The 72,089-nt window shown below is 43.7% G+C and overlaps 2 protein-coding genes across 3 annotated transcripts; one reads left to right on the top strand and one right to left on the bottom strand.

Moving 5' to 3' along the window:
- The first annotated feature begins 7,556 nt into the window (after positions 1 to 7,556).
- Positions 7,557 to 9,641, top strand: LOC147619406 (receptor-like protein 51). The gene has a single exon (XM_086773047.1). The coding sequence runs from the start codon at positions 7,654 to 7,656 to the stop codon at positions 9,151 to 9,153; it is 1,500 nt and encodes a 499-aa protein (XP_086629173.1). The 5' UTR covers positions 7,557 to 7,653; the 3' UTR covers positions 9,154 to 9,641.
- Positions 9,642 to 23,879: 14,238 nt separating this feature from the next.
- On the bottom strand, positions 23,880 to 68,790 carry LOC147619405 (methylsterol monooxygenase 2-2-like). 2 transcript variants are annotated; one of them, XM_086773045.1, is made up of 8 exons: positions 68,519 to 68,790; positions 68,013 to 68,410; positions 67,749 to 67,883; positions 43,397 to 43,542; positions 43,137 to 43,256; positions 42,808 to 43,020; positions 24,353 to 24,433; positions 23,880 to 24,276 (listed from the first exon to the last, which is right to left on the bottom strand). In XM_086773045.1, exons 2-8 carry the CDS (start codon positions 68,118 to 68,120, stop codon positions 24,153 to 24,155), a joined length of 927 nt encoding a protein of 308 aa, XP_086629171.1. In that variant the 5' UTR covers positions 68,121 to 68,410; positions 68,519 to 68,790; the 3' UTR covers positions 23,880 to 24,152. The 2 variants fall into 2 exon arrangements, with proteins under 2 accessions (XP_086629171.1, XP_086629172.1); XM_086773046.1 differs by lacking the exon at positions 68,013 to 68,410 and having other exon boundaries at positions 68,519 to 68,789.
- Positions 68,791 to 72,089: the final 3,299 nt, after the last annotated feature.

The raw sequence follows: 72,089 nt of genomic DNA, 5'->3' as shown, positions 1-72,089 counted from the left end.
ATGAGTAGTCTATTATCCAAGGGGAAAAGACCAAAATCCAGTAGTCTATTATCCAAGGGGAAAAGACCAAAGGATAAAGGGGGTGGCAAACCACTTTGCAGAAAACCATTAAACCACTTCTCTTGAAAAATAGTTTTTTCAAATTCTTAGCCTCACATCGATCTAATCTAACCGTATGGATTAAATCATCTCTTGAAGGAGGTTTGAGTCCCGTAATCCAATTGCTAAACCACTACACAACGATAGGAAACCTATAATGGATGGTGCATAATCTTCCATAAATCAATTTGTGGAGAAACTACTTTTGCAGGCTTCTTTTTTTTTTGAAATTAAAAAGAATAAGCTTCAAAATTCTCCCTGCACTCTTCCCCACGGCGGCGGCCGTAGCGTGAATTTGCATCTCTCTCTCTCTCTTCTCCAATCGCTGATTGCAGTGTGGTGTGAATTTCTCCCTTTCTCTCTAATATGTGGTCGGGTTCTTTTAACAGTGAGTGTAGCTTTTCTTTAAAAGCTTTATACGCTTTGCTAAGAAAGTTTATATTATAAGATTTATAGTAAGCTTTATAATATAAGCTTTAAAAGCTTATCTTTAAAGGTTTTCAAAGGGGTTCAAAAAAAGAAGAAAGAGAGCTCAAATTTCAAAAAAAATCAAATTTATAGGGAGATTTTTTTTTCCAAATTTTCAAGTTGCAAAAAATTTACAAAAAAATTTTAAAAAAGATTTCATCTCTTTTTTTCTAAAAATTGGAAGCCTCTTGTAAAAAAAAGGGTATCCAAGAGCATTTAAAAAAAAATCGGTAATTCTTGGAGGTGCTATTTTGGCTCCGATTTCTTCACTGCGTCAAGCATTGACATGATCTTTCAAGTGGCTTTAAATTTTTTACCGAAGTTGACTCAAAACTCAAGCTTCTTGACCACGCTTGAATTTTATTTGGAATTGGAGTAAAAGGACGGTGTCAAGATCAACCATTTGACGACTGCAAACCCGAATTCAACACTTTATTATTATTTGCATTATTAAATCATAATTTCTTTATCTATTTATTTGCAATGGTCACTCTACCTGCACAACCCAATATGTAAGAGAAAATCTTAACATTACAAGAACAAATTGCTAGTGAGCATGAACTCCGACACAAACTAGAGCATCAAGTGAAGCGTTCTAAGCACAATCGTGACTCTTCCGACTTTGACGAGGAGGAAAGTGATTATGTCAGGCGCACTGTCAAGGCTACCTTGTGTACTCAGAGTTCCTGGAAAGATTCATGAATTAGCCGAAAGGCGTTCACTTTCCAGAATTATGATGGCAAGCAGGATGCACGAGTTCATATTGCATGGCTTAGGCCAATTAGATTAATATTTGTCAGGTGATAAGTTCTCAGAAAAGGAAAAGATCAATTCGATGACTATTGCATGGCTTAGCCAATTAGTTGACTATTTTTCAGGCGAAAGGAAAAGGAAAATATCAAATGTGCTTGTAATCACTTGATTGAAAGTGCTGCTTTATGGTGGAATCTGATCAAGTAGGGTAAACATCGACCTTCAACATGGAAAGAGTTTCAGAAAGTCTTAAAGAAGCACTTTCTATTGTCAGTACAAGGCTAAAGTGCATCAACGATGGGACACTTTACGCTAGGTTGAGAAAGAGAATGTCCAAGCGTACATTGACAAATTTTGGGACATTCTTTTACAAGTTCAAGTGATTGAAGAAGTCAAGGAAAAAGAGCAACAAAGGAAATTCATTTTGCTGGACTTAAATCTATTATTAGGGTTGATGTTAATATGTTTCATCTGCATGATCTTAGTTCTGCTATGGATCTCGCTTTAAATTCTGAACGTAAAACCTCTATTTCTAGAGATTTCAGGATGCAGGATAAGTATTTTACAAAGTCTACTAAACCTTCTTTTCCTTCTAGTACTTTTGATAGATCTAGGATACATATGGATAAAGATGTGATTAAAGGAGATGCTCAAAAGGATAAAGATGTGATTAAAGGAGATGCTCAAAAGGACAACAACAACAAACCCTCAAACATTCAACCGAAGAATTGAATCTTTCAGTGTTATAAATGTCACAAGGAAAGACACCTCGCACAAGATTGTCTCGAGAAGAAGAAGAATTCCACATCAGTGGTGGCTCGACTTAACGTTATTGAAGAAGATGACGATGATTCTTTCAAGCAAGAGGGTAATTTTGATCCCGATTATTCGGATAAAGGTAAGTTTTCAATTCATTCTTTATTGAAAATTCAAGGCAAAATAAAAGGAAAATAAATTTCTATATTACATGATAATGGTAGCTCGCATGATTTTATTTCTGAAAAAGCAACCATTCTTTGTTGTAGTTACTGATGGGAGGTGGACAAGGCTTTGGTGTTGTTCTTATGCAAGATGGACATCCCATTGCTTATGAAAGTCGTAAGCTTAAACCAATAGAAAGAAACTATAGTATATATGACAAAGAATTAGCTACTGTTTTTCATGCTTTAAGACTTTAGAAACATTATTTAATGGGATTTGAATTCTTAATCAAGACAGACCAGCAAAGCATTTGTCATTTGTTGACCCAACTCTGATAGACATATTAAATGGGCGATAAACTTTGCCATTTTAGTTAATCTGTCCACTACCACCCACACCGAGTCATTCCCTCGACTCGTCTTGGATAAACCGGTAATGAAATCCATGGAAATGCTTTCCCATTTCCCTTGAGGAATCTCCAGCGGATGGAGTAGTCCTCCAACCGTAAGACGTTTATGTTTATTGACCTGGCACGTACTGCATTTCAGCACATAAGTCTGGACGTCCTTAAATAAACTAGGCCAATAAAACTGTCTTTTTACTAGTGCATAGGTCTTCTGAATCCCAGGATGACCCACACTTGGACTATCATGACTTTCTTTAAGAATTTGGGCCCGAAAGTCACCAATAGTTGGTACACATACTCTACCCTTGTAAAGTAAGTACCCGTCGTCAATGGAGTAATTAGCATATTTCTCCCCCCGACGGAGTTTATCACTCCCCTTTGAAGCCGTGGCAGTCAAAGGTGATGAAGGGCCTACATCAGAGCTCTCCGGTTCCCAACTATACCCGGAAGACACGGCTAGTCTCTCCGGACTAACTCTCGCTTCGGCCCTTCGGCCAGTCTCTCCGGACTAGCAATTTGTGCCAACGAGGGAGGTGGTCGCGTTTGTGAAGAAGTGCGTACGCGTACAGCGTGTCAGACCTCTGTAAAAGATGGATCATGCTCACATAAACCACGTAGTGACTCCAAGAAATCATTCTTGAAGACTGTGAAACTAAGTTCATTAATCTGTGGCATGCGACTAAGTGCATCTGCCACCACGTTATACTTACCTTTCTGGTAACGTATCTGAAGGTCAAACTCCTGTAGAATCTCCGCCCACCGAGCTTTTCTACCCTTCAGTTCATTTTGACTTGAAAGCCATTTCAGACTTTCATGGTCCGTCCGGACCTCAAAAGTAGCACCATATAAATAGTGTCTCCACTTTTTCAGTGCATGAACTATCGCTAGTAACTCTCGCTCATAAACCGAGTAGTTACGCTGCGCACGATCTAACTTTTTACTCTCAAATGCAATTGGGCGTCCCCTTTGCATAAGTACGGTCCCAATGGCCTCATTACTAGCGTCTGTTTCCAAAACAAACGGCTCATTTGGATCGACAATAGTCAAAACAGGTGCAGCTGCTACTACGGTCACCTTGAGCTTATCAAAGCTTTTCTGTTGGGTGTCCCCCCAACTTATGTTTTTAGTTTTTGACCGTAACTGGTCAGTCAACGGGACTGCGATCTTCACGTAGTCCTTCACATACTGTCGGTAGAACCCCGACATGCCAAGAAAAATCTGCAGTTCCTCGAGATTCTTCGGCGCTGGCCATTTAAGAATAGCCTCTACTTTTGCTGGATCCATCCGCGTACCATCGACGGATATAATATGGCCAAGGTAGTGAATTTCTGTTTCAAAAAATTCACATTTGCTCTTCTTTGCAAATAGTTTGTGCCCTCGCAACAACTCGAACAGTAGACGCAAATTCTCTGTGTTCTTTCTGTGTCTTACTGTACACAAGAATATCATCTAGGAAAACTACTACGAATTTTCCCAGATATGGACATAAAATACTGTCCATCAACATCATAAACGTCGCTGGAGCATTGGTTAGCCCAAATGGCATAACTAAAAACTCAAAATGCCCGAAACGGGTCCTAAATGCTGTCTTCGCAACATCTTCTGCTTTTATTCTAACCTAATGATATCCAGATCTCAGGTCTATTTTTGTGAAGTATCTAGATCCATAGAGTTGATCAAACAACTCATCCATGCGTGGCATCGGATACTTGTTCTTAATCGTTATCTGATTAAGAGCCCTATAGTCTATGCACATCTGCATAGATCCGTCTTTCTTCTTTACCACAAGAATAGGCGATGCCCACGGACTTAAACTAGGCCGAATAAAGCCTTTGTTCAAATATTTCGTCAATTGTTTTTCCACCTCCTGTGCCTCGGAGTGGCTTAATCTATAAGCAAGTTTGCTTATAGGTTTTGATCCTAGCATAACTTCGATGCCATGGTCTACTTCTCTAGATGGTGGTAAACCATCTGGTAAATCATCAGGAAAAACATCTTGAAATTTCTCTAATAAATTCATTAAAGTATCTACGTACTTTTTCTTTAATGTCTCATTCACCTTGGATTTTTTCTTGTTTGAATCACATGCATGTCAAACAGGGTTTTCAAACAGTGGGTCTCGTCCAAGGTTATTTTGTTTTCCTGGTTTGTCTACGCAAATATCATTTATTGTTTAGAGGTGATCAGTCTCTCTTGCACATAAAATAAATATCCATCAAATAAATTCATAAATTCCAAATAATGTGAATAATTCCAACAGATACCTTTGATGTATTTCAACACTTATATACCTACCTTTCGATGGTTCTCTTGAGGCTAATTTGAAGGACACCAACTTCAAAGCTGATGTTAGGCCATGTATTACATAGAAAAAATCAAACTCCCCACCACCAACTTCTTGTACTCCTTTATATTCACCAATGGAGAAGCATTTTCAATAGAAAGCTTCACTAACCACCATGGTTGTAACCACTGACTTGCACTCAGCCGTGCAAATGCCTTTATAATTTCTCCTGTATAATTTTAGTGAGAAAAGAAGATTTCAACTGACTCTTTCCAGACCTCTATCCCAAACAGAAATGCATAAGTCTAAGGTCTATCAAACTGCATAAGCCCGAGGTCATTTCAAACTCTAAGAACTCAACATCTCATGTATCTGCTAGATCTTATTTTTATGGTTTGAGGTCATCCACATATAGGACAGTGATCATATACTTGCCTTGCTTAGAGAAAATATACAAATTTACATTTGATGGGCATTTAGAAAGACCAATACTTACAAAGAAAAAGGATCTATCCTCTACTGGTACTTACAAAGAAAAAGGATCTATCCTCTACTGGTACTTACAAAGAAAAAGGATCTATCTGGTGTACTGGTACCATGCCCAAGGGGCCTATTTCAACTCGTATAATGCCTTCCAAAGTTTGCACACTTTTTTTGAACCGAGTATCTCAAACGTGGGTGGATGTGCCACATAAACCTCCTCCTTGAGATGGCCATTCATCATAAAAGCTAACTTCACATCCATTTGTAGTATGAGCCACAGTAGCCAAGGCAAGTATTATGTACGAATAGTGCCAAAATAATGGTCAATCTAGCTATGGGCACAGTAGCCAAGGCAAGTATTATGTACGAATAGTGCCAAAATAATGGTCAATCTAGCTATGGGGACGAATGTCTCGTAAAAGGCAAACCCTTCAACCTATCAAAACCCTTCACCACCACAAGCCTTGCCTTGTACTTATCCAATGTACCATCAGACTTGTACTTAGCCTTCCAAACCCACTTGGTGCCAACAACCTTCCATTTTGTAGGGCGATCCACAAGATCCCAAGTGTGGTTTCTCAAAATTGAGTCAAACTCTGACTCCATGGACCCCCCTCCTTGATGTTTGGAACATAAAGAACATTAGACAACTTCTTAGTATCACCATTTGCTAAAATAAAAGAAATGGTACCTGAACTAATAGCTAGGCATTTGGTGTCGTTCCCAACCCTGCTATCATGATGGACTCCCCCATAGGCTTGTTGAGGGACGTATACTAGTCCTTTTGACTAGTCGTATGTTGACTAGTCATATGTTGGGATGATCCATTGTCAATGATCCATGAACCATCGGATGCTAAGGAATGTTTTTCTTTTGTATAGATTTACTGTATTACCATAAACTACTCCAATCCCTCTTTAGCACTATTCCCAGACTCCTTCTTCCAAAGCTTCAAAGTTCCATTCTTCTTGTTTGCTTCCTTTAGTCTACATGCTTTAACCATGTGGCAAGGCTTGTCGTAGAATCACTTTACATTAGATTTCTTCTTCTTTTCAGAAAGCATAAGGGTTACCAGAGTCCTTCCCCTTGCCCCTCTTTGCATCTCAAGGGTTACTAGAGCCCTTCCCCTTGTCTTTCTTTATGTACATTACTATCTCTTGCTTTCAAATGCATCTTCTCCACTAACATTGCACCAAACTCCTTAAAAAGTAAGAGGTGAGTTGTGCACCTGCATGTTCAGTGAGGTCACTAAACTGTCATACTTTGAGGGCAACACTTTGATGCATCTGTGTGCCACTTCTTCATTGTCTTAGTAATCTCCATCCGCTCCCATATGATCTTGGAGATTCTTTATCCGTGATATGAATCTCTCTACTGCTTCTCCATCAGAATATCTTTCTGCCTGCAAGCTGATTGTCAAGGTTTTGAATCCTTATTTGATTCCTCGTCTCATACGGGATTAGGATTGTAATGAGGGTGCTACAAGGGATGGAAAAAATGTGATACCTAGGAAGAGGCAGCGGATGATCACTGCTCCGTAATTCACATCTAAAATAGGCTTGGCTCTCCAATCTAACCCATTTTGTGTTTGGGAATGGGGGGCAACGACCATTCCCACTCGGCATCATGCCCTAGTGCCTGCTGGGGGCAATGATAGGGTAGGGTGCCGAAATATAGGCGTGGTGTGAGTTCTTATATATAATGTGTTTAGCTTGTAAGTGTTGCATTGCAAGAGAGGATAAATGCCATTTTTAGGCTTGCAGGTGTGGTGGGCGGGGAAGCATTAAACCAATGACTGTGTTTTTGGTGTTTTTTTGGGAACAATAATTATATATTTATATTTAGACATTTACAAAAAGTCTAGGAACATTGTGAGAGTTGAGCTAGAAAGTGGTGTGGAAAGGAGCCTTAGGAATAACAAGGAACCTTTCATAGGAAGGAACAAAAGCTACACTTTGTGATTTAATAAAAGTGATGAAAATTTGTAACGGACTTCTGTGCTTGTTGTGCTGGGAAAGCGGATTAGGAAATGCATGATGAGTAGATTTTAGAAATCCAAATTCCAATGCCTTCCAAATGAAAGGAGATTAAATAAAATGTACCTGCGCCTCCTCTCTTACGACCTGCAAGGCCTAAAATCTAACGGCCTCATCTGGCCCTGCTCCTCGTCGTCTTCCCTCCCTAGTGCTCCTCCTCCTCCTCTTCTGCTGCTGCCTCGGACCTCCATCGCCATCGCGCAATGCTGAGATACAGGAGAATTTGGACCCTGGCCCTAGCTTTGCTCTCGCTGCAGCTGCAACTGCAAACAGCTTCTGCAGCAACCGCTCCAGCTTCACCAGCCCCTCATCACCACCACAATGCTTCAGCCGCTCCTCCTACTCCTGCTCCCGCTCCATCATCCCCTGCCAAATCCAAACCCCCTTCAGCTTCACAGCCACCGCACGCCCCTGCACCAGCTTCCTCTCCTGCACCGTCTGCTTCGCCCCCCTCTTCAGCTCCAACAGTCGCGCCATCGCCAGCCAATTCCACCAAAAAAGCTCCTCCTACTACCCCCTCTTCTCGCCACGGAATCAATGGCACCCTGGACCCTGCCCAAGTCCGGGCGCTTGCAGCTCTTGGCGTCTCGGTTGGCCCAGATCCCTGCAATACTGCCGCCCAGCGCAACCTCATCTGCGACCAGGCCACCCCCTACAGGCATCTTATATATCTGCAGCTGCAGTACTGCGCGGAGAATCAAGTCTTCCCGGCCTCTGTGTGGAACAATCTCACCACGCTGGAGTCCCTCTACTTCTCAGAGTGCCCGGCCAAGCAGATGACGCTGCCCCCGAAGCTCCTGAGCTCTATCACGACGCTGCAGGTGACGGCCAGCTTGGGCAGATCTGTGGAGAACGTGCTGGCGCCGGGCCTTTCAGGGGTGTGGCTGAGCAAGTTCCACAACCTCAACCAGCTCACGGTGCAGGACGTGGATGTGAATGCCTCTAGCGTGGGCGCCATTCTCAACAACATAACCCGTCTGCAGCAGCTCATCTTCTCAAACACCAACCTCACGGGGCCTCTACCGAAGAAATGGGCGTCTCCCAACCTCACCTCTTTGGAAATCACCGGCAACGATCTGGAGGGCGGCATACCCTCTTCACTAACCCACCTCCTGCAACTCACGTCTCTCGATCTCAGCTCCTGCAATCTGTCCGGCGGCATCCCCCCCGCAATTGGAAACCTCTCCTCGCTTCAGGCACTCAAGCTGGGCTCCAATCATTTGAGAGGGCCGCTACCCGCTTCCTTGCAGAGGCTTGCGTCGCTGCAGTATTTGGACTTGAGCGACAATCAGCTGAACGGATCGGTGCCGGAGTATTTGTCCCGTCTGCCGGGACTCCGGTACGTGGATTTGTCGAAGAACAACTTCAGAGGGGAGATACCATTCAACGACACGTTTCTCGAATCGCTAAATACATTCAAGGCGGGCGGAAACGCCCAACTCTGCTACAACAGCTCCATAGTGAGCGCCAAGTATGTGTCCGGGCTGCAGCCCTGCGATAGTTCTGGCCTTCCGGCCTTGGCCGGTTCCTCCAACCTCTCCCCTTCCCCTGCTCCCGCCCCTCAGCCCCATGATCTATTGCAAAGCTCCCACCACCACGGCCCCAAGAAGATCGTCCTCATAGTCGCCATAGCCCTAGCCAGCATCGTCGCCATCATTGCCCTCGCTGTCGTGATCTCCCGATGCTGCTCATCCAAGAATTGATGGCCATTCTTACCATTTCTCCACGGGCCAGAAAATGTCTAATCAGCTGAATTTGCAAGCTGCCACGTGCGGTGCAGCAAAAAGCAGGTGCGCATTGCAGCATTCCCAAGGACTCAATTATGATTCTCTGTGGGGACAAAATTCTTACCGGTGCTTGTCTTGCTCCATGTGAAAAGTGGAATCATTTTTCTGTGCTGTACCCTAGCTTTACCCACTCCAACCACTGTGTTGGTTCTACTTAGGTGCCCAAAATGAGGCCAACTGCTACACTAGAAACAGGCTTTCCGATTATGCTTACAATTTTTCTTCCATATTTTTTTTTGTTAAATTTTTTTCCTTTGGAGGGGTCTGAATCCACAGTTGTCAAGTACTTAAAACTGTTTGTTTCATCAAAAACAGGCTTTAGCTTATTGTCATCAATATAGAAATGCTTATTAATCCTCGGCTTCCTTTTGGGGTCAGCAAAGTCATTAGGAATTTTTTGGACCCAAAGAGGGTCTCTTGGATTAACTTTTGATTAGGAATGGATCAATAGGAAGAGGGTTGGGTGTATATTTTTTATTTCTTTGACCCTAGGGAGTTTAGGCTTTGGTTTACTAATGGGGTCTAATTACTACTCTTGTCCTCCTTCCTCTTGGGCCCAAACTTAGAGGTCCTCCCACCTAGAATCGCGCAGATTAAAAATCTTAAAAATTAAAAAAAATAATTTTTTCTCAAAAGTGTGTCTACAAGACTTCAAGCATACTAAGAAGGAAGGACTGGCTGCCATAGTGTAACATGTGTATACCTTTGGAGACCTGTATATTCAATGCCAACGACCAAGGTTTCCTTCAAATTGTCAGTGTAACATAAACACAGCTTTAACAACATGCTAATATTGAATTTTTTGTTTCAAATTTTCTTATGATTCTCCATTTTCTTATGTCTATGTAGATATTTTTCTCTCTAATTATGTTGAGGAACAACTAATCCAAAGCTTCACTGGAGTTTTCCATGCTATGCATGCATCCATTGGAGAGGCAATGTTTGTATCTCAAAGCCCAAGTGATCTTGTACAGAATAATATCTTTTTTTTCTCTCATATTTTGTAGATAAAAAACCAGGTTTATTTGGTAAGCTAGAAGAGATTTCCAATCCCCCTCTTAAAATAATTCCGAATGGCCCAAACTTGATGCTTGGACCATCTTATGCTTAAAGTTTAAGATGGTAAGTGATATCAAGATATCACTCAAGTTTTCAAAGGCATCTAGGTCAGTAGGGCTAAATTGGTTTTGTCCTTTACATGTTTTTGTGCACATGTTCAATTTCATGCTAATGCACCAAACAAAAACAATGTATATTTGTAAGGAGGTCGGTCTGACCTTATTCAAGGATTACTAGGAGAGGGTTGGGAGGTTAATGAGGGGTCACATCATGGTGATGTGTATAAGTGCAATGTAGTAGATTCTACAGTGTCTTTTAGGTTCTTGAAGGCATGCTATATTTTATACATGCGTCTGCACAAAGATGGATGTAAAAGCACGGGACACATGGATCCCACTTCAAGCCTCAGAAGAAGAAATTATGCCTATTGAGGTAGCTGTGATGATGTAAAATGGATGGATTGAGCAAGTGGCACAGCAAGCAAGCATTGGAGCTTAGCAGACCTGCGTCAACACTTTAGCATCATGGGCTTTGATAATGTGGAGGAGTCAAGTTTCAAGTTGATGAGAAGAAAGGTATATCTGATTCCACTACATGTCTAGAATTAACCCTTACACTTTCTGGTTATTGTATCACTTTCTATATTTTTACAGATTGGGAAGTGTAAGGAGGGGACAATCGTGGTCTCAGAATCATGGCAAATGGGGGACCTTGAATTTTCAGCAAGGTTCATAGTCCTACCAACACATAGTAGGCATGTAGAGGAAGAGCTTGAAGATGAACTGAGTATATGAGAAAATAGCCTCTGTTTTGATGCACGTAAAGGGCAAGAGTTTCAGGATCGAGGTGAAGGCAATGACAAACTTTCAAGTCAATAAGGAGATGGAGATCAACATGAAGTAAATGTCACAAGAGGGGCAAAAAATGAAGACATTATAACAATTTTAGATTAGATGACATGGTTGTAATTTTGTAGTAGGCTCTTTTTTAACCAATCTTTATTTAATTGAAATCTTAATATTTTTGCAAAAGGTGGCGGCGGCAGCAGAGACCAGGCCAAGGTCCATGGACATGATGCTGTTTTGGCGCACTATCTTGGTCAACTTCCTGTGGATGGCATTGCCATTATTCACAAGGACTACACCCCTCAATCTGCCTTCACTCTCTTCTTTTTGAAAGCCCTCTCTAAGGTGCTCTGTGTAGTCTCTATGGCATAGAGCACCAAATGTATAGTTTTGATTAAAAAATCCCTTGCCTTCGATGTTTTTGGTTTTGGATTTAGGGGTAAGCTTCTTGCTCGTATAGGTATGCCAAAAGCATAGGCATAGAGGATCCTCAAGAAATAGCCTAATCACTCCTTGAGCACACTCTGTCCATAACAAGAGAAGGAAGCTCAATATTGTAAGAAAGCTTTTGTAAAGATGATGTATCACTTCTTATTATGAATATAATACAATTTTTGTAAACTTATTTTCATCAAGTATATCATTGTTTTTTCTAGTTTGTACCATTAATGTTTTTGTGAATGCATCAGAAATGACCCTGGGAGCCTGGGAGAGCAGTGCCAGAATAGTGCGAATTTTGAGCCTGCACCGGTGCTGTAGAGCCCAAATTTGCACTGTTTTGGCACAGCTCCCCCAGTCCTTCAAGAGCAATTCTGATGCATTGGATGACAAATAATGTATTTTTACACATGATTAAAGGTATTTTTATCTTGTAAATTACTGTTTCTCATAATCAATGTACTCAACTTGATTATAAATGCATAAAAAATGATTCTGAGTAACTGGGGGAGCAGTGCTAGAACAATGCAAATTTTGAGCTTGCACCGCTGCTGTAGAACCCAAATTCACACTGTCTGGCATAGCTTCCCCAGCCCTCCAGGAGTAATTCTGATACGTGGATGACAAATAATGTATTTTTATACATGATTAAAGGTATTTTTATTTTGTAGATTACGATTTTTATAATTAATGTACTCAACTTTATTATAAATGTATCAACTCATTATAAATATATCAGAAATGATTCTGAGTGGCTGGGGGAGCAGTGCCAGAGCAGTGTAAATTTTGAGCCTGCACCGCCGCTACAGAGCCTAAATTTGCACTGTTCTGGTATAGCTTTCCCAGTCTTCTAGGAGCAATTTTGATGCATTGGATGACAAACAATGTAATTTTACACATGATTAAAGCTGTTTTTATCTTATAAACTATTGTTTCTCACAATTAGTATACTCAACTTCATTATAAATGCATCAGAAATGATCTTGAGTAGCTAGGAGAGCAGTGCCAGAACAATGCGAATTTTGAGCCTGCACCCTGCAGAGCCTAAATTTGCACTGTTCTGACATAGCTTCCCCAGTTCTCCAGAGCAATTATGATGCATTAGATGATAAACACTATATTTTTACACATGATTAAAGGTGTTTTTATCTTATAAACTACTATTTCTCATAATTGGTGTGTTTAACTTCATTATAAATGCATCAGAAATGATCCTGAGTGACTGGGGGAGCAATGCCAGAACAGTGCAAATTTTGAGCCTGCACACCACCACTGTAGAGTCTAAATTCGCACTATTCTGGCATAGCTTCCCTAGTCCTCCAGGAGCAATTCTGATGCATTGGATGATAAACACTATATTTTTACACATGATTAAAGGTATTTTTATCTTATAAACTACTGTTTCTCACAATTAGTGTGCTCAACTTCATTATAAATATATCAGAAATGTATCCTGATTGACTGGGAGAGCAGTGCCAGAATAGTGCGAATTTTGAGCTTGCACCACAGCTGTAGAGCCTAAATTCGCACTGTCCTAGCATAGCTTCCCCAGTCCTCCAGGAGCAATTGTGATGCATTGAATGATAACACTATATTTTTACACATGATTAAAGGTGTTTTATCTTATAAACTATTGTTTCTCACAATTAGTGTACTTAACTTCATTATAAATGCATCAAAAATTATCCTGAGTGGTTGGGAGAGCAGTGCCAGAACAGTGCGAATTTTGAGCCTGCATCGCTACTGCAGAGCGCCTAAATTCGCACTGTTCTGGCATAGCTTCCCCAATCCTCTAAGAGCAATTCTGATGCATTGGATGATAAACACTATATTTTTACACATTATTAAAGGTGTTTTTATTCTTTTAAACTACTGTTTCTCACAATTAGTGTGCTCAACTTCATTATAAATGTATCAAAAATGATCCTGAGTGGCTAGGGGAGAAGTGCCAGAACAGTGCGAATTTTGAGCCTACATCGCCGCTGGCACACAGCTTCCTTAGTCCTCCAGGAGCATTTCTCATGCCTTGGGTGACAAACTGGCACATGATAGACACTCTATGTTAAACAAACATGATGACACAAAGACATTGTAAGAGAAACTTAATTTTAATTATCACAAGGTTACAAATGAAAGCCAGATAGGCTTGTTACAAAGGGGGGTTCGAAACAAAAAAGTTGCTTCAAAAAAAAGGTTAACATCTAAGATCTCTAGATCGTCTCACTCGCCTCCTCGAATGCGTCGAGCTAGTTGCATGTCCTTGGCAGATATGGTAATCCTCTTTGCATGTATTGCAAGGAGGTTGGTGTCTTCAAAAAGCCCAACAAGGTAAGCCTCGGAGGCTTCTTGCAATGCTTCAAGGGCAATCCCCTGCACACGGAACTCTATTCTATATCGTTGGAGAATCTCCTTCACTGTGCGAGTGAAAGGGGCTCTTCTTATCAGCAACTCAGTGTTCCTCTCTGATAAAACTTGATTTCTTGTAGAGCCCTATGTCCTTGGCGCATCCTTCTGCTTGGAGCTCTTTGTGTTGTGTTAGTGCGTTGGCGAGGTTGGGACTTCCTTGGCTTGAAGAGCTTGACCTTTCTACGCTTGCGCGCACTTGCAAGAACCTCCTCTTGGTCTCTCTCATAGTCTGAATCCTCCTCCTCCTATTGCTGTGGTACCTGTGTATCAAGTTCCTCCCGGGTAGGTAGGGGACCCTGTCCTGGTAGTAGGGTCTTGCCACCTATGGTGCTACGCAATGTAGGAATGTTTTCACCAACCCAGTCGAATTGCTTATCATCGGCCTCTCTGTCTTGATCTCTGGGGTGGCTGCATTGTGGGGTCTTCTTCACACGCTTGCTCCTACTAGAAGGGCATGCATGTGTGTGCCTTGGTGTTGCTATGGAAGGAGGGTTGGACTCTGGTGATCCCATTGGGCATGTCCTAGAATCCAAGGGGTCACTCTCTTCCGTGGTGTCGCCAGTATGTGGTCGTTGGGTGCCTTGCACTATGTTTTGTGAAGGCATGGTAACACATGCGGTGTCCTTGGTGCGTCCATATCCATGTACGACTATGCTAACGTGGTGATGTGCTGGTGTCTTTATCTGGGTGTCTACGTAGATCTTGAGCTCAAGCTCTCTAAAAAAGTGAAATGAAAATGAAGTGAGAGAAGGAACTATTAATAGTTTTTTTAAAGGGAAAAAAAACCTAACTAAACTTATTTTGAGTCCAAATTTGGCGATTTTACCCTAATATAAGATTTTACTCACACTTAAATAAGCCTCTACATAATTTAAACTACAGTAAACTTTCGACCTTAATAAATGCATGTCCAGGTGTCCGATTAACGAATGGACTACACCCCTATGACTAGGAAAACACCCTAGACAATTTCACCGAAACATAAAATTCGAGTTGCCGGACGCGTTGGCACGCATATCGAGATCAACACCCCAAAAAAGGAGTCCTTTCCCCAAAAAGATATTGTACGCATACCTGGGTGCCCATACAATGACCGCATAAGGACCAAAGGCCAACCGCCCTAGCATACAGTCCCCACTCGCCACCACATGAACACCTATGCAACCACTGGCTCTCGGAAGGTACATGCCATACTCATGCAGCCATAGACCAATGTACTTTCACCATACATCGTCCTTTGTACCCCACTTTGCTAACTCTTTTCCTGCACTCGTACTCTTACTACCAGCCCCTACATAAACCCTTAGTACCCCTCCATGGCCGCCGCGACACCTGACACTGAGCGGACATTGTACCCGAAAACCCTTTACAGCTCATCTCCCAACAAGCCCTTTTCAACTCATCTCCAAGTAGGCTCTGTAGAATTTCTTCCACCAGCCAACCCTTACCTTGTGCTGCAGAGGGTGTCCTCCACTTTTCTCCCCCCTATGTGAATAGACTTAAGGGGGAACTCTCCTTTCTCCCCCTATGTGAATAGACTTAAGGGGGAACTCTCCTTCTCCCCCCTCTAGTTCAATTTCTAGCCTTGCTCCCATCTTAAGGACACTCTCCCCCCCCCCCTTCTATTTGCGGAGGCTTAAGTAAGCACACTTTGGCTCTTAGAGGTGGTTCTCTTCACGAGTGAGTTTTACGCTCATAAATCGAGCAAAGGAACTCCGAATTGCAATCCACGTGACTGAAGCATTGAGTTTGAGGTGACACAAGCTACGAGAAGGTGTATAGTATGGCTCCTCCTCGAAGACGCCAAAATGCTACCTCGAGAAGCGTGCATAACAATGACCCTAGAGGGAACACCTAAGATGCGGTCCCAGCGCTTCCCGTGGGAGTCCCACAAGGAGCCAATGGCCAAGTTAGCTTGATAATTGTTTAAAAAGAGGTTTTTTTATTAATCTTTAATGTTGGCATTAAGAAAGAGGATGCTACTTTTCCTTGTTTCGAATTTACCAAATTTCTTGTAAAGTTGTCGCTTTCTCGAGAAGATAATGTGGTTTCTTGTATCCTATGATTTTAGTTAAACAATGGTGTTACTATCTTGATTAAAGTATAGGTACATCTTCTCCCTGCCTTGATGCTAACCCCATTCCTGTGCTTGTGTATCTAGGCGCGCGGCGATGTTAGCGGGGCCCGAAGTCGGCCCAAGGCATCCCTCCTACCATTGGGAAGTTGGAACTCGTCGGTTTGGACAAGTGTTATGAATGTTGCCTAGTTCTATGGGCCCAAGCTAGTGTGGTAAATAAGCCCACCCTAGTGCATAGAGATCCTTCCAAGGAGTGGGAGGATCAAGCAACGGAGCCTGAGAGGGCAACAAGCTGGCTTGAGTCCTCTTCGGCTACCAACAACGAGGTGTATGGTCCTGTAGGGATTACCCAATCTATGGAGATTGAAAGGCCGAATCCTAGATTATCGATGGAATAAAATAATCCTTGATTTGGCTATGGATAGATTTGAACATTGTATCTATTTTTAATTAAATCCCTTATTTTCTAGTATTGTTGTATCATTTTTTAAGTGGCTATTTTAACAAACATGGTGTAAGGTCTCTAATTAAAGAACTTGTTTACATATGTCACACAGCTTGGTGTAGGACTAATTATAAAACATGGTGTAAGGTCTCTAATTAAAGAACTTGTTTACATATGTCACACAGCTTGGTGTAGGACTAATTATAAAACAAAATTGACGCATGAGTTGGGTGAAAAGTGGGAGGATGGAATGCCTTTACGGCACCATCTTATGGATGGGTGGACCCGATTAGTCGGGTAGCTTTCCAACAAAATTAGTTGAAAGCTCTACGTTAGGTAAGTAGGTCCTTGGGCACCCCTACTCTAGAGGATTAGGCCAGCAGTGCTTTGCACATAGATGGGGGGAAAAAGCGTTGTTTCTAGGAATCAAGAATAGAGGTGGCCCAAATTAAGGTTAATCACTCTATGGGTGATTTGATTTTAAGATTCATTTATGGAACCACGCTCCCCCTGCGAGATAGAACTAGGTCTTACCTATTAGTCGTATCCTCGCATCTTTACACGGTCAAGGTGTCACAATGAGTAGGATTTTTTTTTCTTTTGCTAGATTTAGTAGACTACCTTAAGGTTTCCTCTTTTTTAGGTTTGGGGATCTTACAGTATTATAGTAATAGAAAGTTAATCTTGCTTATCTTAGCTCAAACCTATCATCTCCTCCTCATCCATATTACTGAGCGTTTTGAGGTGTTGCTAGCATTGGGACTTGTGTGTGTTGTCTTTGAGCCACCACTCTTAGATTGCTATTTCTCATGTTATATTAGCACTTGTCCATGGTATGATTTGTCTTGTTATAAATGGCTGTTGAGAAGGGGGCATCTTACACTCTTCCTTGGTGTGTCTCGAGTTCTTACACTTTGTGCACCAGACATCCATTCTTACTCTAGGACCACCATTTCCTTCTGTTTCCTTCGTGTCCTTCAGTTATCTTGGCTAGTATGGCTTTTAGTCCTACCGAAACATCCACTCTTCCTTGGTGTGTCCCGAGTTCTTACACTTTGTGCACCAGACATCCATTCTTACTCTAGGACCACCATTTCCTTCTGTTTCCTTCGTGTCCTTCAGTTATCTTGGCTAGTATGGCTTTTAGTCCTATCGGAACATCCACTGCCTGCTTCCTACCTTTCTTCTTTTGGGGCTTCTAGTCTTTATCAGTTTCTGAGTTCTTCTTCTTCTTCTTGGGCTCCTTCTTTAAAACTCTCTTGGCTTTGAAAGAAGTTTCCCCACTACTTGTTCAAATGTGAGTGTATACAAATTAGTGGATGTTACAGCTTGTCAGAGTGTTAATATTAGCCCTCTCACAAACCACTGATTCATAGTAGTTGCTAATGGTCAGTTAGGCTCATCCAATCTCATCAATAAGGCCTTGAATTCGGGGGCATAATCTTCTCATGGTATTTCTTTCTAAGTCGGCCTTTACAATTTTTCAATTACTTGGGTAGTTGTTTTATCCTTTGTGAGTCTCTGAAAGCTTCCTTCTATATCTCAAAGGTCTAGAAGTGATCCAAACTGTACTGTGCCAAGAAAGTTGGCTTGAAAGAGAACACGTGATTGCCTAGAGCCCCATTGCCCTTAGTTGTTTTATCCTTTGTGAGTCTCTGAAAGCTTCCTTCTATATCTCAAAGGTCTAGAAGTGATCCAAACTGTACTGTGCCAAGAAAGTTGTTTTGAAAGAGAACACGTGATTGTAGCATGACTTATTAATAAGAAAGATTTAGAGTTTTTTATGAAGTCTCTTTAGAATTATAATCTTTGCCTTCGACTCTTGGGCTCCTCATACCAATTTTGTAAATTTACGTATGTAATTCATCAATGAAAAGTTTTGTCTTGTGATTGTTGTGCCTTTGTAATTTTTTCTGTTGTTCTTTTAGAATGACAATATTTAGAGCTCTTTTTATGAAGCCCTTTAAGAGTTCTAATATTTTCTTTTTAGAGATATACTCGAGTCACGAGATGACAATTATGGCACAATATCTCAAAACCATTACAAACTCATGTTTCTACCTTGAAAAATTGAAGTACAAATGTGTTTTGAGTTAAAAAAAATCATAAAATGAGAAGAGAATTTCTTAATCTTTACAAAAAAGATTACAAAATTAGAAGAAAATGTACAAATATTTACAATGATAAATAGGGAGGAGAATGAAGCTTTCTATTTTGTCTCCATCTCCTTTGGTTTTGTCTCCATGTCCCCCTTTGTCTCCTCTGGTTTTGTGGCCTCCTTTGTCTCCATGTCCATTTCCTTTGACTATTTTTAGTTATTCTTACCAGCAAACTTGAGTTCCTTCTTAGCTTTCTTACCAACACCCTTCTTGGCACCCACTTGAGGACCACTTTTCTTTGAGGTACTTCCTGATTTAGTACCCTTGGTTTCTTTATGTGTGCCTTGTTGAGGAGCACCCTTGGTTTCTTTATGTAGAGTTCCTTGCTTAAACATAAAATGCTTTAGTGGTGAATGTACAAGCATTTTCTTCTTCTTCTTAGATGGAGAGGCTTGCCTTAGGGGTGGTGGAGAATCTGGATCATTAGGAGTATTTGAATTATTCAAAAATAATATTGATTGCTCTTGCACGAACACTCCACATCCAAAACTCATGAGATCCAAGTGTCATATTAAGAAAATTTCTCAGATTTAAGAACCAAGAACTATAGAAAATAAGTTAAAAAAATAAGTAAAGATTTATTACAAAAATAGTGAGTTTTTAACTTAACCTACACTACTATCAATCTCGGTATATTTAGACAAAAGATGTTTCCACACATTGGCAATAACATGCCATCCACATGAGGTAGAATCTTTTTGTAAAGCCACTGGCTGATTTAGAAACTTATACTCTGCCTCCTTTTTCAAATTTGGATATTCATCTTCAATAGTTGCAATAGCCCACTTACATGCCCTATTAAAAATTCAATTTGAATATAAGAAAAAATAAAGTATGAAGCATAGGAGGAAGATCAATATTCAAGTTATTAAGGAGAACTACTTACAATTTAATCTGACAGTTAGGCTATTCATGAAAATAACACTTCTCAGAAGATTAATAACACAAGCACTCCAATGTCCACTGAAAAAAAGTAAAATAAATATTTAAGAAAGAGAATATCATATGTCCAATATTTAAACACATAGGAATCATCAGTTAGAGACGAACCTCTCTACATATGGCAAAACAACAAAACAAATGTTCTTATTTTTCATTGGCTTGAAATAGGATGCCAGCTCGAAAGTCTTCTTCTTCATATCAATCAATACAGGCGACACTAAGGAATCACAAATGAATATTTCATTGACTTGATTTGGAAGCAATTCCTTCATAAGTGCCCTGAAAGAGTTTATAAAGGAAAAATAAACAAAATAAAAAATATTCTTACATTATTGACATATGAGAAAATAAACATATGTGAAAAATATAGTCATACCTTAAACACATCAGAACAACACTATCATTGATCTCCCTGTCCTTCTCTACAAGCATGTAAATGTCCCCAGGTGCAATATAGAGATAGTCTTCCTCCACTGTGCCAACATTGCAGATTAGCTGCCCTGGTACTTGGACAAGTCTCTGAGAATTATCCTTCTCCAACTGCACAAGGATCTCTAAGCTATCATGCACAGGTGAGACCTTTTCCTTCACCTCTTCCTCCTCCCTAGAACTCTTATCATCTGGCTTAGATTTCCTAACCAATTTTCTTTCCTTCTTGGAAGGGGAGGTAACTTTTTCAACTTTTATATTATCTGCCTTTGATTTCCTTTTCAATGCTGGGAGAATTGCGAGGATCTCAAAGGCTTTCTTATCCCTCATTGGCAAGGAATGAAGAAATTTGTCAAACTTGTACCTTACCTTGCAAAACAAGTGTCATGTTTATGTCCATCAAAGTGACTCTTCTTGCATGGGCAGCACATATGAAGCTATCATTCATGAAGTCCATAAGAAAGTCTTCATCACAAACTTCTTAAAGACATGCCAGTGCACTGCTCTGCTATCTATAATATCCTTGCCCTTTGATATTGTCACTTACTTTTCTTACAATTCTCAAGAATGGTGCCCTAGGGATGAGAAGATGTGTAGACTCTTGTGCTTGCCTTATCTTAGCAAACAACTTCTTTTGTCTCTAAAGGAAAGTTCTTGCCTTAGATATATTGGTTCCACCCTTTATTGGTTTCTTCTCTAATGGTTAATAATCAAACTAAGATGTTGTAGCTTGCCTTTAGAAAGTCGTAGGGATATAAGGGGATTTGTTGATGCGGGGGGGTTGGGTTTTCTAGTTGGTGTGAGTGTGTGTGTGTGTGTGTGTGTGTGTGTGTGTGGGAGAGAGAGAGAGAGAGAGAGAGAGGGGATGTATCGGGGGGTTGGGTTTTCTAGTTGGTGTGAGTGTGTGTGTGTGTGTGTGTGTGTGTGTGTGTGTGTGTGAGAGAGAGAGAGAGAGAGAGAGAGAGGGGATGTATCTAAGTAAGCTAAGTGTTCGATGCAAGTCTAATTAGGTTGCCAAGAGTGCTCTGAGAAATAGAACATAGAAATGAGCCAAGTGGCAAGCGAGATTGCAAGATACTCTGTTGTTGTATTTTGCATGTCCTGTCTTGGAGTGTCTCTACCTCACCTACAAAGAGTGCATAAATCATCTATAATTTTACATACAAGTTTTTTCCCTTTCACCTTCAGAAAATAAAACCAGAGCTCTTGGCACTTGTGGCATCCTTCCAATCGCTAAGATGATACACACTATTTGTGCATAATCAGCTATTATTCTGAAATTCTCCGTGGCATCAGAAGGTGGAGATGCCGCCAAGCAGCTCATCATCAGCTGGTAGGAGAAAGTAGTGCAAAGGTGGTAATTTCATTGCCGGGGCATTGATCTTATGGTGGGCATTGAATCCGATAGCAAGGATACGTTTAATCCATCAGTCATTAAAATTAAATTAGCCGCTTAAACAAACTGCAGTAGAGCAGAAGCATAATACTCTCAAGGTGCATGATACAGCAGCGATATCAGCAGAGAACAATAGAGGAACCTCCCGTCCTGGTTTCCATCGACTGTAACTTAGTCGAGTACACTCAACCGTGGCCAAAATAGAAAGCCAAGCGAAAGGCAAGCCGTGTGAAGAGCATATATGTGCCACTAGTAATCAAAGTAAAGCCAAGGCCACCTGTATTTGACTTTTGAGATGATTCGAATTCCACATCAGAAGAAGAAATTGAATCGACAGCATCCTCATGACTGCCTGCGTAAACATCATGAGTCCTAAATCTAGGACCAAAGCACCACTTATTAAAAGATAAGCCTACGCCCATCGCAATAACAAACAATGTGATTACAACCTTAGCTCGGTAGCGTCAATACTCACTACTGCTTTCTGCTTTCTGCTCTATTAACATTAAATATACATTTCGCTGCTTCATGTCATTTATCTCTCGTGTGATTATGTAGGATACCAATATTGGTACATGAGCCGTTCCCTACATTACTTTTTTTTTTTCAGGAAACAAATAAGATCCTTCCATTAGTTTACAGAAAACAGCCTTAAGCAAACTCGCCTCCATGTACAGAGAGAGTTGACTTTCTATGGACTGGCAACTATAGGAAGCCTGCTTGGGCCAAGGTGGCCTGGAGAGTGGTCATACACCCGACTGCACCACAGAGGGGGCCCGAGCATCATCGACCCCGCCATTTAGCGCCGTGCCCTTCTGGGTAGGCAACGAGCCTTGGAAGGATTTCCTCCTGGCCAAGATTTCAGCTTGTACACTCTGGGGAGACCATTGGCTCGTAGCACTAGATGGATCTTCACGGAGATGCGGGCCCGTGCTTTAGCCCAGCTTTTGAGGACAAATTTGCAACCAGTTTATTACAAGCTTGGTTGATTCTCACGTCAACCCTTCAATAGTCCGTTTTGGTAGCCTAGCCCCCAAGGAGTGTCTCCAACAGCCCTTGATTTGCAACCCCCTAATCCATTTACCTAGTGGGGTCGCATGTTAGGATTCACCCTTTTTAAATTTAAAAAATAGTTTTCCAATTGCACCATTCAGAGTCCCCCCCCTCCCCCCCCACATGGCTTAGGCGAGGGGCCTAACTAGGATCCACGGCAAGGATTGACTCGACCTCAACATCGACTCTTTATCATTTCTCCAGAGTGGCTGACACCAATCCTTGACCCTATCCCCCCATAGTGGCTAGGAGTGTTCACCACGCATGATACTCTTGGCAATTCATGACGCAAATGAGAGCTCCTCCTTGATCACCTTTTCGATCGGACCTCATGGCAAATTCGTGAGATCAATGGTGGACTTATGTGGTCCTACAAATAGGGAGGAGACTCTAAGTACCACAATTTTTGCATACACCACACGGCTAGATACCCGAGGTTGAGAGCACTCCAACAGTATCAATACACTGACAAGTCTCAAGGCCTCTCACGGCACTCTCTGAGATTTCTAGAAGAGGCTCTGGGACAATTCTCAACTTCGGGAGATCGGTCTCTTTTTGTGATTGCTGACACACACGAGTTTGGCAATGGGCACGTGGTTGGCGATTGGAGGTAGACCAACATTCCCACGAGTCTCACCCAATCATGGCTTATATGAGGAAGGTGGGGGACTAGTCTTTCAAGTCTCTCACCTTCACATCTTGATAGTCCCAATCCCAACCCCATCTATTGGTCACTGGACTCTTGGTTTAAGCCAAAGATGGGAGATTTGTAGCAACATTGCTGCAAGCACATCTAGAGAGCTCAATGCAACAAAGCCATCGAAGGCACCCACAGCCCGCCTCCGAAGTCCATCAAGAACATCTGGCTTGACATCATTCATACCATCCGCGGCTAGTAGGGGAAGCTTCAAGGTGGTTCTAACCGTAAGCAAAAGCGTCGAGAAGTCCTCCTGAGGCTTAGACACCCCGATCCTTCTAGTGGTGAGCCGACTTGGCACTAAAGACCACCTGTGGTTATTCCTTACCCCACCCTTTGTATGAGATACCCTTCTCCTCATAGAGCAGCCAACCAGAGGAGAAGTGCATTCTCCACCCCCCCCCCCCCCCCCCCTCCTTTTGTTTGTTTGTTTGTTTTTTTCTTTTTTTTTTGTTGGCTTTGTTCCCTACATTACCTGGCCCTTCATTATTTGTGAGCGCTATGTCTTATGTAATACATCATCAATTGTCTCACATGTTCATGAAATCATGTTACTTTCACGCATGTTACATTTACTGCCAGATAGCTATGCATCTTTAAAACATCGCTTGATTTGCTTGTTCAAGGTTCACGAATATAAGTAGAGGACAATGCAGGGATCAACATAAAAGTCGTCTTACAGACAAAGACAAAGCATGAGAGCACAAATAATTTCATGTGAATCGAGTTTCTAAGAGTTATAACTAGGCAGCTACTCAATGTTCACAACCACCTTAGAAAACATGAATAAATGAGCTATACTAGCCACAACCATGTGTACAGAACTATCTCAATGAGAAAGCCAAAGGCATGCCCATTTCCAGGAAACCTTATGAAAACTAAGGTACAAAAAACAAAAAGGGTGGCTATGGATCATGCAGCTGCAGACTTCCTATTTTCCTCTGGTACTTGTGAGTTTGCAGTCTGTTGTCAATTTTTTGTTTCATATTCCTCGGGTCTTTCCAGCAGGGTTCTAACCAAAAACTCTTCTGAAACTTCCGTCCCCTGCTTTAAAGACTTCAATTTGCGATAACCCTTATCGGTCCCAAAAATCCTGCATTGTCACAGCCAATGGTATTAAATTTTAAATAATACAAGTTTCGAAGAAAATCAACTACTTGCAGTTATACCAGTCCATGTATGTAAATGTGGATGAGTAGTTTCCAGATTTTGTATACAGTAGTCGATGATGATAATCATGAAAATCAGCCCTGCATGTAAGCTGTTCATATCTCTCTCTCTCTCTCTCTCTCTCTCTCTCTCTCTCTCTCTCTCGATAATACATTCTTCTTCTCCTTCTTCTCTCTCTCTCTCTCTCCCCGCCCAAAGCTCTTTCCCCTGCACACACCACTCCAAAACAGTTGGAATGATTATGAGTGTCAGACCACTCCTCTCCACCTAGGCAAGTAAAGGTGAGGAACAAACTTTTGCTCCATCATTCAGCACAAAGAAAGAAGAGCAGGGTAAGTCAAGTTAAAGGTGAAGTGTTGGTATTGTGATAAGAAGGGCATGAAGATTTGTGAGGTGAAGAAAAAGGACAAGGCACAACGTAAAGCAAAGAACGTAGCATCTAGATCTTCATCACATGATGACACCAAGCCATTAGAGATTATTGCTAGTGTGGTGGCAACCACTGTGTTGACTTCGACAGATGCATCTGTCGATGCTGACTGATACTTTTATATCTCTTTGGATCCAGAGGGAGTGTGTGGAAGGAAGAGGGAGATTGATTCTCCCCTATTATCTAGATGGGGTCTTCATCAGCAACGTTAGAGTGCACACTGGTGCTGATGTAACATGCAGCTGCGTAGATGTAGAATCTTGTCGCACAAAGCCTCACACCGCCTTCTCTATCCTAAGTTTCACAAGTCTTTAGCAATCCACTTTATCACTTCACACTTTAAGAGATAAGAGAGAGAGAGAGAGATCTGTACACCTTATTAGGTCCCAAATTACGGGTCTGTCTGCTCAAACTCCATACCACGAGTTGCCCAATGTTGAACATAAGCACACTCCACTGAGGTAGACATCGCCAGATGAAAGGACTCCACATCCCCCTCTGAAAAATGATGTCGTCGGACTCGTACAAGCCCAACCTGATCCTGATCCAAATCCAAAAAACTCTGGAAGTACCACTGTGCCCCAAGCATAGTTAGCAACCACACATCCAAAGCATCCCACTTGGTCCAAAAGTCCATCCTCCTACACAACAAACCTGCACACCGCATCAAACCCAATGTAGAACTGGCAAGGGGAGGAACATCCTCAAAAGCATATCACAAAAAGAGGCCGAGGTAGACTCCTCATAATGAGGAAGGGAAGCAAGAATATAAACTGCAGTGGTAACAAAGTCCTCAAGAGCATCACTGCTGATAGTAGAAGACTCTTCCATAAGTAGAATCAGATCCCAAGAATCGGCAACAAATAAGTGGTCCATGTGAAAGGATCACGCCTCACAGGCTAAACACCCTCCTTTCTCTGCAAACACTGCAAAGAACACAGGGTCGAACAAAATAAACTCTGCTTAGGATCTCTAAAAAGATCACTACTCTCCTCCAAAAATCTATAAACTCTTGTCAAAGAAGAAAGTCTCCACAGATACAAAACAGCTCCCGAAGACTGATCCTCAAGTGAAGTAGCTGAAGATGGGCCCCATCTAAGTGCAGAAAACTCCTTTGGGAAGCAAAACACAGCCAAAACACTGATGTCTAGCAAACAACAGCACTCCACCGCCAACAGAAGGCAAGGAACATGAAGAAACCACATAACTGTGTAAGCCAAGAACAAAACGCAGGCATAGATGCTCCAAAATCAGCAAAACGCTGACTGAAATCAGAAATTCAATGTCCTCACGTACCAAACTGCCACCAAAGCCACAATCCACACAAAACCCCCTCTGCATGTGATATGTGTCCACTGGAGACGAAAACACAGCCAACCAGAGGGCTACAAACCTGAAAATTCAGGCCAACCAGTTTCCACACCTCATACGAGGAAAAATGCTGAAGGGAAGGTACCTTCGGGTCCAACTGAAGAAGCCCAGGTGAAGCAAGAATCAGTCCAGAAAACGCAGCAAAAAAAGGGCTGCAAATCTGAAAACGCAGAGGTAAAAGGGACAGTAGACAGGGCAGATTTTGGAAACGCAGAAGAGATAAGGTACCACCAAGCCTTAGATCAGCAAACAAACTGCTGCAAAACACCTGTAGAAGAAAAAACACGGCACACAAAAAGCTGTTGCCCTAAAACAGAGTAGCCGACAGGTGTACAGGGAGTCTCAAGGGTCAAAAACGGTGATGGAAGACCACTAGCTGCAATGGAGAAGTGCCTGGAAGAGGTAGGCCAACCAGCAACAAACCTGAGAAGAAAAACGCACGAGGAAGAGGAAGCATCCAACACTACAAGTCACCGGCGCTCTCATACCATGATAGAATGCACAGCGGAAGATGGAAAGTGGAAACATAGGAGAGAGAGTGAGAGAGAGAGATGGAGAGGAAACACAGGTGTATACCTGCTCTCAATATCACCAAACAACAATACAAGTCCCAAGCAAAAGGGGGAGAAGACCTCATATGTGAGGGACTGCAACAAGCAATGCAATGCAATGAAAAAGAGTGAGGGAAGGACCGGCTATATATATGCCCATGTAGGGACAGCCGACCAGCTCTCCGCGACTAGGGATAAATGCCCAAGACTCCATAAAATGGGAAAATGATGTGAGGGGTGACCAGTCCCTCTAGCTAACATGGTCAGTCCTAACGGCTAAAATAGGACACCATAACAGGAAGCCAGTAGCAAGGGGATGATGTCTAACACTATTGCTAGGAGTATTTGCTTTTATTACTTTGAAGAGAATGACTATATGACTGACTTGGGACTATAGATAAGCCAAAAAGAAGACCAAGCGTTGGGCTGAACTGTACACGGTTGTAGAAGCACCAATGATGTCAAATCTCAAGGCCAACGCACTCTTCGAAGGGGCTATAGGAAGGCTACAAACTGTGGCTGAGAGATTGGCTGTTTTGGGACTGTTCTAGGCTCTGAATATGCATTATGAATGAATATATATGCTACGTTTACCTTCACCCTCATGGCTGGAGCAAACGATGAAGTGGATGAATGCTGAAATCTGCTGTAGGCTTAAAAACGCAAGGGACTGAAGCACTTTTCTCCTTGGTTGATTGTCGATGATGCGTTTTATGCTGTGGTATGCTTCTATGCTCCAAGCGATGATTCTCCCAGAGGCTGAGGGCTGAATCACTTATGCTTGAATGATGAGATAGAAGATGAGATGCAAACGATGGTATTTATATGATATGGGCTGCTGGCCGGCTGGCTACAGAGCTGGCCGACTTTAGCATAAATGCTACACGACTTGCTCATGATAAAAATGCTAAAATAATGCTAATAAATATGGTAAAAATGCTGAATAATATTCTAAGGCTTCTGCAATGGTCTATATGCATATGGGATAAATGCCATGCAAAGGCAGACCGTGATCTAATGCAAACCCTAAGACTTCTACTGACTCTACATGCATGAATGATTCTCTCCAAGTGGGTTAAGGGAATTGATTGACGGACCGACACTCTAACGCTAAGGAATGACCTATGTAGCTCGTGCCTTACATATCTTGGACCGAGGATTACAATGGGACCACAGCATACGACATTTTCATATCCTAAAGGGTCCTACTACTGTACAATGATGCACTAATGATGAGCCATCTTGTCACCCTGCACTACACTGCAAAGTGCATGTGACAGCTGAGGAGATCTAGGGTGGCAACACCGGGATTGGTCATGGGTCGCTCCCAAAGGACCGGTGTTTGTCTTCTTTGGAGAACTGGTGCAGTTCATCATGATCAAATTTAGTAGGTTAGATACAGATAGCTCATCCGGGAGACGTAATGCAATGAGGCATGAACTCCAAAGCAAAGGGAAAAGTTTTATCACTTCTACGACATCGTTTGTCGTGGAGCTGGGAGGGGGTGTTGAATGTAGGGTTTACGGTACATCTCCACTTGCGAGCCTCCTTGAGGGAACATTGGAGTGCAATGTCACGTACACACCCGTGCCATGGCTAATCTTCAGCATGAAGTACATAATCCCTGATTAGGACAACATTTAGAGAATAGCATCATTACCATCAGCATCAACACTAGCATCAGTATCATCGTCATCATCATCGTCGTTGTCGTCGTCATCATAGGCCTCATGGAGGGCTTTGGTGACCAGTTGGCAGCCTCCATGCAAGCAATCGGCAGCCCATCTGGATCTAGGCTGCAGGCAGCCAAGTGCTAAACAATGGCCACTCAGTGTGGGCAAGACGTGAAGTAAGCACAGCATTTATCAGAGCGTTTTATGCTTATTTTCGTCCAAAGCTGGCCGACAGCACCTCCAACATATATAAAAGCATAGATCCTCATTTACATCATTCATTCAGCAGTTTCAGTCATTCATCGTTGTAAATGTCAATAGAAGTCATGTAGAAGGGGCCAGAGGTCACCTCTTTGGGGGTAGACCAAGGGCCTAAATCATGTACAACCATTCAATATCCTTTTTGTACGATATGAATAAAGAAAACCTAACACCAAGTATCTCTCTCTCCTCGTCTTAATCACGTTTGAATCACCATCTTGTTCTTCATCAGGCCTAGGGTTGTGGATCAATACAGCAAGGCATCCGTGCATGCAACATATAGTGTTATACTTATGGACATGTGAACACTCTCTTAATTAAGTTTAAGGTTAGTGTGAATAAACTTTAGTTCACTCACTTTGAGGCCAGGACAAGTGCCTATATAAAGGACCCTCATGTAGCATTGTTTATAAGTGCAATCAAGCCGAAGCACGTTCCCTTGTGCTCTCTCTCTCTCTCTCTCTCTCTCTCTCTCTCTCGCACAAGCATGTGTGTTCATGCAATTAAGTGTTTCTCTCTCTCCTCTCCTCTCTCATAGTTGTGTGTTTTACTAAGAGTCCCATACTATTAAGGGACTAAGGTTATGTAGAAGGGTGAGAGAAGGGTGTGAGTGTGAATGGACTAAAGGTCCACTTGCTCACCTATTTAAAGGTGGAGCTATGAGGCATTTGGCAATTGAGCAAGGAAAAACACCAAGTTGAAGCTTTAATGGAAAGCTTGAAGGAGAAGAAAAGGGGCGCCTGGTTTTTTGTCTGCAGCCGGCGCGTTCGTGGATGGAATGAGCTCAAAACTGAGCTGTAGACTCCTCATTGAGTGGGCTACCAAAGCCCTCAACCTCATCCCTTATGGTGGCCTACAGCCGGCGTATGGCTGTACGGCCAGCGCTGCAGCAGAAAACGGCGCCTTTTTTACTCAGTGAGCAATGCCACCGCGTGGAAGAGAGAAATCAGCTAATTAGCCGAACGTTTGCATTCGCCCGGTCCTGCTCTTCATCTCCCATGAAGAAAGGTTTGAGAGATATGCCCTCTACAAGCTGCTGGAAGGCCTCCAATGGCTGGGGGTTGAGCTCCACACAAGGGAAGATAAGAAAAAGTGAAGATTTTTGACCTATTCTACACCACAAGGGGTTCTAATCAACCAAGCTCTAGATACCATGTTGAGAAAACGTGGTGCTCATGCTAGATCAAGTGTGTGGAGCAAAAGAACTCACAAAATACAAGAACAATCTCTTGCTTATTAAGCTGTTTATGAATACAACTAGGCCTTGCTCAATTACCAAATGCCTCATAGCTCCACCTTTAAATAGGTGAGCAAGTGGACCTTTAGTCCATTCACACTCACACCCTTCTCTCACCCTTCTACATAACCTTAGTCCCTTAATAGATTAATTAGTGTTAAACAACACTATTAGTGCTTAAAAGCACATTTTGAAAGCTTTGAAAGCTTGAATGTTGATGTTGATGATGAAGCTTGATGGGAATGAGATTTATGGATACCTCATGTGGATGGCCACTCTTCAAAATCAAGAGAAAGCTTAGCAACAAACATTCACAACACCACTTGAGTGATTACAACCTTTATCTCTCACTTGAAGGGCCTTATGGCTCAACTTGCATTAGTGAATGCGAGAATGGATGAAGATGATGCAGTGGTTGTTTTGTTCAATGCAGTCAAGAAGGTGTACTCCACCTTGGTCACCACCCTGAAGAACATACCTAATCCCACCCTCGAAGGAGTCATTCAATCATGTCTTGATGAAGAAAAGAGGCCAAAGGGAGTAGCTGCATCTTCAAATGCAACCACTTCATCGACTATTGAGCAAGCTTTGTCACATCAAGTGGTCAAAGTAAGATGTGTCCATTGCAAAAAGGTGAGTCACTTGGCAAATAATTGTTGGATCAAATATCCCAACAAAATGAAATGTAGCAAATGTAAACAAACGGGACATATCACTTCTAAATGTCCTAACAAAGAGTCAGAGGCCAACTTTGTATCAACCTCTACCTCTGCCGAGAAATTGTTTTAATTCTCAATGTAATCATACCTCTATTCCAAACCTTGTACACCTAATATTATAAAGACATCCTATGTCCAATACCACCTATTCCATCCTTTCATAGTTGGTATTGAGGAGGGGTATTAAGGGACTAAGGTTATGTAGAAGGGTGAGAGAAGGGTGTGAGTGTGAATGAACTAAAGGTCCACTTGCTCACCTATTTAAAGGTGGAGCTATGAGGCATTTGGTAATTGAGCAAGGCCTAGTTGTATTCATAAACAACTTAATAAGCAAGAGATTGTTCTTGTATTTTGTGAGTTCTTTTGCTCCACACGCTTGATCTAGCATGAGCACCACGTTTTCTCAACACATACCACTAGACCAAACCACCCACCTTGAATCCCCATGACCATGAGGTCTTGCACGTCCCTAGTTTACCGCATGAATATCTCAACAACTCACAAATGTCCCCAAGGTCGCTTAATAGCAATAACTTGGCTATTATTGACCCTTGCTTTATTTATAAACTTTCTTGCTTTATTTATAAGCTTTTAGTCATTATTAGCCCTAGGCTATTAATTAAAGCTTTTAGCCAATCTAGACCTTGAAGGTCAAAATGGAAGCAAGAGAGAGGTCACGAGCAAATGCATGGCATTTAATCAAAGGAATTAACAAAGAGATTAAGAAAATAAACATGAATTAAGAGGAGTCATTGTGGACAAGCATATTTGTATTATGAAATTTGGTCCTTTTTATAGGAGAGACCTGTCAGAATGCGCAGCGGAAGACTAACGCACGTAGGAGACGCATCACCATCAAGCTCCACAAACACCCCTAACGGGCACTGTAGCATCCCTTCACCGGGCTCCCATCTCCCGGTGAGCTACCTCCCAAAACACCGGCCGAAGGAGATGATTATGACAAGGTGCCACTCTAGCCTTATATATGGCTCTTCAACTTCCCATGCTTCCATTTATGGGATAATCCAAGGCACCTTCTAGCCATAGATCACAAGCTCGAAATCACCAACCTTCTAACACTCTCCCTCGATTCGAGCTCCGCAAGCCACCGAGGCGCGAGGGGGTCGCCCAAGACCACACACGCCCGAGCCGCCCAAGACCACACACAACCGGGCTCTGATAACATGTCAAAATACGCAGCGGAGATGATAACAAAATCTGAGATCACAAGAGCAAGTAAAGTGCAGAAAATAGACAACACAAGAGAAGGAGAGAGATAGGCGTGTAACTCTTCTCTATACTCAAGATCCCGCAATGAAAACAAGATACAATAGGTGGGGGGCCATGGGGCCATTTTATATGGCCCCATGCGTGCAGTCGGCCAGCAGTAGGACAGCCGACTGGACATGAAAATGCCCACAACCAGAAAAACATCAGTTGGCCAGCATATCATAGTCGGCCCTCACACGTGTGCAGTCGGCCAGCAGCAGCAGAGAGCAATTGGGACTGTCTACGACCAGTCGGCCAGCATCTGGTACAGCCGACAGGTCCTACACTGCCTCCCATACCCTGGAAAAATAGAAAAAAATGGAAAAAAAATACGAGTAGTGAGGAAAAATGATAAAACACCTACAAAGGGCGGGCACACCCACAACAAAGTCCCTGGTGTTTGATAAAGACAGGAGATGACTTCTAACACCCCCTCTCAGCTCCTGGCTGTGAAATCAACCCTAGGGAGCTGGACTGCCGCCTGAGCGTAGCCTGAGGTAGAGACTTCGTGAAGCGGTCTGCAGCATTGTCCTCCATCAAACAATAAAGTAGCAAGATGTCACCAGTCAAGATCTTCTCACGTACAAAGTGATACTGTATCTCTATGTGCTTGGTCCGGGCATGGAAGACCGGGTTTCGAGCAATAGCTATACAACTCTCGTTATCACACTGGATGATACCCAATCTCGCCTAGCAGCCTCCGCAGCCATACAACCTCGCAAGCAGCACCACAAGCAACCCGATACTCTGCCTCTATCGAAGATAGGGCAATAGTTGGCTGCCTCTTACTGCTCCAGAAACTGCTCCTGAGCTGAGGGTAAAACTGTAACCTGAAGTGGATCTCCTCGTGTCTTGATCTCCTTCCCAATCTGAGTCACTCCAACCTTGGAGTCTGACTCCATCATCTTCTGTGTAAAAGAGTCCTAGATCCTTCGTACTCTGCAGATACCACAAGATCCGCAACCCTGCGTCCCAATGAGACTTCAATGGCGTCTACATAAAAGAGCTCAATAGCCCCACGGAGAAGCTCAAGTCAAATCTAGTGTTTAGCAACCAGATCAATGAACCAACCAACTTCCGATACTGCGAGGCATCAACTGGCTCACAAGGATCATTATCAGTTAACTTCGTGTTCGGGTCCATCGGCAAAGTAATAGGCTTGCAATTCTCCATCCCAAAGGCCTGAAGCAACTCATTAACATACCGCTACTGAGATACAAAAAACCCCCTCTGGGTCTGCCAGATCTCCAATCCCAAAAAGAAGTGGAGTAAGCCTAGGTCGGTCATCTCAAACTCCTTTGACAAGGCACCCTTCGTCATGCCAATGTGCTCCACATGACCGCCGGTGAGAATGAGATCATCCACATAAAGGATTGTTCCAGGATCAGAAGGGATGGTTTACAGGTTACGTAAGGCCTTGTATGGTCTTAAGCAGGCTCCCAGGGCTTGGAATCAGAAGATTGATTCCTTCTTTGTTCGGACTGGTTTTGAGAGATCGGTTGCAGATCCCAACCTATATCTCTTTCGGGAACACGGCATGGTTACGATTATCGCTCAACATACACCTCCTCCTGCAGGTCACCATTAAGGAACGCAGATTTTACATCCATTTGATACATTGGCCACCTTTGAGAAGAAGCAAGGGCAAGAACGGTCCGAATCGTGGTCATCCGTGCTATCGGTGCAAAGGTATTCTCGTAGTCGATGCCTGGCCGCTGAGCATAACCTTTAGCCACAAGTCTAGCTTTGTGTTTGTCCACCGACCCATCTGACGCATATTTGGTCTTAAAGACCCATTTGACACCAATGACTGACCGTTTCAACGGCCTCGGTACCAACTCCCATGTTTTATTCTTCTCGATGGCATCAAGTTCCACCTGCATGGCTTTCCTCCAAGTATCCTGTGAAAGGGCTTCCTTCACGGAAGTGGACTCCTTGTCCCGCATAATACGAGACATCAAAGCATAGTTTACCTGAAGAAGCTCCGCTGTATTGCTTTTGTCGCGGACTCTGTGCGATCTTCGAGGGCCGTCCCCTCTGTGGCCCACTCGGAGGGTAACTCCGTGACACTTGACTCCCGAAGGGTGTCCAACAACCACCTGGGTACTCGAACAGATCGTGGAGCCTCCTGCTGTTGCGGGGGCTCTACTTCAGCTATGGGCTCAACCTCCTGTACTGACTAAGGTGGATCAACTGGAACAATAGTCTAGGAATCATCATCAGACTCTTCTGGATCTCCAAGAAGTGGCGGCTCCTCGACAATGGATACTGGAACATGCTCATCAAAAACCACATCCCGACTGACAACAATCTCATTCCTATCTGGATCATACAATCTGTATCCCTTGGAAAGAGAATTATACCCCACAAATATAAGCTTGCAGGATTTGGAGTCAAGCTTCCCCCTCTGCTTCTTCGGAATATGTACATACGCATCACTCCCAAAAATACGGAAGTGCGAGACATTAGGTTTCCTGCCAAAATATGCCTCAAATGGAATCATATTAGGTACTGAAGTCGTTGGAGACCGGTTGAGGGTATGGACAGCCGTTGCCATAGCCTCTCCCCAAAGTGGACGAGGAAGATCACGATGCTCCGGCATGGTCCTCGCCATCTCCACCACAGTCCTGTTTTTGCGTTCTACAACTCCATTCTCTGAAGGCGATCCTGTATTGGCCAGTTCCCTCTTGATGCCATGATCTGCACAAAATCTGAGAAATATATTCGAGGAGAATTCACCCCCTTTGTCAACCTTGAGAGTCTTTACCTGCAATCCACACTCTTTTTCCACCATCACGTCCCAATCCTTGAACCAAGTAGACCCACGTGAATCTGGTACAGTCATCAACAAGCAGCATAAAATAGAGAGATCCTCCCACTAATGGTGTCTGTTGAGGTCCACACAAGTCAGTGTGAATCAACTCCAACGGTTTTGAAGACCGCCTCGAAGCGTGATTCGGAAAGGATTCCCTGTGCTGCTTACCACGTATGCAAGAACTGCAACGTCCTTGCTTGCTGCCAACATCTGGCAAGCCAACCACCATCTGGTCCCAAAAAGCTCGCCGCAGTGCATCCACATTTAAGTGGCCAAAACGAAAGTGCCACAGATCTCCGACCTAAGAACCTGTCAATGAGGAGAGTGCAGAGAGCTTGTAGATACCATTCTCCACACCGCCTTCCCAAACGACCTGGCCAGTCTCACGGTCCCGTAGAGCAACTGAATGCTCCTCAAATTCCACCCGAAAGCCAGTCTTGCATACTTCATGCACTGACAGAAGATGAAAACCAAGAGCAAGGACATAAAGAACACAGGATGCATGCTTGCCCTCCTTGCCGTCAGGAATAATCTCCATCCGGCCCTCACTGTGAATCGGAATGGTGGAGTTGTCGCCAATGAAAATGCGACCTCATTGCCGTTTCAGATCCATAAAGAAGTCACGGGACGGAGTCATGTGCCTGGAAGCACCACTATCAAGAATCCATTCTCGGGTATCCTTTGCGGTGAAGCCAACTGCCTCCTCGCTTAAAGATGATGAAGCATCGGAGTCCATCATCTCTAAGTGCACAAATGCAAGAGTCTTTGCAGCTGAGGCTGAAGAATCGGCACTCTTCCCAGTCCGCTTAGGACACTTCCTCCAGTAGTGGCCTTTCTCTCTCGTTCTGTTTCAGGTTTCTTCTCAGAAGACTTCTCCGATGAAGCCTTCCCTTTGCCCTTGTTGTTATTCCGGCCTTTCGTCCGTTGGCCAATTAAGGCCTCCGAACCTCCGCTGTGAGGAGGGTTCGTGAAACATTCCTCCTGGTCTAGGACCATGGGCACAAGCTCCTCCCAGGTAATGGTGCTGAGCCTGCCACTAGTAATCAAAGAGGAGTAGAAAGCGGAATACTGAACAGGCAAGTGGGACAGCAAAGTAATGGCCATATCTTCTGATGATATCTCCTTCCCAGCCTGGAGGACTTCCTGCTGAAGGGCCTGCAGCTTGTTAATGTGCTCCCGCATCGTCGACGACTTTGCAAGGTTCATAACCCGCATCTGCACTTCCAAGGAAATCCTCTTCATGGGCAATACCCTGTTATAAAGAGAAGCCAAGTGCTGCCATATGCCTTTGGCCAGCGTCATATGCTTTACGTGATTGATTACTTGTGGTGTGCAGTTGAGGAAGATAAATGACGGCCCTGGCTGGACACGATCCCACATCTGTGCCTGTGCCTCGCAGTCCTTCTTCATTGGCAGTAACTCCCCTTCCTTTGCTTCCGGCCGTGGAACCCCGATAACAATGAAATCAGCCAGGTCATATGACTCCAGCACAAACTCCATCACCACCTTCTAGATGCCGTAATTGTTCCCGTCCAACTGATGGTCCACTGGGAACGTGGGGAGAGTTGGGATCTTCACATGCTTCTCAGCCATCTCTAACAAATCTGCCATCGCGGGGATGTAACTGAAAAAGGGTGGGTGGGTGGGAAAAAAAAATCCTTAAACCTGCAAGTGGCTGTCCACAACTTAGCCCGCCTTCCTCTTGCTACTTCTCTTCCTGATCAGTCCTAACAATCCACCAATCAGCAACGTAACAATCCCCCTCTTGCTCAGAAAACTCCCAAGATCTTTCAAGAGCCTAGGGCTCTAATACCATGTCAGAATGTGCAGCGGAAGAGTAACGCACGTAGGAGACGCATCACCATCAAGCTCCACAAACACCCCCAACGGACACTGCAACATCCCTCCACCGGGCTCCCATCTCCCGGTGAGCTGCCTCCCAAAACACCGGCTGGAGGAGATGATTATGACAAGGTGCCACTCTAGCCTTATATATGGCTCTTCAACTTCCCATGCTTCCATTTATGGGATAATCCAAGGCACCTTCTAGCCATAGATCACAAGCTCGAAATCACCAACCTTCCAACAAGACCCCCCTTTACAAGGTGTGTGCATATGTTGCCATCACACATGCCACTTGTCAAGGCATGACGCCAAGTGTCCCTAAGAAGTGTCACCTTCACACATTATTGCTTACATAAGATCCTTGTAAGAGGTTGTTCCCACACATAAATGAACCAACACACTAGCGGTTGTTCACACACACTAGAACAACTTTATTTAAGCCCTAGTTCACCCACAGGCAAGTGCAAGTTTACACAACCACCTAGCACCTTTTTATTTACTAACCCATTATACATTTTCACTACCATGAATGTGAATATTCCCAACAAATCTCATTCTGCTGGCGCCCTTGGCCCACGTGTGAACCCTCTACGTCCATACATCCCAACTAAGCCCTTAAACATGATCTTGGGTCAACCCTAACCCTCAATCTGGGTTAGTAGGCATGTCGGGACATAACATACTTCCCTCCTGCTATTCGATCACGTCCTCCTGAGTGCACAAGGAGACAAGCCTATGTAAGCAAATCCTCTGATCCTGACATCCGTCCATAGCATCTACTCAAGTCTTATTGGCTGTTACCTAGGTCAGTGTAAGACTCCTCTTGTAGACCCTACTACAAAGACACAATTACTTACTATCAATTCAACTCGTTAGTTGTTGGCAAACACTAGTCCACTTGATGCACAAACAAGTACAATATTCCAACCACAAGATCTCCCCTGTCCAATCCTCATCCAAGACTGAACAGAGACGTGTTTGTGTTTTCACACAACCAGTAGATACGTCTACTTTAGGGCAAGCATAAAACTCCCCATCAATTTCTACATGTCCCATGTCCTCGAAAAACTTGAAGACATCATACACTTTCAACTACTTTTCACCCCACCAAATTGGAATGAACTTACGTTACCAAAGGTCCATGCAACCCCATTAATAGAAGGACAATGATCATAAGTTATAACCAATCACCAAAGCTTAACTATGCCAAAGCATAGAGTGCCCCAAACAAGAAATACGTGAAGCCTCAAGAGATCCTACATGGGAACACTCTGGTGTCCCATACCACCAAAGCACACCCCACGTAAAACCTCCATTAAGCATGATCGTAGGTGGAACGGCCAACTTTCCCCCCTACAACCCAACCTTGAAGCCACCGAATTCCTCTCTAAACACCAAGGTCAAACCTTAGGTCAGCTTGAGGATCAATCTAAACCATGCAAAGTCAAGGATGAAAGATACCACTATGTCCACACCCGAATCCTTGATGTCTATAAGCCATCCGAAAACCTCGACCTAGGTATCTTGGATTATGACAATAACCACAAGACTGCCTAACTGGGCACTATGTCCTAGGATATGCCAATTTCCAACAAGACTACCTGCAACCTGCCACCTAGTGGCTATCCGAATAACATAAAGGATTCATGGTAGAACTATCCACTCATGTGGAAGAGTAAGAGCATGCAACAAATAAGATTCCATCACAATTTTGCAAAGACCTCAAAAAATTAAAGATTATTAATTAGGGGTTTTATAAAAAAAGTACTTGAAAACAAGCGTCACGACTTCGGGCCTGTTAAGTCACATTCCTAAACCAATGAGTGTGTGCGAATTCGGACTTGAATCTCACTTAGCAAAAGCCTCCTGACACCACCACTTGACAACCACATGGGCATCGATCGACGAAGACATGGAGCACCCATCAACCTTGGGCTTGACACTATCCTCCCTCAGGAATAACGCACTCATGTTTATCTTCCACCCTTAATGCAGGTGGCGGATAAACTCCTAGCCATCCCAATGGCTTCACTTGCTCAAAGTCCATCATCACTGATGGACTCCACGTCGTTACTGCCGGCTAACTTCAATCCACTCACTCCATATATTTCCAATGCACACAAAATCGTGCATGCTAACTTGGAGAAAAGCAGTGACAAAAAGGTAACGAGTTACGAAACAAAAAGAAGTGAAAGGCTGCCTACTAGCTGGTTGTGTCCCCTTCGCCTGCTGCTCCTGTGTGCCTGCACCTTCAGCTGTGCCACCCGTTGCTGCTCCTGTGTGCCTTGATGAACCAGGCATCGCCTCTCGCGCCTCCAACAACGCTAACTACACTACCTTAGAGCTCCGCCACCAGCCTCTACAAATACCTAAGAAGAAGACGTTGCCTTTCGGAATCACGTATTCACCACCCCGGTGTTTGCTTTTTTGAGATTGACTTTGTCCGGACTGAGTAGAACATCAGTTGGATTCATTGAATTTTGGTACTAAGTTACTAACCCGGTGTTAGTCTCTTGTGGGTCATCCTCCTGGTGAGCTTGGCATCGGTTATCTTGTGCCACAACATCGACCTTGGCTCGATCTCGACATCAACACCTTTGTTTGATATTGTATTCATTTGTTGTATTGGTCTTGGCTTGGAAAAGCCCGTGGATTGTTCCTGAAATAAATTCCTGAAGAGGGGGCAGGGCCTATTCCCCGCTCAGCGTGGCGTACCATGTGAAACCCCTATTCCCATCTTTCTCTCCCCCTTCTCTCTCTATATTTTTATCTCTCGTACACGTGGTTGCATCTGTCACTACACACTCCGTTGGGCTTACACGTGGCCTAGGCTTTACCTTTGGTCTTGCAATCCTTGGCCAAGTGACCCTGCTTTCCACAAGAGTAGCAGCAACTCCGTCCTGTCTATTGCGCTGTAGCAAGTGCCTAATCCTATCCACTAGTAGGGAACCTACCTTCGAAATAGAAACAAGGATAGATTCCTCCTCCAAGAGGGAACCCATATCCACGGCAATGGCAAACCTCCGCAAGTAAGCCTTTGTGCCACCGCCACCAATCTCCAAAACTTCTCGAGCAGCAGGAACCACAAGGACCAATCAGCCCCCTCAGAAATCTGAGATAGAGAGGGGCTGGACAGCAGCAAAACAGTCCACAAAAATCCTCCAAGAAACACCCACCGGGACGGGAGGAAAACCAGGGAAGAAGATGAACGGCAAGAGCCGCTTGTCGGGCTGCACCACAAGCACGAAACATACCTCCGGCTGCAATCCAAGCTGTAAAACAGCCCACCAATCACCAACAAAGGCCCCCTCCAGATTGCACCTTGAACTCCACGAGGAAAACGCACGGCAAGAGCACTAAAAGAGGAAACACTGATGAAGAAGGAAAACATCCAGCTCCAGAAACGAAGCACCATGAGGTAGAAAAATGCACATGTGGGCAGCCAGGTACCTAGGTGTCAGATACCAGCCACGAAGAGGAAAGCACCCGAAAAAACGCTCAAAGAGGAGGCCCTAAACTCGCAAAAAACGCTGCTGTAAACACAGCAACCAGCCACCTCGCCTGCTCCAAACTCCACCAAAACCACACGGGGAGAACACTCCACCAGAAAATGCACTAGTGCTGGACAGCCACTTGAAGCCTCCACAGGGTGAGCGATTTGCAAAAAACGCAGATGGAGGAGAGAGGACAGCAACAAGGCATTACAGAAATGCGAGGAGGAGGGCCGGATCAGCAAGGAACCTAGGAGATGATACCATGAAAGTTGCACAATGCAAAAGCAAAACATAGGAGAGAAGGAGAGAGGGAGAGAGAGAGACATCAGACAATGAACTCTTTATTATGTAGCAAGAGGCTTTACAATGGCAAAAACAGCCAACACATAGGTGTAGAGCAAGTGCCTATGAATGGGTGTTTGATGACAAGTGAGAAGGGAAGGCCTTTATATAAGGAGGCCAAGAGCTGGCCGACAGCCCACGACCTGCATAAATCCCCACGACTGGGCAAAAAGTGAGAAAATACAAGTGTGCCAAATTAAAGGTCCAGATCCCACATCACAATGAGATTGAAAAATTCTAACATTTGCCACCCAAGGGCAGGCCTTCGTGCCCTGCATGCCTGGCCCCCCTTTGGCTGCGTCTTTTGGCTAGCCTAGACCGGCCTGTGCGCAGGCCTTGGCTGGCCTATCATGGCCGCCTTAGGGCTGGTCTAGCCACCCTCATGGCTGGCTGCCTACCATGCATGCTAACCTGCCTCTGCAGTGCACAAACCAGCCTGGTCCACAAACCGGTGCCCACATATGCCTACCATGCATGCTAACCATATGCCTAGCGCTCTTGCTTTTCCCATCTACCATCAAAAGGGCAAAATCAGGTTGCGCAAGGAGATGCCTTAGGCTGTCTTGCCTCCCCGCACCACCAAGGGTGTCTTCAACCTGCATACAAAGGGTTCTTTTCTCCCTCTCTGCCATGCAAGGTCTCATGGCTTTCTTCCATATTCAGCAACTCACCACCGAGCCGTAGGTTCAGTGCCTCAAACCACCCCCGAGCCTAAGGTCTCATTGCCGCAAGCCTGCTTGGTACCGATGACCCCAACCTAGCATCCCATACCACTAGGCTGAACCACCCACCTTGCAACCCCATGGCCATGAGGTCTTGCATGCCCCTGGTAGCCCTCATGTCTACTGCGTGGATACCTCAACTACTCATAAGTGTCCCCAAGATCACTTACATTACAATAACTTGGCTATTTTCAGACCTCGTTTTATTTATAAGCTTTCTTGCTTTATTTATATGCTTTTAGCTATTATTAGCCCTAGGCTATTTTTTATAAGCTCTTAACCAATCTAGACCTCATCCTCCTAGCGCCCTTAGCCCACATGTGAACCCTCCACGTCCCCACGTCCTAGCTAAGCCCTTAACCCCAATCTTGGGTCATGTCCCTAGCCCTAACCCTAGGCCTGTCGAGACTTAACAGGTGACTTCAATGCACAAAACAACCGTGATGTAGGTACGTATGTATGACTTTCATGCAGGCCCAGTGATGCCCTTAAAGATGGATCCAAAAGAGTCGGGGATACAACCGAACTCAACAGACATAGGGCTTATCAATAGTTATGTTAATAGGATGCCAAGCTTAAAAAGTAGCAACCATCTTTATAACGTACATAGCCTAGAAGTTTGGAATAAGGCGCCCAGATAATCTATGGGCAGCCAGATGTAAACTGTGAGGCTTTGTATATAAGACATTTTGAGTAATAAGAACACACACAAACCCATTGATACAAGTGAGTCTTGAGTTCTCTCTTTTGATCTTGTATTGAAGCTTGCATGCTTGTTTTTCCTTCTAATGTCCATGTGAGTAGGGTTGTGGCTTGCCTCTTAAGAGTGTGAGTGCTCTCCTCCTCTTCATCTCCATTCTTGCTCAATGGAGAGGTAAGCATGGCACAAAGATTGATGCTCAGTGCTCCCTACAAAACTCCAATCCAATAGAGCACTTTTTGCAAGTCATCACCGATGGGTTCATTGTGTCACCAAAATGGCTGATTATACGTGTGAATGTCTTAAGTCATTTGGCCATCAAGATCTTGATAACAGGTGTACAATGCTTGAAATATGGGTGATTATCTACAATTGCACTACACATAAGAATGTTGTTCAGGCATATAACTTGCTTTCCGGTGTGGCCATTGCTTGGATTTAATGCTTATGAATGTCCACGAGGCTTGGGAGTCGGGACACCCACCAACGTAGTTCTATCATAACATGGACTCTGGAAGATCATTTGAGTTGTGCAATCTTTCTCTCTTGAGGTTTGTCATCTCTCTCTCCTGGCATACTTACTGAGCTAGGGATGTCCCACATTGTAAACTCCCCGTCCATTTTTGTCCTCCCACCCATCCCTTTGAGTACATACGCGTTCCATTCTAAAAGATGCATAAGCACAGATTGGTACGTCCATACCAATTCTAGATACATTCATTCCAATGAAATCATGTAGGTGGTGTTTTTTTTAGGCTTATATTTTCAAGATGATGTAAAGATAGCAGGACGCTTTGTAATTGGTTTCAAATATGTACATTTATTTATTCATTATTTTTATTAAAAACGCATGTTTAATTCATAAAGCTGTCATGACTTGCACATGCACACATTATGTGTCACTAATAAGAAGGTAAGTATATTGACCCAGCCAGCCAAACCCACAATCACAGACATAAATAAAGCAACCCAGCCATAGTTTGACATTCAAATCCCACATATAATAAATAACTGAACAGACGTACCCGCCATAAATTGGAAACAGCTTTGAAAGGCTCCAAGGAAAATCATAACCACAATGAGCTTCAACCGTCTCCAAAACTCTCAGTATCATCCACAGCCAGAGTGTAAAAAGATGAGGCCCAGTTATTCCCGGACCAAAGAAGGTTGCAAATCCAAGAAAAAGGATTTCAGCAGGATGGGCATACTCTGAAGTCAGGCCAAAGGGAGTGGCATATCTGCAAAGACCGTCGATAGAATCACATCAAGTGGCATCTGTACATTAGCCAATGCACATGTTCCACCGAGGTCCAAATTGCAACAAGAGTAAACTAGGTTAAGCATGAAATCTCACTCATGGTGTACACTGTGCACATGTTTGTAAAGCCATTTTGTGTGCAAGATTCTATGACCCCAGTAGAAAATAAAGTCTTCAAGGATAAAATATGATATAATCTGGAAAGCAACTACCTTCCTGGCAACAAAAAATACAGGAAAGGGAGTAGTAATTGGATCAGTGATGTATGCCCAAATTAAAAATAACATGTTCATGGCATAGAAAATGAGTCTTCGAAATTTCACTCGGGTTTGACTTAAAATCACAGCCCTACTTACCAGGAAGGTAGAGGCAGCTTGCTTGTCATACCCATCCACCTGAACATAGGATATGCAAGCATCATCAATGGCAGGTTGACACAAGTATGGTACAACAATAGACGAGTGACACACTTCTCTTGAGCTGCTGGTGTGTTCATTTTACCCTAAACAACATTCAGAAATTCCATCAGAAGAGCAAGAGAAAGGAGAACAGAAATGAATACAAGAAAACCTAAAACAAGTATCCCCTCTTGCAATCTAACAACGTTTAAAACTACATGGACTTACAATTTACTTTCCTAGAGTCATTTAGTGGGCACACAGTAAAACATTAAAACAAGTTGCACACGATGATCAAAGTTCTGGATTGCACAAGAAAAACTTGTCTTGATAGGAATCCAGTCAAAAAGCTTCATACCATTTACTCAGTCATAGAAACTATAACATCTGTACCCACATTATCAGCACCCAAGAGTAGGTGAAAGCTTGTATATAAAGGTATTCCCACCTTAGAGCATGAAACTTGTTCAGAAACCACAATTATGAATCTTTGACCTCTCTCAAAGTGAAAGGCAGACTCGGTCACAGCCGGACAGTCATTCTAAACAGAAGTAAGTCAACACAATGCTCTATGTTTTCATCAGCACATCTAGGAAGTACTTTAAAATCCAGTTTTTAGTACTGATGTGACATAGCAGAGTCTTCATGCCTTAATCACAGCCAGTATATGTATTATGGTACAAGAAAAGGGTACATAAATGCTTGGCCAGTAGCCTTCCAAAATATGACCAATCTCCAAGAGGGAGAGAGATGATTATGACTGAATTATGACCCTGCTATTTATAGGACTCATCTACTGCTGGTCGGTCTACTGAAGCTGCTGTCGGCCTGCTAATATGTGCTCACGACATGCTGCTTTCCAACTAGCCCTAAATGGATGCTGAAATTGCTGCCTAATAAAGGATTAGATTAGGGATTAGCATGGCACAATGTGTGCACTTGACATCCCCTCTTGCTAAACTTGATGACGGGAATCCAACTTTCATTGTCTTTTGACTTTGGCTGACTTTCATCATCCTTACTCAATGATGGGATCCAACTTTTACTATCTTTTGACTTTGGATGACTATCATCGTCCTTTGACTACACTAGGTGTCACGATTGTGACTAACTCTCTTAATCTCTCCTTAATTACTCCTTAATCCCTTATTAACTGAAAGGACACCTGTGAAGGGTCACACCCTTACACATGGGTCACTATCAAAGGACATGTCTATTCATTAAAAGACACACCCTAAGTCCAAAGGACATAACCATTGATTCAAGAGCCACACCCCTTCCCAAGGATGTGTCTCTTCACTTGTACCCTTTCGGCCTCTATTTAAGAAAGGCCTCTGTCTCAATGTAAACAACTCAATCTTTCCTGAAGTATTTGTCTTATGTTCATTAATTAAGTCTTAATCATGTTAATAAAGCTATAAAAGCTTTATAGTGGTATCAGAGCAAACTTTTTCCGCCCTGCGTTATGCCCAAACCCTAACCCTAACCCTAACCCTAAAATCAGTCCTAATCCTAACCCTAAAATTAGCCCGCCCAAACCTTAAAATTGAAAGAGCAGGAGAGAATGCCCTATCAAATTCAGCCCCCAACTCCCAATTTTTCCCGATTAAGTTTGGGCCAGCCATATGCAGGACACTCTTGAATAAAGGAGAGAAAACAAAAAAAAAAGCCTTCAATCAGGAGGCTTACTTCTTCAAGCGGCACCCCTTCATGAACAGGCACCCCTCCCAAGAGCAGTCGCACCCCTTCATGGATATTTCCCTAGACGGCTGCCGTTGAGAAGCGCCGTTTGGTTGCTTATTTTTTTATTTATTAAAAAAAAAAGGGACAATCCTACATTATTAATTACCCAAGGGTTATGACCCTTAGGCTTTAATGCCACGTCTACGAGCATTAAAAAATAAAAAAATCTTGCCAACTTCTATCACACAAAGGTTCATCGATTTTCCGAAATAGCTGCTCCTCTCACAGAACTTCTAAAGTCCGCTCCTGCATTCAAATGGACTAAAGCCGCAACACAAGCTTTTGAAAATTTAAAGATAGCTTCGACAACAACTCCTGTCATGGCTATTCCTGACCCTACTCTCCCCTTTGATGTTTACACGGATGCTTATGATATTGCCACTGGTGCCTCTTGATGCAACAAGGACGTGCTATTGCGTTTGACAGTCATAAGCACTCTGCAATTCAAGTAAGATACCCAGTATATGACAAGATATTTTTGGCTATTGTTCATGCCTATCGTCCACCATGGAAACATTATCTCCTTGGTGCGGATTCAGTGGTGAAAAAAGATCATTCTTTGAAATATATCTTCACACAGCCAGTTATGAATGCTAGGCAAGCGCGTTGGATCGAACTCTTAGCCAATTCAATTGAGTATGTTCCTGGTCTTACCAATGTGGTTGCGAATGCCCTCAGTCGTATGCCGCCAACTTCGGTCTTGGCTATTTCTACAGTTGAAATGGATATACCTCAAAGTTTCAAGGACCGTTATTCAAAAGGTGATTTTGGAAATGCATTTCGAATTCTCAATTCTCAAAATGGAACTCCTTCCAACTTGAAGATTTATGGAGCATATACAATAGTGGATGGTTTATGTCACTTATGCTGCACACCCAGGCATCAACAAGACATATCGTCTTTTGACAGCTACATACTATTGGCCTCAAATAAAGCAAGATGTTATTAAGTTTGTTACAGCATGTCTCGTGTCAACGTATGAAAGCTCACAGATAAGTTCCAGCTGGTCTTCTTCAACAACTTCCAGTTCCCAATGAACGCTGGGAAAGTATTAGTTTGGATTTTATCACTTCATTGCCACATTCTTCTAAAGGCAATACACAGATTCTTGTGGTGGTTGACAGATTTTCTAAAATGGCACATTTCATTCCGTGCAGAAAGCAGCCCAAGCTTCAGATATCGCAGTACTGTTCATACAATATATCTTCAAACTTCATGGATTGCCAAAATCTATAGTTTCTGATCGAGATCCAAAGTTTACAGGACATTGTTGGACTTCGATATTCGAGTCTCTTGGTACAAATTTACTCTTTAGCTCTGCTTATCATCCACAGACAGATGGACAAACGGAACGAGTTAATCAGATTCTGGAAGAAATGCTACGTCATTATGTTCAGTCTCGATTAGCTTCATGAGAAGAATATTTACCTTTGGTGGAATTTGCTTATAATAATTCTTATCATTCAGCTATTGGAATGACACCTTTTCAAGCAGCTTATGGCCGTACTCCCCTTGTTCCTGCCAACTTTGTTCTTCAACATAAAGTGCCTTTAGCAGACTAACTCATTCAGAAAATGCAAGATATTTTATTAAAGATTAAGGATAAGATGGTCAGCGTCCAAGAGCAATATCAACGCACAGCTAATAAGCGTCGTCGTCACATTGAATTTCAAGAAGAAGACTTGGTATTATTATATATTGCCCCTCATCGATACAAGACAGTGAAATTAGTCTTCCCAAAGCTTCGCCCAAGATATTATGGACCCTTTCATAAGAAGAACTCATCTCTCAGTTATAAGTGGGAGTTACTACCTTCTTGGGATAGAATTCATCCAACTTTCCATATTTCTTGGCTCAAGAAGTTTGTGGATGGTGATTTTCCAGTTTTAGATATTTTGGATTATGTTCCAGAAATCAAAGATGAACACATACTCTTAATTCCATAGACAATTCTTGATGTCAGACAGAAAGAAACACGACATAAGCTCACTACAAAATTTTTGGTTAAATGGAGAGATCTTGATGATTCCGACTCTACTTGGCAAAGTGATGAAGACTTACAGGAATATCCAGAACTTCTTCTCTTCGAGAATCCTTTCAAAGACAACCATCTCTTCTTAGCCGGAGTCTTATTTTAAGTGGGAGGGAATGTCACGATTGTGACTAACTCTCTTAATCTCTCCTTAATTACTCTTTAATCAAAAGTGTAGGCACCCCAGAAGTGATGGCCAGCCAATGTATTATTGAGGGAAACATTATTTATTGAAGCCTTGATGCACATCTAAATGGGAACGCAAATATTAAAAACTTATAAGAGTTATTGGCAAAAGCATGCGAAAAGCAGATTTCTCAACATACATGTGTGTGTGTACGCGCGCGAAATTGATTCAAGACTAGCAGACTCTGATTGTCACCATTTGGCCACCCAATTGGTCCACCCGTGTTTTCTCATCATGTATGTACATTGGATTGGTGTCCATGGCACTTGTATATGCCGGGGATTGATGCCACTCATGTGATACTATGGACTCGGCTTTCCATTGGGACTTATGCCTCTGTGTACATGCCCGGAAATGCCAAGTGGATTGGTGATCCATTTGGTCTGGTACCTCATGTACTTGCCTAGAGCACGTCTATTTTGGTATAGCCTCATGAACGGGGATTGTCCATACCAATGTTGCATTGCATAGCACCTTTATGTGCTTGCTTGCAATTGAAATTGCATACTATTTTCATGCTTGCTTGACCAATGTGTAGTTCCGGGTAAGGGGACGCCTGCCCGTGAACCGTGCGTGTGAAACTGTCTGTTGACATGGTTATGTGGCATGTGACAGGTGGTAAGTATTGGTCATAAACCTAGCCTTAGGAGTTAACACTAATTTATAAGTGAGTGTGTACACACTTCATTAAGTTTTGGGCGACCAAAACTCATTTATAAATTATGACAAGCTCGGTGTTCACACACACTGATGTCCCAAGGTGAACAAAACCCAATGTCCACCGCCCAGACCTTATCCCCTTTGTACAAAGGGAGTGACCAGCCATGTGTCCTCTCTAGCTTGTTCCACAAAGCACCTGCCTGCCACCTAGAGTGGACAACTCACCACCTCACTCCTCCTCCTCTCTAGTGGTAGGCGTCTCCTTCATGAGGGCATTAGGGCTGTATTTTCTGCACTTTCTCCTTCCCAACTCCATATCCAAGCTTGCTAAGGTGTTTCCCAAGCTTCCAAGAGTATTTCCGGGTGCTAATCACTCTCCTACACACTCCCAATGAGTGAAATTCAGCAAAACAGCTCTCTTTATTGCTGTAATTTTTGGTCTTTTTGCTAAAAACCCTAATTTCATCCCTCCTTTCTCAAGTTGAACCATAGGGAAAGCTTTCCCAGGGTTCCCTTCATCCTCTTGAAGACTTTTGTCTCGCGAAGAAATACGACAAATCGAAGATCTCATCACTCCAAGGACTTCCATCGCGAAGACTTCCGCTGTCATCGACTCTTCTTGCAATTGGCAAGCTTTTATGCTTAAATATGGAAGCAAGTAGCAAAATATGGAAGCAAGTTGCTAACAGGAGGGAGGAGCCGGATTACAAGATCACATACCCTGTGTAGTATTCTCTTGTCCTACGTGCTCTCTTGCATATTGTTACTACCATGTGTTGGTGGAACAATAGAGAGCAGATGGTAAGGAACATGGGCACTTGAGAGAGTAGTGAGAGAGTAGTGTGAGTTGCAAGTCTACATCAACAACCACTTGTTTGCAATACTGTATTCATATGCATTGGTATGGAAATCTGGTCAAAAATGCCCATGACACTATGTACTTGATTCTCCCAAGATCAATATACTTTATTTGAGGGAGGGGCCAGCCATTCTGGCTCATTGTGTGTCTCTTGTTAATTCAGCAAATTACTTCTTGTATTGTCAAATCTTAATGTATTTAAGTGTATTGATTAGCATTGTGTTCATACCAAGTTATATTGGTATCAGAGCATATGGTTCTCTTTCACTTCTATCGTGAGAGACAATCACCGTGAACACTAGCTATCTCTACACTTAGAACATTATGGACAGCCATTCAGTGAATATTGAAGATACTAACACAAGAGGCGGGGACAGTGAAATGCATGCCTCCAATGCTTTACAGGATGAGCAAATTCATGTGGTGCACAATAGGAAACAAGAATATGTGGGACAGCCGTCCCGTGGCAAAGAGAAGATGCAAGAAGAAGAGTCTATAGTCTTAAGGACTGAACTTACTCATATGCAGGCTCTTCTCCATGCACAACAAGAAGAATTGAATATCTACCGCCGCGAGGATCCATTGGTACATGACCGTTTGAAAGCCAAGAAAGCTGAATCATATATGGATCATGCAATGGCAATGATTGCTCAAGAGTTGCACATGCAACCGAGAGATGTAGCACGTGCATACTTGGCTCGTATCGAGGATGCCTATGCAGAAAAGGCAACCATCCCACATGTCTCGGAATCCCCACAAGTGCCCGAACAAGAACTTATGTCTAAGAGGATGAATCTCCATGCTATGGGAGAGGAACAATCAGTGACTTCACGCCATGCAAGAATACCTTATGTAGCCCGTGAAGGACACAATGTTTATGACAATGGTCAAAATGTGTGTCAAATGCCATTGCCGGTTGAAAATGTGCATGCACAACACATGCAACATGGGTTGCAATTTTCTGTTGATGCAAGTATTCCGCGTATCTCTCATGCCACTCATGCCTTCGAGTGTGCTCGTGAGAGAGAAGCTATGGCTTGAAAATGTACCAATGCATGTTGAGGGGCCAGCCATGCCTCATGCTTACAAGGCACATGTATGTATGCCTTATGCATCACCTTTTGCTTCTAAAATGATGCCAATCACAGGGGCTGTCCCAATGGACAAACATGAGGGAAAACATGTTGAGGTGCAAGCACATGCATCAAAGTCTCGTGACTTCAAAGCCGGAGACAAATCTGTGAAGTTTGACACATATCATGGGGAATATGCATCAAAGGCACTTGTTTTATTGCTCAGTTTGATATTGCTTTCAGTGATGAAGATTTCACTCAGAAATTCATGATCCGGCATGTAACCATGTTCATGGAAGGCACTGTTGCCCGTTAATGGCTCGCGGAGAAGCTCTCACCGAATCCTGTTAGATCATGGGAAGAGTTCAAGGAGAGGTTCTATGCTCAATTCTTGCCTCCCAATGCACTGAATGAGATAACAATGAAGTGGGATTAGGTGAAGCAAAATGAGGAGGAAACAGTGAATGCATATGTACAAAAGTTTTGGAAAGTGCTTTTGGAGGTCTCCATTTATGCATGTCACCGAGGCGGAAAGGAAGAGAAGGTTTCAATCGGGATTGCAACCCGTGTACAAAGCGAGACTACAAATATATCTTAGTCACACCTTACACCAACTAATCGCAGCCGCCACTGCCACCAAGCAATTGGAACTCAAATTGAGTAGATCCAATAAGGCTAAACCCTTATTTCAAGTCAAAGAGCGGACTGTCCAAAACCTGCAAAATAATGGATAGCCACCTAACAAGGACCAAAATCAAGATAAAAATGGCCCAAAGGCTGAAAATAACTCTACCAAGAAGCATCCCTTCAAAGTGAGAGACTATGGTCTCTCTCAGGAGCAAAAAAAAGCAATATATGAGTGAGAGGAAATGCTTTACTTGTGGTAGAGTACCGAGCATATTGCAAAGGCATGCCCAAATAAGAAGAAGCGTGATAAAGCAAATGCATCAAAGCCTAATGTGCATATGGTTCCGGATATGCAGGGCAACAGTTCACATGATAGCAAAGACAGGGTTGTATGTAAAGCTTGGGAACAGCTTAAGGATCAACCCGCTTTGTTCATGTTTGATGATTGTGCAACTGAGAACTTCATATTCTCAAATTGAAGCAGGGGCTGCCTTTGTTGGTAGAGAAGTGCAGGTCATGCCTTTATTGGTGAAGAGGGTGATACCATTTCCCTTGTATCTCATGTACAAATTAAGAAAATAATTAAAAAGAGTGTTTTTGCGTACTTGATTTTTGTACGGGATTATGTTGAGGAAAATAATGTACATGTAAACACTCTTAGTAATGATAGGCTGAAATTCTTGCAAGAGTACAATGATTGTTTTGCTGATGAGTTGCCAAATGAGTTGCCACCAGTACGACCGGAAGATCGTCGCATTAATCTTGTGCCGAGTAGCTCATCACCTAATAGGCCAGCCAATCGTGTAAGTGCATCCCAAAAAGAGGAGATCATGAAGCAGGTGAATGAGCTTCTTGAAAAGGGTTTGGTTCAACCAAGCTCTTCCCCATATTGTTCACCCGTCCTCTTGATTCAAAAGAAGAATGGATCCTTTCGTATGTGTGTGGATTATAGAGCTTTGAATAAGCTTACCATCAAGAATCGGTTTCCGATTCCACGCATAGACGACATCCTTGACAAGTTGGATGAATCGGCATGCTTTAGCCGAATTGATCTCAAGAGTGGGTATCATCAAGTGCATGTAGAGCCTGACGATGTACAAAAAACTGCTTTCAGGACAGCATTTGGACTTTATGAGTATCTTGTTATGCCTTTTGGTCTTATGAATGCCCCGGCTACATTCAATAGAATGATGGATCGTATATTCCGTGGGTACATGAAATTTACAGGTGTCTTCTTTGATGACATCCTAGTCTTCTCAAAGACCGAAGAAGAGCATACAGCTCATTTGGCCATTGTTTTTGAAGAACTCCATAAGCATAAACTCTTCATAAATGCAAAGAAGAGTGACTTCTTCTTCTCAGAAATACATTGTCTTGGGCAAATTGTGTCCAAAGATGGAGTGCGGATGGATCCTACAAAGATTGATGCAATTCGGAATTGGCTTGAATTGAGTTCAGTGCATGAGATCCGCAGTTTTCTTGGATTATTCTCTTACTACCACAGGTTCATTCAGCACTTTGCATGGATTGCTTCTCCTTTGCATGATTTGACAAAAAAGAAGGCCGCATTCAAATGGACTAATGTAAAGAGGGATGCATTTCTCGAATTGAAAGATGCGACTACTTATGGTCCAATGTTGATCATTCTAGATTTGCAAAGCCTTTGAGTGGGAAATGTGATGCATCTGGAAATTGCATATAAGAGCTGTCCTAAATCAAGAGGGACATGCCGTGGCTTATGAGAGCTGTAGATTGCATGATGCAGAGCTATCTCTTGGCATTTATGAGAAAGAGCTCTTGGCTGTAATTCATGCACTTACTATATGGAAACATCACCTTCTTGGGGCTGATTTCACAGTGAAAACAGATCACCAGAGTTTGAAGTATTTTCTTACCCAAACAAAATTGTCAGAGAAGCATACGAGGATGGCCAATTTCCTCTCTATGTTTCATTTTCAGATCTTGCACACCCCAGGAAAGAAGAATGGAGTGGCAGATGCATTGTCACGAAAGCCGTATATAGCAGCTATCTCGGTTGCCTCTCATGGGGACTTGTCTGCCATGCGTGATTTGTATCATACGGATGCTGATTTTGCCACTATTTGGGCTGATTTGATGGCTTTGATGACTAGTCATGCACATGCCTCATATGTGATCAAAGAGGGTTATCTCATGAAAGATAATTGCCTATGTGTGGTGTTTGACATGAGGCAAAAGGTTTTGGATGAGTGCCATGCTCCTCTATATGCTGGTCATAGAGGCATAATGCTTACTACGCAAATGATTGAGTGGTATTTCTTTTGGCCAGGTATGCGGAAGGACATAGAGGCACATGTACGTGCATGTATCACCTGTCAAAAGGTGAAATTTGATAGGCAAAAGGCACCAGGTTTACCTCAGCCATTGCCTATTCCCACGCAGCCATGGGAAAGTATTACAATGGATTTCATTATGGACTTGCCACGGACCCAACAAGGTAATGATGCGATTTAGACAATTGTGGACAGGTTTAGCAAGCAAGCTCACTTCTTGCCGGTCAAAAAGACTATCAAAGCTGAGCATATGGTTAAAATATATCTTGCACAAGTGTTCAAGCATCATGGAATGCCGAAGTCCATTGTGGGCGATAGAGATCCACCAAATTGGACTTCTCATCAGCTTATCACCCTCAAACGGATGGGTAAAGTGAGGTTGCAAATTCAGCTGTGTTGGATCTCTTGAAATGTTATGTGGCAAATCAGAAGTCTTCTTGGGAGGAGTACTTACCGCTTGTGGAATTTGCATACACCAACACAGTGCATGCATCTACGGGAAAGGCCCCGTTTGAGATTGTTTAGGTAAGGTGGTTTTTGTTAGCAGTCATCTCCTGTCTGTATACTTACACCAAGGCCTCTGTTGTGGGTGTGCCCGCCCGATTTAGGTGTTTTCTTATTTTTCCCCTCTCCCCATATTTTTTCCTATTTTGCCTCAGGTGTGGGAGGCTGTCCTATGGCTATTGGCTCATCCAGATGATGGCCGACTGCTTCTGCTGCCCCAGGTTGTCCTCTGTAGCTAGCCGACTTGATTTGTGTGTTGGCCGACTGACAAAAGCTGAGCAGGTCATGGACATATTGCTGTTGTCGGCTGGTTTTCTACTAGCCGACTGGTCATCAGGGGCCATATAAAATGGCCCCTTGCCCCCACAGTTTGTATTGGGTACTCCGGGATTTCTTGTGTATATAGCAGAGTTACACGCCTCTCTCTCTCTCCTTCTCTATTGCTGTGTTTTTCTGCAGCGCACTTGCTCTTGAGTTTTCAGATTTTGTCTTCATCTCCGCTGCATATTCTGACATGGTATCAGAGCTCTAGGCTCTTGGAAGATCTTGGGAACTATGTGAGCAAGAGAGGGGCTGTTTTGTTGCTGATTGGTGGACTGTTTTGGACCGTTCGAAAAGAGGAGAAGCAAGAGGAAGGCGGGCTGATTTGCTGGACAGCCACTTGCAGGTTTAAGTTCTTCATTTTTCCCACCCACCCACCCTTTTCAGTTACACCCCCGCAATGGCAGATTTACTTGAGATGGCTGAGAAGCATGTGAACACTCCCCACGTTCCGAGTGGACCGTCAATTGGACGGGAACAACTACGGCATATGGAAGGTGATGATGGAATTTGTTTTGGAGTCTTACAACCTTGCTGATTTCATCGTTGTTGGGGTTCCACGTCCGAGGTTAGAGGAAGGGGAGTTACCCTCGATTCGGAAGGAACGTGAGACACAGGCACAGTTATGGGATCGTGTCAATGCCAAGGCCCGTTCTTTCATTTTTCTCAACTGCACACCGCAAGTAATCAATCATATCAAGCATATGACGTTGGCCAGAGGTTATGGCAGCATTTGGCTTCTCTCTACAACAGGGTATCGCCCATGAAGAGGATCTCCTTGGAAGTACACATGCGGGTGATGAATCCTGCAAAGTCGTCGGCGATACAAGAGCACATCAACAAGTTGCAAGCTCTTTAGCAAGAAGTTCTCCAGACTCGGAAAGAGATATCATCGCAGGATATGGCCATAACATTGTTGTCACATTTGCCCTCTCAATACTCAACATTTTACTCTTTGTTGATTACCAATGGCAAGCTCAACACCATCACATGGGAGGAGCTTGTGCCCATGGTCTTGTACTAGGAGGAAATGTAACTTGGTTGAACACAATGCTAATCAATACACTTAAATACACTAAGATTTGATGGACACTTGTTCAAATACAAGAAGTAAATTGCTGAATTGACAAGAGACACACAATGAGCCAGAACGGCCGACCCCTCCCTCAAATAAAGTATATTGATCTTGGGAGAATCAAGTACATAGTGTCATGGGCATTTTTGACCAGATTTCCATACCAATGCATATGAATACAGTATTGCAAACAAGTGGTTGTCGATGTAGACTTGCAACCCACACTACCCTCTCAAGTGCCCATGTTCCCTACTATCTGCTCTCTATTGTTCCACCAACACAGATTTCCATACCAATGCATATGAATACAGTATTGCAAACAAGTGGTTGTCGATGTAGACTTGCAACCCACACTACCCTCTCAAGTGCCCATGTTCCCTACTATCTGCTCTCTATTGTTCCACCAACACATGGTAGCAACAATCTGCAAGAGAGCACATAGGACAAGAGAACACTACACAGGGTATGTGATCTTGTAATCCAGTTCCTCCCTCCTGCTACTTGCTCCCATATTTAAGCATAAAAGCTTACCAATAGCAAGTAGAGTCGATGACAGCGAAAGTCTTCGCGATGGAAGTCCTTGGAGTCTTGAGATCTTTGATTTGTCGCCTTTCTTCGCGACAAAAGTCTTCAAGAGGATGAAGGGAACCTTGGGAAATCCCTATGGTTCAACTTGAGAAAGGAGAGCTGAAATTAGGGTTTTTAGCAAAAAGACCAAAAATTACAGCAATAAAGCGAGCTGTTTTGCTGAATTTCAGTCATTGGGAGTATGTAGGAGAGTGATTAGCATCCGGAAACACTAGGAAGCTTGAAAATCACCTTAGCAAGCTTGGAAATGGAGTCGGGAAGGAGAATGTGTAGAAAATGCAGCCCAACAGCCCTCATTTGAAGGAGGCGCCAAACTCTAGAGAGAGGAAGAGGAGTGAGGTGGTGAGTTGTCCAGTGTAGGTGGCAGGCAGGTGCTTTGTGGAGCAAGCTAGAGTGGACACATGGCTGGTTACTCCCTTTGTACAAAGGGGATAAGGTCTGGGTGGTGGACATTGGATTATGTCCACCTCGGGACATCAATGTGTGTGAAAACCAGGCTGGTTCGTCGCCCAAAACTTAATGAAGTGTGTACACACTCACTTATAAATTAGCGCTAACTCCTAAGGCCAAGTTTATGACCAACACTTACCACCTGTCACATGCCACATAACCATGTCAGCAGACACTTTCACACGCACAGTTCGCGGGCGGGCATCCCCTTACCCGAAACTACACATTGGTCAAGCAAGCATGAAAACAGCATGCAATTTCAATTGCATGCAAGCACATAAAGATGCTATGCAATGCAGCATTGGTATGGACAATCCCCGTTCATGAGACTATACCAAAATAGACGTGCTCCAGGCAAGTACACGAGGTACCAGACCCAATGGAACACCAATCCACCAAGCATTTCCGAGCATGTACACGGAGGCACAAGTCCCAACGGAAAGCCGAGTCTACAGTATCACATGAGTGGCATCAATCCCCGGCATAAACAACTGCCATGGACACCAGTCCAATGTACATACATGATAAGAAAGCACGGGTGGACCAATGGGGTGGCCAAATGATTCTCGAACCCTCCACAGGGCGGAGGTTCGGAGGCCTTCACTGGCCAACGGTCGAAAGGCCGTAACAACAAGGGCAAAGGGAAGGCTTCATTGAAGAAGTCTTCTACGAAGATGTCCGACTCAAACCGCGAGAAACTAAAGGCAAAGAGGACCTGTAATGATTGTGGCGAGAAAGGCCACTATTGGCGGCAGTGTCCCAAGCAGAACACCAAGAAGGGTGCAAAATCCTCAGCAGCAACCGTGAAGACTCCAGCTTTTGTGCACCTGGAGGTGATGGACACCGATGTTTCGTTCTCTTCGCGCAAGGAGCAGGTTGGAGGACTCTCCGCTACGGATACTCAGGAGTGGATTCTAGACAGTGGTGTTTCCAGGCACTCCTTCCTGTTCGGTTTTATAGGATCTCTGCAGGTATTCTGGTCACATTCTTACTGGGGATACATCCACTATCCCAGTTCACAGTGAGGGCAGGTTGGAGATCGTTCCCGATGGCAGAAGGGGGAAGCATTCCTCCCAGGTGTTGTATGTTCCATCACAGTGCAACAGGTTTGCAAGACTGGCATACGGGTGGAGTTTGATGAGCATTTTGTTGCTCTCCAAGACAAGGCAACAGGCCAAGTAGTTTGGGACGACGGAGTGGAGAATGGAGTTTACCAACTTTCAGGACTCTCTCTCCCGGGTCCTCAGCTTTGTGATGAGTGGCAGTCCGGTAATGGCCACTTAAATGTGGATACGCTGCAAGTGCAGGCTTTCCCGGACCAGATGGTGGATGGCTTGCCAGATGATGGCAGCAGTTGGCAGGAACTTTCCAGTACAAATGTTGGTAGTTCTTGTGTTCGTCAGTCAGAGGAAACTTTCCAGGTAACCTATGCTCTGATGTCTCGTAGTATTCGGGACAAAGAAACTCCTGTAGATGAGGAAGTTCTTTCCACGGGGACCTATTGGAAAGCCAAGCAGGTGGCAGTTGCTTACTTGCAAAAGGAGGTGGATGTTGCACATTCTCCAGGCTTTGTGGTTCCGAACTCAGAGGGGGTGGTTTACAGGTTTTCGAAGGCCTTGAGTGGTCTTCCGCAGGTTTCCAGGACTTGGCATCCCACCGTAACAGTTGTTGATCCTTGTGAGCAGTATGATGCCTCCTTGACTCGGAAGAAGAATGGTTCATTGATCTGGTTGCTGGATACCAGATTGGATGGGAGCTTCCTGATGAGGCTGTTGAGCTCATGTTTGCGGAGGACTCTTTGGGAGGCAGGATTGTGTATCTTGTAGAATCTGCAACATGCAAAGGATCTTGGACTCTTTTACACAAGAGGGGAATCGATGGATGGAGCCAGACTCCACAGATGGAGTGACTCAGATTGGGGAGGAGAGCCAGACACGAGGACCTTGACATCAGGCTATAGTTTTTCCCTTGGCTCAGGAGCAGTTTTATGGAGCAGTAAGAGGCAGCCATCTATTGCCTTGTCGTCGACAGAGGCAGAGTACCAGGCTGCTTGTGGTGCTGCTTACAAGGTAGTGTGGTTGCAGAGGTTACTTGGCGAGATTGGGTTTCCACTGGTGGAACCCACGGTCATCCAGAGGCATTTTGTTCGTGAAAAGATCGTTGCTGATGACATCTTGCTAGAGTTCTGTTCACGGAGGACAGTGCGGTGGACCTCTTCACGAAGTCTCTATCTCAGGCTATGCTTCGGCGGCACTCCAGCTCACTGAGGTTGGTTCCACATCTAGGAGCTGAGAGGGGGTGTTAGCAGTCATCTCCTGTCTGTATGCTAACACCAGGGCCTCTGTTGTGGGTGTGCCCGCCCGATTTAGGTGTTTTCTCATTTTTCCCCACTCTCCATATTTTTCCCTATTTTTCCTCAAGTGTGGGAGGCTGTCCTGTGGCTGTTGGCTTATCGAGATGATGGCCGACTGCTTCTGCTTCCCCCATGTCCTCCTCTGTAGCTGGCCGACTTGATTTGTGTACTGGTCGCCTGACAAAAGCTGGCCGACTGGAGAGCTGAGCAGGTCGTGGACATCTTGCTGCTATCGACTGGTTTTCTACTGGCCGACTGGTCATCAAGGGCCATATAAAATGGCCCCTTGTCCCCACACAGTTTGTATTCCGAGATATTTTCTAAGATCCTTTCATTAGTTATAAAAAAAACACCCAATGGGCTACAAAACCCTCTCCTGCTCATAAGAAGGCAGAGCAGAGATCCAATCAAGGCAGCTAGGGAGACTCTCCCTAGGTGCAAAAAAGTACAAATAAAAGTACAAATAACTGAGAAGCTATATCATACAATAGGAGGGGGGAAATCCAAACAGGTGGCCTATAGTGCCAGCGAGGGGTACCCGCGTGTAGAGTATAGAAAGGGCCGCTACGCCAAGTGGTGTGGAAGGCCTGGCGCCGCAAGATCGCTCGATCCGAGTCGCCCCGGATGCGGTCATACTGTCCTCGCAGGGTGTGAATCAACTCCTGCCAAATAGCCCGAACAGTCTCTGCTCGTGGCTCCAGTCTCCCCTCAAAGGCCCTGAAACAACGGGCTCTCCAGGTGAACCATATGGTGAGGCTGCTGAGGAGCTCCCATCGTAAATCCCTCTCCTGTGTCCAGTCGACGGACGAGAAATCCGGTGAAGGAACAAGGCGAGGTTGGCCCCTAAAGAATCTGATGGCATGGCTGTCCTGCTCCGTCTCGTATCCCAGAGCTAGCCCTGACGAAGTCGACCAAGCAGCAACTCCCCACGTATACATGTCCTCTGGAGAGAGGGGGGCCAAAATGCGCAGCATCCTCAGCCAAATCTGCTGCGCCTGCGGACAGTCCCATAGGCAATGTCTCTGTGTCCAATGGGTGGCCGCATCAGACGCAGGCCGGCGGACGGCCACTATAGACAAGCCAGGTGCCAACTGCAGAGCCCCTGAGGGCAACCAGCCACCACTGGAAAGCCGAGATCCTGCGTGCCTGTCGGCTAGCCCAGAGCCTAGTCCAAAAATCCTCCAGTAACTCCTGTGAGAGTCCCTATAATAGCCGCCAATGCTCCGATGCAGCTGGAGAGACCATCCTCCTCGCAGTCAAAATATGCCTCCCCAACCGAATAGTGTACTGGAAAAAGGTGATCTCTATGGCCTCGGGGGACGCATAAGGATCATTCACTTGTACTCGCCAGGGTCCCACTGGAGCCGGGCCAAGGGGCGTGCAGCATATGCCCATATGCGCCAATCAAAGTCCACATCTGCAGGGTCTGGATCACTATGCCACTTCCGAGAAGCGGCGGCCACTACCCGTATCCTCTGAAAGATGCACTCCGCAACCAAAGGCGACTCCGCCTCCACTCTCTGAAGTCTGCCCTCATCCTGTATCTCATAGTAGAGGCATCTACCATCCTCAGTGCAAGCTCTGACAGCAGTCAGGATCTCCAACTGTGTAAAGGCTCCCATCCACCGTGGGGCCGCTGGCTCGAAAGGCGTGAACCACTCCTCAGTGAGTGCCTCCTGAATGTCATCCCTCATAATCAGCCCCCCTCTCAAGTGACTCAGCCTCTCCGCCTGGAACTCCTCCGGGAGACTACAAAAGGCCTGCCAATCTCCAAAACTGCGTGCTGGGCCTGCCGCCAATGGTCCCCAGGCTAGACAAGGCCGAGAACCCAGCATATGACCCTGCTCTGTGCGTACCGCGGGGCTCCAGATGAGCGGCTGTCTAGCCTGCTCCTCATCACAAGTGGGAGGTCTCTGAGAAAGCCCCGGTCTCAACAACTCCCAAGCTCGCAGGATGCTCAAGGCAAATCTGTCCTCCCATCCTCTACTGAGGCATGTCCTCCTCATCTCTATGAAGATCCACCGTATCTGGTGCCCGAGTGCCCCCTGCTAGGGGAGCTCTAGCCTGCAGCCGCTGAAAAAGAAGCTCCTTCCAAGGCTCAACGCCTGGAAGCAGCCCCCGAACAATAAGCTTCCCCAACAAGGCTCTACTCTGATCAGCTGGATCTATAATGCCCAAGCCCCCCTGGGCCAGCGGAAGAGTAATAACTGCCCAAGCAACCTTAGCCCGGGCCGGCTGACCATCCTGCCCAGACCAAAGAAAGTTCCTGATCAGCCTCTGTACCTGGCTGATGCAAGAGCTCGAGAAGATCCGTATTCCGGGATTTCTTGTGTATATAGCACAGTTACACGCCTCTCTCTCTCCTCCTCTATTTGCTGTGTTTTTCTGCAGTGCACTTGCTCTTGAGTTTTCAGATTTTGTCTTCATCTCCGCTGCATATTCTGACAGTTTTGGCACCCATCCTTTGCACAAAGGATGAGATATTTGCAACTGATGAGTATGTAAGAGATTTGGATATTGCTTTTGCTCAGGTGCGGACAGCCATTGCAAGGTCACAAGACAAGCATAAAAAGGCTGCCGACAAGCATAGAAGGCAATTGGATGTTAAAGAGAATGATTGGGTATTGCTGAAATTTAAGAAAGCAAGACTTGCAAAGAGGCCTGGCAAAGAGGGTGTATATCCTAAGCTTGCAACCAAATACCATGGGCCTTTTCGAGTGATCGAGAAGATCAATGAAGTGGCTTTCAGATTGGCATTACCTAATCATTGGCACACACACAATGCTTTTCATGTGAGTCACCTTCGCAAGTATGTAGGGCCGGAGCCCAGTGAAATGGTCATTGAGGATCCACCAGAAGTGGATGAGCTTGAGGAGATCTTGCAGCCATAGCAAATTGTGTATCACAAGGAACACAAGCTTGCTGCAGGCAAAGTTGTCAGGTGTTACCTTGTAAAGTTTAAGAACTATCTTCCCATTGATGCTAAATGGGTAGATGAAGAGTTCTTCAAAGATTGCCCGCATGTGCTTCAGACTTATTTGGATGCTTTTCAGTTGCGGACAACTGTTTAGAAGTCGGGGGGATGTCACCATTTGGCCACCCAATTGGTCCACCCATGCTTGGTGTCCATGACAATTGTATATGCCAGGGATTGATGCCACTCATGTGATACTATGGACTTGGCTTTTCGTTGGGACTTGTGCCTCTATGTACATGCCCGGAAATGCCTGGTGGATTGGTGTTCCATTTGGTCTGGTACCTCGTGTACTTGCCTAGAGCACGTCTATTTTGGTATAGTCTCACGAAAGGGGATTATCCATACCAATGATGCATTGCATAGCATCTTTATGTGATTGCTTGCAATTGAAATTGCATGCTGTTTTCATGCTTGCTTGACCAATGTGTAGTTCCGGGTAAGGGGACGCCCACCCGTGAACCATGCGTGTGAAACTGTCTGCTGACATGGTTATGTGGCATGTGGCATGTGGTAGGTGGTAAGTATTGGTCATAAACCTAGCCTTAGGAGTTGACACTAATTTATAAGTGAGTGTGTGCACACTTCATTAAGCTTTGGGCAACCAAAACTCATTTATAAATTATGACCAGCTCGGTGTTCACACACTGATGTCTCCAGGTGGACAAAACCCAATGTCCACCGCCCAGACCTTATCCCCTTTGTACAAAGGGAGTAACCAGCCATGTGTCCTCTCTAGCTTGCTCCACAAAGCACCTGCCTGCCACGAGAGTGGACAACTCACCACCTCACTCCTCCTCCTCTCTCTAGAGGTAGGCGCCTCCTTCATGAGGGCATTAGGGCTGTATTTTCTGCACTTTCTCCTTCCCAACTCCATATCCAAGCTTGCTAAGGTGTTTCCCAAGCTTCCAAGAGTATTTACTCTCCTGCACACTCCCAATGAGTGAAATTCAGCAAAACAACTCTCTTTATTGCTGTAATTTCTGGTCTTTTTGCTGAAAACCCTAATTTTAGCCCTCCTTTCTCAAGTTGACCATAGGGGAAGCTTTCCCAAGGTTCCCTTCATCCTCTGGAAGACTTTTGTCACAAAGAAATGCGACAAATCGAAGATCTCATCACTCCAAGGACTTCCATCGCAAAAACTTCCGCTGTCATCGACTCTACTTACAATTGGTAAGCTTTTATGCTTAAATATGAAAGCAAGTAGTAGGAGGGAGGAACTGGATTACAAGATCACATACCCTGTGTAGTGTTCTCTTGTCCTATGTGCTCTCTTGCAGCTTGTTACTACCATGTGTTGGTGGAACAATAGAGAGCAGATGGTAGGGAACATGGGCACTTGAGAGGGTAGTGTGAGTTGCAAGTCTACATCAACAACCACTTGTTTGCAATACTGTATTCATATGCATTGGTATGGAAATCTGGTCAGAAATACCCATGACACTATGTACTTGATTCTCCCAAGATCAATATACTTTATTTGAGGGAGGGGCCGACCGTTCCAGCTCATTGTGTCTCTTGTGATCCAGCAATTTACTTCTTGTATTGAGCATGTGTCCATCAAATCTTAATGTATTTAAGTGTATTGATTAGCATTGTGTTCATACCAAGTTACACTGATGGCCAATGAAATGGTCTGGTAACCCACCTGATCAAGGCAACTCCCTTCGCAGAGAGAGCATTCATTGGAGTCATGCATATCAACAACCTCTTGCTCTTTTACAACCGAGAATGGCTTATTTCCTTTCTACCACAGCAATCACATATGTTGAGGAAGTGGTGAATGATGGGGGCTATGTACTTTCTTTTCCACAAGCTATGACACTTTACAATCTAGGTCTACATCACAAACCAATATGGGGAACCATAGCTTCTTTACTACATGATTTTCAGCCTGTACATGTGCCCTTTCACAATTTGACTACAGCCAGCACATACAAATTGCTTCTTCCTCCACCTTGGATATAGGCTCATGGAAATTCACTATGGCACATCAACAAGCTTTCTGGCTAGTAGAGGGCATCTCTCTCGAACATCTGGAAGAGTAAATTACACCTCAAACAGAAAGTCTTCTTCTAGAGATGCCTCATTGGTGCTTTATTAGTTGGCAGTTTTCTGGTTGAAAGACGTATTGCTCCTGCATCTTGTAGAAGGTGTTCACATCCACGTGAGACAGTCTGTCATCTTCTATGGTCTTGCCCCTATTCCCGTGCTCTTCTAGACAGATGTCAGGACGTATTTGTGAAAGATTTGTGGGCAGATCTTTTGGCAAATTTTTTTGGCTATTTGGCAATATTTCCCCCTCTTTGCCAGAATTTGATACTTCCATTTCATGGACTAGATTTTGGGCCCTATGGTCCATTTATCATGCAAGAAATCAATCGATTTTTGCTGCACAAGATATTCCCTGTTTTGCTTTCTTCAAGAAATCTCTTCTTTTATCTCTTCGGGATTCTTTTGACCTTGGAGATCTTCCCTTGCACTAGTTGGACAACTGGGCTTGTAACTTACCTCATGTTTTCTATATTTTGATTGTGGGTCTTCTCCTCCACTTGGAGGTTTCCCACTAGTACTATAATGTATTACCAAAAAAAAAGTATGTATGTGTGCGCACATGCACACACGTGTGTGCACCCTTGGTGGCGGATACACACAGAAGGAGACTCTCTCTCTATCCAGACATTGTACCAGATCCACCATGATGTAACTTTTTGGTCTCATAGGTCATTATGGCCTTTTGAAGACGTTAATATAACATTTCATCTCTCTCTCTCTCTCTCTCTCTCTCTCTCTCTCTCTCTCTCTCGGTATGGCCAGAACAAGTGGAGCTGTTCGGACGGTCTTCGACCAGGAGGAACGATTCACAAACCCTCCTCAGGGTGGAGGTTGGGAGGCCTTAACTGGCCAACGGTCGAAAGGCCGTAACACGGGTAAAGGGAAGGCTTCATCGGAGAAGTCTTCTAAGAAGAAGTCCGTTACTGACCGCGAGACTAAAGGTAGAGAGGACCTATAATGATTGTGGCAAGAAAGGCCACTATTGGAGGCAGTGTCACAAGCGGAAGACCGAGAAGGGTGAAGATTCCTCAGTAGCAATCATGAAGACTCCAGCTCAATCATGAAGACTCCGGCTTTTGTGCACCTAGAGGTGATGGACACCAATGTTTCATTTTCTTCGGGCAGGGAGGAGATTGGAGGATTCTCCGCAACGGATACTCGGGAGTGGATTCTAGACAGTGGTGCTTCCAGGCACATGACTCCTTCCCGTTCAAATTTACAAGATCTTTGCAAGTATTCTGGTCACATTCTTACTGGGGATACATCCACTATTGGAGGCAGTGTCCCAAGCGGAAGACCGAGAAGGGTGAAGATTGCTCAGTAGCAATCATGAAGACTCCGGCTTTTGTGCACCTAGAGGTGATGGACACCAATGTTTCATTTTCTTCAGGCAGGGAGGAGATTGGAGGATTCTCCACAACGGATACTCGAGAGTGGATTCTAGATAGTGGTGCTTCCAGGTACATGACTCCTTCCTGTTCAAATTTACAAGATCTTTGCAAGTATTCTGGTCACATTCTTACTGGGGATACATCCACTATCCCCGTTCTCAGTGAGGACAGGATGGAGATAGTTCCCGATGGCAGAGGGGGGAAGCATTCCTCCCACTGTATGTTCCGCCACTTGGTTTTCATATGTTGTCAGTGCATCAGGTTTGCAAGACTGAAGTACGGGTGGAGTTTGATGAGCATTTTGTTGCTCTCCGGGACAAAGCAACAGGCCAAGTAGTTTGGAAAGGCGGAGTGGAGAATGGAGTTTACAAGCTTTCAACACTCTCTCCCACGTCCTCAGGTTTGTGATGAGTGGCAATCTGGTAATGGCCACTTAAGTGTGGATACCCTGCAGGTACAGGCTTTCCGGGACCAGATGGTGGATAGCTTGTCAGATGATGGCAGTAGTTGGCAGGAACTTTCCAATACTGATGTTGGCTTGTGTTCGTCAGTCAGAGGAAACTGAACTGGTAACTTATGCTCTGATGTCTCGTAGTATTCGAGACAAAGAACCTCCTGTAGATGAGGATGTTCTTTCCACGGGAACCTTTCGGAAAGCCAAGCAGGTGGCAGTTGATTACTTACAGAAGGAGGTGCATACTCCAGGCTTTGTGGTTCCGGATTCAAAGGGGGTGGTTGATAGGTTTCAAAAGGCCTTGCGTGGTCTTCAGCAGGTTTCTAGGACTTGGTTTTGCACCGTAACAGGTGTTGATCCTTGTGAGCAGTGTGATGCCTCTTTGACTCAGAAGCAGAATGGTTCATTGATCTGGTTGATGGACACCAGATTGGACGGGAGCTTCCTGATGAGGCAGTTGAGCTCATGGTTGGCAGATGACTCTTTGGGAGGCAGGATTGCGTTTCTTGTGGTTTCTGCGACATGCGAAGGATCACGGACTCTTGTACACAGGAGGGGGATTGATTGATGGAGTCCGACTCCACGGTTGGTGACTCAGTTTGGGGAGGAGATCCGGACACGAGGAGATCTACTTCAGGCCCGAGCAGTTTTATGGAGCAGTAAAGGCATCATCTTCTGCCTTGTCGACGACAGAGGCAGTGTACCGGGCTACTTGTGATGCTGCTTGTGAGGTGGTGAGGATGCAAAGGTTGCATTGCAGGCTTGGGCTTCCACTGGAGGAACCCATGGTCATCCAGAGGCACTTTGTTCGTGAACAGATCGTAGGTGTCTTATCATTTTTCCTCACTCCCCGTATTTTTCCCCCATTTTTCCCTATTTTTCTGTGGCATGGGAGGTAGTCTTGTAGTGGCAAGAGGACCTTGAACTTGGCCGACTGCATTTGTGGAGACACTGGAGGTGGCCAACTACTCTGCACAGGTCATGGACCTCCTTGTTTTACTGCTGGCCGACCCCCCCTGCTGCTGGCCGACGGTGCATTTCACCAGTCGTGGGGTTTTGTTGCAAGTCAACTGCTTGTGCAAGTTATGCACAATCCCGGATCTTAGAATATTTGACTATGACAACATGACCTCTTCATCTTGAAAAACAGGGAAAGTTCGACTCCAACAAACATAAAAGCGCATCTCGACCAAATTTAAGGTCACGCCCCCCTTCCCCCCCCCCCCAACTTCTGGTCGCATTTTCTACTATGTTCGTTTTGTGCGGCCATGCCTTCATTTCGTGCTCACGTGTTGCATCTCTCCTACAACCCAACTGCTCTGCCACCCTAACCCAACTTCCTTCCCCTATTCTTCTCCTTCCTCCCTTCTTCCACTTCCTCCCCTTTTCCCCTCTTCTTCTCCTTCCTCTATTCTTCCATTTCCTCCCCTTTTTCCCTCTTCCTCTCCTTCCTCCACCTTTTTTCAAATTATTTATTATATATTTTTCGAAACCTATGATTTTTTAAAAACTTCAAACCCTCAAACATTTCTTGTGACTATGGCAGTGAAACATCTCTTAGGTTTGGTAGGGAACGAAACGAGATTTTGTGTTACTATGCACGCATGTCATTGGTGCCCAAGAATAGGTGCAGGTTCATGCATAAAGATGTGTGACCATAGAAGACAAATCTTGATGGATAAATCATCAAGCTGCATAAATTATTCATATGAACAGGCATTTTCAACTAAAAATGTATATTATCTATGCAACCATGTAAATGATCAACAGTGTAAACTTTGTCAAAGTTTTGAGACTTCACTCGTGTGCAAAAAATTTCTTCGCACTTGGGCACCACCTCATACACATTGAGAAAGTTCAAGTAAAAGGCAGATCATTTGGCAGCCTTCAATAGATGTCCAAAGGACACACTAGGCAAACAAGAACCAGATCATATAGGAGTCCAGCACCTTTTTAAAATAAAAAATAAAAAAAGTTCAAATTTAAAGCATAGGGAAATATTATCAAGCTTATTTTAAAAACCTTAAGCTACCCAGCAAGTCCAATCCCTCTACCACCAAACTAGACTCCCAAAATATCTATAGGACCAATAAGCAAGCAACCTGAGTGCCTCACCCCCAAAAAAAAAGGTACACAAACACGCAATTTTAAAGTGGGCGAGTGTTAACGACGCAATTTGGAAAAAAAAATGAGAGAGTGCTATATGCAACAAACGTTAGGAAGGTTGCACTTCCAAGCCTTCTTATACATTAGCCAACAATATTTAACTTCCACAGCAGCTCCTTTATTCTTCCTTATGTTCTTCATCTGAAACCGTAGACAGACCCCATGATTGGATCAATGCAATGCAGGTTCCAGACAGGCTTACAAACTGCTCTCACTTGAATTCAACTGTTGAGCTAACTTTGAAACTTCACTTATCAAAGTATATTACAGACTGCTAATAAATAGATGAAGCTTCATGAAAAATAAATTTAAGCAATTGACACAAACAGAACTGATGTTGTTTGACTGTGCAGTAAAACCAATGTGCAATTTCCGAACAGATGAACAGTTTTTGACTAGCCAAAAGCAAACCAGACTATTTAAAGGCATCCATGAAAATGTAAAGTATAGCACACAATATCAAAGGCATGCATCCAAACAACCAACCTGAATTTTGTATTTCTTCAGACCCCACATTTCCATGAAAAGGTAAGGTAAGCCCGACAAGAAGAAGACGCCCTCATGAATGATGAAACTGCCTATAGATGCGAGTTGAAACTCACTGAAGTTGTTGACAAGGTACTGCACATGATACCAGTGTAGCAAGTCATTGGCAACCAAAAGCCACAACTTCAAAGCCTTTGCTAAGATTAGCCCAGAATCATCAAAAGATAATTTATGTACAAAAAAAAAAAAGGCTCTCGAACACACAGGGCTGCAAGTTTGCAACGCTTTAGCAATGATGGAGCCAGAAAGCCTTCTCTGCAGAAGAGTTGCGGTCAAGTGATATAGAAATGTGCGGAAAAAATAGACGCACATTCCAAAACCCTAAAGATCAAACCCTTTTCATTACAAAAATATTCCTGTAAAGTAAAATTTCCTGGAACCCCAACGATCGCCTTGCTTCTGCAGAAAACCTATAATCGATTTCTGCGTGGATATACGTCCAACACCCTAGCGATCGCTTTGCTTCAGCAGTAAAGTCTAGAGTCCATGGTTTCATCCTCCGAAGCTGCCATGATTCTGCAGAAAACCCTGATGTCCATGGTCTGGAAGTAGGAGATGTGAATCGCTAGCTTAAGCTTCATCAGAGGTCGTGGATCGCGGCTCTACACAGATGGATCCGGCCAATTTCATGGCGAAATTGGATGGCAAGCAAGCTGATAGCAGTTGATGAAAAGAGAGATCTGGAAAGGGAAAGCGAAGACGTCTACTACCTCCCATCCTCTTTCCAAAACGTTCGCCATGACACCGACGAGCGAGACCTTCCTTCTCCGCAACGCTTCAGCTTGAACAGGCGCGCACCGATGGAGCAAACTTCAGCATTGCAGGCCCTCCTTTCTTCTCAGTTTCATACAGGAAAGCCCCCCGTTGCGCAAGAGGGAGCACGAAAAAGAAAGGAAGAAGCTGGTTTGGTTTTTGGAAAGAAGAGCAGACAGTTTCCTCTCGTTTTAATTCGTTTATATCTTTGAGATCATTTTATCAAAATCAAAAAAAAATGGACCAAAAATCTTCATAGCCCTCACTTTAGAGAATAAATTTTCATACATTATAATTCTAAGATGAAAAATTCATTCTTCTTGCTTAACAAGGCTTCCATGAGTCCATCGTCATGGTCTAAATTTTTTACACCGATGTTGCTTCTGTCACAATACATATACTTGTCGAGGAATAGCTTTCATCATGGTCTAAATTTTTGACACCGATGTTGCTTCTATCGCAATACATATACTTGTCGAGGAATAGCTTTCATCATGAATTCATCATCATGGCCTAAATTTTTGACACCGATGTTACTTTTGTCTCAATATGTATACTTGTCAAGGAATAGCTTTCATCCGCTATCAACGAATCACTATGCCTTTAATGACCTATCTCAAAGCTTGATAATTGATTATAACAAAATCCTCTCTTTGACTCATTATGGATGACCAAAGATGGTTCAACATGCATTTTGGTATGATTAGAGCTTTGTGGACCACCCCATTTTAAAACTAAGGCTCAACAACAACCAATCGCATCCAATGAAAAATATTGCATTGATCTACGATAAAGCCATGTCCTATGCAATCAACTCTAACAAGCAACTTTTATATGGATAAAATTGCACTTCACGAGTTGTTCAAAGTTGTCATATTCAAAACCATTACAAACTTTAAATTTTATTACTTTAGGAAAAGGGGGATAAGTGTTGCTTCAGTTTAAGAGTGTACAAACCTTATCATCCTCCTAACATTTTTGCATATAGAGACACGAAAATACATACACACATACATACATAATGTGTGTGTGTGTGTGTGTGTGTTTCACAAAACACAAATACAACCCCAAATGTGTGTGTGTGTGTGTGTGTTTCAAAAAACAAAAATACAACCCCAAAGATCTCTAATTAGAGTGAAAAGATAAATACTAAAATGTTGATTAATAGGACTAAATTTTAAACACAAGTGGAAAGTGTTAAGCAGCGTCCACTCTCACTCTATTTTGTAATGGATTTAGCTAGCCCATGTTTTGTAAGGCCCCCATTATGAGGAGAAGCCATGGTTGATGAGCAACTTGATACATAGTCCATGGTTGATGAGCAACTTGATACGTAGGCCTATTTTAAACACAAGACGATGGCCTTAGTGGTTGGATGGTATTGGTAGGTAAACTGTCAGATAGGCTATAGGTGGGTACAAACAATTAGCCAAAAAAAAGGGGGATGCATCAAGGTGGGTAGACTTTACTCTTGGACATCAAGTCCTAACATCGCAAGCCCAAACAAGGCCAAAAATTAGTTTAAATGGTTGTGGGAGGTGGAGACTCTATGTAGCAATTCCTATTAGTTATTTATGGACCAAATCTACATCTTGAACGGTGGCACCTATTATGACCACATGTTTACATGTCTAGTCATGGTGGGTAGACTTTACTCTTGGACATCAAGTCCTAACATCGCAAGCCCAAACAAGGCCAAAAATTAGTTTAAATGGTTGTGGGAGGTGGAGACTCTATGTAGCAATTCCTATTAGTTATTTATGGACCAAATCTACATCTTGAACGGTGGCACCTATTATGACCACATGTTTACATGTCTAGTCATGCACAACACATGTCTCTAAGCCTATAAAAATGCATTATGAGGCTCGTCTATACTCAACTCATCAATTGTACCCTCTTACCTTACGATGACACTCTTAGCAATTCTCATCACCATCTAAGCTCCCTCCATTGGAGTGCACTGGGTGTGGAACATAACTATCTTTGTATCTTTGCCTATTGTAATATGCTCTACGTATCTATATCATTCCATTATATTATGCTTAGACTATGTTTTTTTAAAAGACATGTATCTATATCATTCCATTATATTATGCTTAGACTATGTTTTTTTAAAAGACATGTATTTTATAAGTACTCTAAGTTTACACCATCGTCATAGATTAGCTCCCTCCATTGGAGTGCACCGGGTGTGGAACATAACCATCTTTGTATCTTTGCCTATTGTAATATGCTCTACGTATCTATATCATTCCATTATATTATGCTTAGACTATGTTTTTTTAAAAGACATGTATTTTATAAGTACTCTAAGTTTACACCATCGTCATAGATTAGCTTACACAAAGCTCCAAGAACTTGGTGGAGAACATGGACTTTAAAAAAGAACTACTCACGTGCACCTATCCACCAATGTCATTATTAGTCATAACCTCTATGCGGATGCCCATTATTTTATTTAGGGATATTTTATTTTGGATGCACCTTTTATTTATATCATTTACCAGGATTAATGTGTTTAATGAGTTGTGTGCGCACTGACTAATATTATTTTGGATGTAGGTGATGATTGAGTGACGGATTATGTGTTAATCATGGGTGGAACATGTCTGGACCACTATGAGATATTTTGGAAGGCATGTGAACACCTTTTGTGGTTTCATATTTAGGCATTAATATTTTGGAACATGTGTGGACCTCTATGAGATATTTTGGAAGACATGTGAACACCTTCTATGGTTTCATATTTTGGAACATGTGCAGGTGATGATTGAGGGGCAGATTATGTGTTAATCATGGATGGAACATGTGTGGACCACTATGAGATATTTTGGAAGCCATGTGAACACCTTTTATGGTTTCATATTTAGGCATTAATATTTTTGTAAGGCTAAGGTCTCATGCCTTTGTATATACTAAATTGTATTTTATACTTTTGGTAGGCCGAAGATTTTTAATTGTAGCTTGCTATATTTTGTAGAGCTTTTACGCTCAAAACTCAAAAGCACTTGTGCTTTGTTTTTGGAAATCATCTTTTTAAAAAATAAGCTTTTTTTAATATATATAAATACGTTCTTCTTCACACACAACAAAACAAGTCTACAAAGAAGATAAAGTGACTAACACACATAATAGAGTACAAGCGGTCCATAATGTGAACACACTAAGAGGAGTGGGTAGATGTGGACTAGTCAATGGAGTCCAGCTGTAAAGTCTCTAGCGAAGATATGTCGGTGCTAGCTACCAAATCCGCCAGTGATATAAATGTCGAACGGTCATGTAGGCACCTCGTGAGTGTTAGCTCATGTTGAGCTTGACATCTCAACACTCCCCCTCAAGCTCAACTCTAGCTCATGAACTCCAAGTATATCTCGAAATTTGCAGAGCTTTTCAACTCCCAAGGCCTTCGTGATGAAGATGTCAGCAACTTGATCCTGTGTGTGTTGACGTAGGCCAAGTCAATGTCGCCTACTAAGACTCTCTCTCTGACGAAGTGATAATGCACCTCAACGTATTTCGTTCGCC

This window comes from Cibotium barometz, chromosome 33, assembly GCF_041138505.1.
Source record: "Cibotium barometz isolate CiBa-2024 chromosome 33, ASM4113850v1, whole genome shotgun sequence".
Classification (NCBI taxonomy): domain Eukaryota; kingdom Viridiplantae; phylum Streptophyta; class Polypodiopsida; order Cyatheales; family Cibotiaceae; genus Cibotium; species Cibotium barometz.
The sequence above is the reverse complement of the archived record's forward strand: the minus strand, read 5'-3'. Positions and strand labels throughout refer to the sequence as shown.

Excerpts from the sequence above, each read along its gene's own strand:
- LOC147619405 (XM_086773045.1), bottom strand. The coding sequence starts at position 68,120 with ATGTGCGTCTATTTTTTCCGCACATTTCTATATCACTTGACCGCAACT. Across the intron at positions 43,021-43,136 it reads GTGCACAGTGTACACCATGA|ATATGCCACTCCCTTTGGCC; the intron begins GTGAGATTTCAT and ends CGGTCTTTGCAG. Across the intron at positions 24,434-42,807 it reads CTGTTTCCAATTTATGGCGG|GGCTGATTTTCATGATTATC; the intron begins GTACGTCTGTTC and ends GCTTACATGCAG.
- LOC147619406 (XM_086773047.1), top strand. The coding sequence starts at position 7,654 with ATGCTGAGATACAGGAGAATTTGGACCCTGGCCCTAGCTTTGCTCTCG.